This window comes from Haemaphysalis longicornis, unplaced genomic scaffold (genome assembly GCF_048455015.1).
Source record: "Haemaphysalis longicornis isolate Haplotype H1 unplaced genomic scaffold, Haemaphysalis longicornis Haplotype H1 scaffold_4, whole genome shotgun sequence".
In the NCBI taxonomy this organism is placed as follows: Eukaryota; Metazoa; Arthropoda; class Arachnida; order Ixodida; family Ixodidae; genus Haemaphysalis; species Haemaphysalis longicornis.
In genome coordinates this window covers 8,036,962-8,096,028 of record NW_027526361.1, presented here as the reverse complement: position 1 = coordinate 8,096,028, position 59,067 = coordinate 8,036,962, and the positions used below count along the sequence as shown (strand labels likewise).

The window sequence follows — 59,067 nt, the reverse complement described above, 5'->3', positions numbered from 1 at the left end:
AACATGGACCAGGGAGCTTACTATGGACGTACTAGAAGCGACAGAAACCACTCAGACGGATGCAGAAATTGAGCAAATGGACAGCAGACCAGCACACCTCATTGAGGATAGAGGGTCCTTTGCTAGAACGCTGGGAGAACAATCGGGGACACAGGAATAATGTGGCTGAGCTCAATAGGGCCATCGAAGAACACTGCCGCGCGTTCTGCGTGCAACAGTGGAATTTGACCTGCAACGCAGCGGATGGACAGTTGCATTGCGGCAGGACCTGGAACCTCTTACGCCATCTCATAGATGAAACTAAATCCAAGTCCCATGAACGTGATATACTAACCAAGCTTATTCACCACGTCATACAGAAACACGGTGAGGAGGAGATTATCAAGAAAATCAACCACAAATACCGCCTACCCCAATTGTAAATCATGGCCCATACCAAGGACTAGTAAACAAAAGACTTGATCGGGAAATCGATGTTGAAGAGGTTCGAGTAGCACTACACGACTTAAACAGCAAATTTGCAGCAGGCCCTGACCTATATTCTACAAGTGTTGGAAAACGGGATCTCTCCCGCTACAGTGGAAAACAGCCAAGACCCTCATCATCCCTAATCCAGGTAAACCGCCGGACACGTACAATCCCAGGCCCATATCGCTTACGTCGTCTGTAGGAAAGGTGCATGACCATGTCCTCGTGAATCGATGGCAGGATTACCTGTAGAGGGAGGAGCTATACCCAACCACAGTTATCGGCTTCCGAAAGAAATTAAGCGCCCAAGACGCGATGGTTCAGTTAAAGTAAAAAATCACTGACGACTCCGGTGCCTCAGGAGACAATAAGGCGATCCTGGGGCTTCATCTCCAGAGTGCTTTCGATAACGTCAATCCCTCTGCAATATTGTCACAAGTTTCTAAGCTCAACAAAGGTGAGCGGAGTTATAACTACATCAAGGACTTCCTAGCGGGTAGTACCGTTAAGCTAAGAGCAGGTGATTTACAACTAGAGGACAAAAAGCTCGGCAACACTGGCACTTCGCAAGGGTCAGTAATATTGCCATTACTATTCAACCTGGTAATGATTGGAGTAGCCAACAGAGTGGATCCGGCACACAATATATGCGGACGGTAGTGTTACGAGGTGATGGTACGGTATAGAAAAATATTTACAGCATTTACACTATTTACAGAAGGACAGGCTGGGCTGTCGCTAACATTCAGAATCGATCCCCAAAAACCTCGTCGTCTACTTATACCGAAACGTTTGCTGAACGTCCTGTTTTTGATTGTGCAGCAATCCCTTGCAAACACGTCGTTCGTCGTCTTCTTGTTTGTCCCGTGACAGTATTACACTGTGGATAAACAGATAGCGACGGTCACATTGAGACCAAACTACCAGAAGCAGTCGACGCCATTGAAGAACATGTGGATGGCTCAGGACTTGTTTGCTCTACAAGCAAATCGGAACCGCTAGTCATACCATCGCGGATGAGTCGCATCAGGGACAGACAACAAGACACGATCAGGATCACTACGGGGTCTGGTCAAGATGTTTCCGAAGTCAGCAAGATCAGAGTACTCGGCATGATAATTGAACCGGAGCGAAGAAACGGCGAGACTATAGCACGCATCACAGCCAAGACCGCTGACGCAGTGAGGCTCATCCGACGAGTCACATCACGGAAAGCTGGCAAGAAGGAGGACAGTCTGATCAGGCTAGTCCACTCCTTTGTGATTAGCCACATCACGTATTTCACGGCCTATCACAACTGGTTACAGCACGGGCGTAACAAGATCAACGCCATCAAGTCCACGCTAGGCCTGTTTGAATCTACAAGCACACCGCTCTTCCTCAAGTTAGGAGTCCACAATATGCTCTAGGAGATAGCGGGAGCCCAATGTACGGCCAAGCTCGAACGTCTATCTACAACGAAGACTGGAAGAAAGATATTAGAGGAAATAGGATATGTACTCCACAGCGGAGGTGACGACAAATTCACCATCCCGGACAAAATAAGTCGCCGCATCAGGGTAGATTTTCTACCGAGGAACGTGGACTCAGACTACAACAAGGGAAGAAGGGCGGAAAGGGATAAAGCCCTCGTCGACGTACACGCCAAAAATAAGCATGCTTGCTACGTAGATGCGGCGGAAGGTGAACACGAAGCCTTCGCTGCAGTTGTCATAGAGTCAACCATTGGAGGCACTGTGAAGGCGGCAAACATAGAGTAAACCGAGCCAGAACGCGCAGAGGAAGTGGCCCTGGCCATTACCGACACTGGCTGGCAGTCGGTGATCAGCGACTCAAGAACGGAAATTCGAAACTACGTCAAGGGAGGCATCTGAAAGGAAGCTTTGCATGTGCTGCTACGCAGTGCGCGTCTAGAAGGCCCAATAACTGTCCGAGTAAAGTGGATCCCAGCGCATGCGGCAAGGACACGTCGAGTGACAACGCAAACAACAGCGAGACGGCACACGCGGAGGTGCGATCCCTAACCAACCGCGCCCCCTCTTGGCACCGTCCAACGTGGTTTGGTGCCTAGGACCGAGTGACGGATTATGGTGAACTCACCAAGGCCTACCGCCTGGCTCGCAGACCTCTCCCACCTCCGGACCTGTGGTTGAGCTGGGCGGAGGCAGTGCTACTAAGACAGCTTCATACCGGGCCCCTACCTACCCCGGCTCTGATGCACCGAATTCATGTATCGGGAGGCGTACCCGACCGACAAGTGCCAGCTCTGCTTCAGTGAGACTGCAGTGCACAAACACATCTCGTGGGACTTCGTCATCAACCCTGAAGAAGCGGTGTCAAGAACCATCCCGCCACGGCTTGAAGAAGCCGAAAGGAGCTACACCTATGAGAACCAACACTTGGCCGTCCAGCAGGTTCTGACTACTGACTCCTGCGGGCGCTGGAAAGGCATGAGACTCGCGAGCCGGCAACGGCGAGCTCACGTCTCGGCTGAGTAGTAGCTAACCAGCAGGATGACGCCTGGGCACGCGGCGCGGCGCATAAAAACGTCGTTCTGCAGGCTTAAATAAAGTTTATCCAATCAAATCCAATCCAAGAGGCCACCGAAGACAGAACGAGAAGGAAAGCGGTGGGTGAAAGCACGCCGAAACGCGCGAGACATGGTCCCCCGCAGCGGCGCTGACAACGCCACGCCAGAGTATATCGCTCGCCTTCGTGCGTTCGCTGATGCAGCGATCACTTCGCGAGGCGGTGCAGGTATGCACGGTCACCTAGAAGACTGGTTCGCCCTGCGCACAGATGTCGCATTATGGAGTATGGTAATCCTCAGCCAATTTTTTGTATTGGATCAACTAAACGCGTCGAGGGACGACCAAGATTTCAAAACGAAGCTTTTCTGGAAGGCCAACTGCACTCAACATTTCAACCTCCTGTAAACGTTATTTCCATATATTCCGCCTAAAAAAACTGCAAGGTACAAAATTCGACAGCTGACATACGCGTATCCGCGGCGCGAACGACCATCAAAAATCGGAAAATTTGAAACCGAAACTGAGGAGAGCGCGGCCATTACGGCCAGGATGAAGTTACGTTCCCGCCGGCTAAGCCACCTTATTTAGTCATCCGAAAGCAAGGGACCGGTTATGCCAACAGAGCGCCGTGAGGTTTCTTGTTAGCATCGGAGAAAATAGGACACATTTTTGCCTCCATATTGTGCAACGTGCGGACCTATAAACATGCGGTCTGCATGTGGGCGAGATCATGATGTTGCTCCATAATGTTCCCGTCAGGGTAGTGAGGAACAGAATAGATACCACGGTCCCCCACGTTTCTGCTCCTCATCTCATTAAGTGATGGGATCGGGAAGGGGAAGTCCTGCTTATAGTTCTTATATATTCTCCTTATAGTTCTGCTTATATTCCCCCCTTCCCCCCACGCACACCTCCGGTGGTGCAAATAGTTTGGCCTCAAGATAAAATGCTGCCGACGCCCATGCTTACAACCCATACTCCACCTCGAAGCGTCATCGCGCGTTTCATTTTGGATACCCCAGGGGACGCAGCTATTCTCAGGTTGTCATTTTTCCACGATGGCCGTTGGCTTTCCCATTAGCGAAGATTGCTTTTATGCAATTTCTAAACGAGCATGCAGTGCCGCCGTCGTTCGTGTTAAGCGGCACTCACCTGCTAGCGTTCCTATGGGGCTTGCTACTTCACGACCCGCGGGTTAGAGGCCGTCGTGCACCGATACGAAAAGTTTTTCAGACCCAAAAGATGCGGCTCCAAACGGCCTAGTTTGCTTATTTTGGATAAGTGTCACTTCTGTACTGAAATAAAGAAATAAAACTCTCGCTTGCTAGACAGCTGGCACCTCCTAGTGAAAACGCGGCTGGACTCGACTCTCCTCCTCCCGCGCTCGGAAAGGCAGTCGAGTCCGGCCATGGCGAAAGCGTGTTTCTTGTTTACTTTTTGTATCAGTAAAGAAGTGACCTATTTCTGAGAGAAGCAAGCTAGGCCGTTAGGAACATTTCCCTGTATCCGTAAAACGTTTTGTATCAGTACACGATGCTGTTCAAGCCCGTGGGTCATGCATAAGTAAGTCCCGTAGGAATGTGATAAGGTGAGCGATAACCCCTTAGAATAGGCTATAAAATGCAGCATTCAAGTGAAGTTTTAGCACGGGTGAAAGAGTGGTTCGCTCAGGAATAATTTTTATTCGTGTATTGTTGCAACACGCTTTACGTGGAACCGACCGCTTAAGGATGCAACTTGGCTGCGTTCTACGCGGAAATACGACGGGTGTGGCTGTGAATCGGCAAGGCTTTGCTCATTAGCAAGCAGTTGAGCAGCTTCAGCCGGGGAGTAACGGAGAGCCGTAGCTCACACAGTGTTTATTACCCACAGTCTGAATTGCTCCTGGCGAGCACGACTGAGATAGTAGCGCCGCTTCGCTAATCGACGAAGGAGACTGCTAGAGATTTTCCTGCGACGCCTCCATTGACTCTAACTTCATGCACTTTTGTCTTTCGGAGGTACCGAGCTGGGCCCACTGCCACGGGGATGTGTGCCGCGCTACCCATTCATTTGTTTCGGAGACGTCTTATATTTCACAATTTATTTCGGAGACATGGTCTATTCCGGTCGCGTTTTTTCGTTCTATTTCCGTTCCCCCTACTTTTTTGTTTTACTCTATTTACTTGCGTTCTCCTGTTTTCGCGTTGTTTATTCGGATTCTCTAATAATCCGTTCTTCTGAGCCAGTCCCCCTGAGTGGGTATGTGCCTATTTGTGTGGGCCAACAACATTATCTGGCGACGTGGCAGGTGAATATTATGTGGCTGCCCTTGCGGCTTTCCGCTAGATTGCAACACTGGAACCACAAGTTCGTCAAAATGTTCCAGGGCGGTTAACCTTATTTAGTCATCCGAAAACAAGGGACCGGTTATGCCAACAGAGCGCCGTGAGGTTTCTTGTTAGCATCGGAGAAAATAGGACACATTTTTGCCTCTATATTGTGCAATGTGCGGACCTATACATGCAGTCTGCATGTGGGCGAGATCATGATGTTGCTCCATAATGTTCCCGTCAGGGTAGTGAGGAATAGAATAGATACCACGGTCCCCCACGTTTCTGCTCCTCATCTCATTAAGTGATGGGATCGGGAAGGGGAACACAACGGCGCTTCTCACTCCACTGGGGACGTGAGTCACGAGGGAGCAACAGCGCTTCTCACAAATCTCGCCGGGGAGCGGGTTTAATAAGAAGAGCGTGGCACTTTCGTTTCCCCAAATGTGGAGCGATGACGGTATCCTCGTGCGCTGGTGAGAAGCGGCAGCATGAGGTGCGACCGCTTCTCATGCGGGGGAGCAGACTCCCGATTATCATTTCTCACGCTGTCAGTGAGAAGAAACCCGAAACCCCTTCATCCTCAACGCCACACGTCGTTCCTGTATACCGAAACGGCATGTAATGCGCCCGCATCGCGCAGCGAAGGATTGGAAAGCCTGACAATTATATTCTTTTTAATTAAGGCGTGACTTGGGCGCTGTGATGCAAGTTACAAAACCCACTAAAACACACAGGGTGCAGTAACACGAAGGTAGGGTACTTCACTAGCGTCCCTTTTTGCCGGCAAGGTTTCTCCTTGTCCCCATCAACGGCACCTTCCGCGCCTCCACTGCTACCGCACACAGCTTCATCCTTGTAGGCGTCGTTTTGTATGCGCACCCAAACTGTGCCCATGGCAATGTGGCCACTAAGCAGTCCCCACTCGTTGCTCTGCAACGAGCTTCACGCTAGCCGTCTTGGCGGCGCTATCGTCTAGGGCAGCATTCGACGCTGTGCCGGCAGAGTGGTTTAGATTGAGCCCAGTTCCTTGGGTAAGATTTGTAGTCGCAGCAAGATCTGCAGCAATCAAGGCTTCAGAGTTTTTCTGGTTTCCGTTAGCAGTTCCTGCTAATTCTTGCGTCCCTCTTGCAACTTCAGTAAAATCTGCAGCCCTGCTGACGTTGGACGCTCGGATGGCGTTCACGGCAATGACAAACTTCTCGCGCGCACCCTCCTTCCGGCTTTCATCGTCTCTTTCAGTGCGGCTGTTGTACGCTGCCTCACCCGACACAGCGTCCTTCGACGTGGCAACCTCCGCAGTCAGCTGTTCCTTTGCATAGGGGGCTTCACGCTCCCCACCACCACTCTGTTCGGTGATGGCTTTTCTTAGCTTCAAGTTTTGCTCTGTGTTCAGTTCTGCGGCAGCCGCCGTGACACCTTGCATTTTCTCAGTGGTAAGAGCGGCATCGATATTGCCGCTCACATATGTGCCCTTACTTACTTTGCTGTGATAGTTGTCACTATCAACAAGAATATCGTCTCCAAACTCGCCTGCTGACCTCTTCCCGAAGACCCAAACTCCGTTATCAGGGCCATTAAAGACGTCGTCGGAAGGATATTCGGGCGATGTTTCACCGTAGTCACGACCCGTGCTTCGACCTCCGGCGAGGTAATCGATCGCAGCTTCACTTGTAGAGCTTGAAAGCACCGGGCGGTTTTCGACACCGCTGCTTTCATTTGTCACACTTTTGTGCTCGCTGACAACCCTTATCGGTAGGCTTGTGTTCTGGTCGGCATCGCTGTCGGCACGAAGGTTGAGGTCGCTACTATTACCGCTTGTAGCTGACAATTCATCCGGTATTCGCTGCACAGAGTTGTAGACAGAGCTGTTGACTCTTGAGCCACTGCCATACTCTGCCGGGTAACTGGTAACGTCATCGCTCGTAGCGAAAACGTCAACACCATCGGTGTCGTTGATTTCGGCGCTGCCAACGGTGCCGTTGAGTGCGGAGTTCCCGTGCAAGACTTGATCGTCAAGAATGAACTCTGCTACGTCGCGCTTGAGCCAACGGGACACCTCGGCGTAATGAGCTGCCACCCAGGCAATATTTTTCTTGGCCGCACGGTCGATCTCCCGGAAGGCTGCGTCGTACCTCAGGAGGGAAGAACGATGTCGTCTGAGAAGCTTATTTACCTGCGGTCGGAAGAGGAAAACACATGATAAAAGAAGAAAATATAGCGCTAAAGAGCACCCGATTGCCGCGTACTTTGAGGGCGGCCTGAGATTCTCTCTCTAATTTTGCAGCCTGCCTCACGTTGGCACACTTGAGCGTAAAATAGATTAATTAAACGCCCACCCAGCAGTGAACAGCTTTCACGAAAGCACAAAAATTGCGCGTTCCCCAAGACAGCTTAAAATCAGTAGTTACATGTCACCGCAAGGGATTATGGTTGCCTGACCCTGACTTGCAAGAATGTAGTACAATGGACTCGAATTCGATACAGATTTTTTTTTTGCTTGCCAAGTTTTAGCTCGAGGATACATCTCTGCGGAGGAATTTTAACTTGGCACTTGAGGTACGTTATGCAGTCACCTGGCAAATTGGTGTCATGCGTGCCCCCCCCCCCCCCCCACCAGAGAGAGAGAGAGAGAGATGGCAAGAACATTTGAGAGTTTGCGTGGTACCCGGGAAAGCTCTTCATAGACAGGAATGTGCTTGAAAACCGAAGTCAGGATGTCCTCGAAATGCCCGGGATACCTGCGCAGCAAAGTAAAATATGCGACGTATACGGGTGCATGACGTGTGTACGTGAATGAGGTGAATGCACGAGGCTGATGCATGCACCACTTATGAGGCCAGTGAAGGTAGTTTGGGCTGCGTCTTTGAGCTCGGTAATGCACTGCCAAGGGACCTTTCCACAGCTGCAAAATGAACAAGTTTTCCAGTTTCTGTGGAAGCGCCGGAAACTCGCTACAGGTTACAATCTCAGCAGCCTCTCATTCCCCAGTTCTTTCGAAATATACATTCGCGAAGTTACAAAACAAGATATATGCAATTTTTTAAACTTTTTCTTGTCATCTATATATTTTAAGGCACAGAATAGTCTGTGTAGAATATACCTTTTCTGCTTTATATAGGCGGCCGTCGTAACAAGATTGTATTGTATGCAATATCTGGTGGCCAGGCATGCTATTGTTCGTGTGCATTATGCGGGGTGTTTCCTTGCCTTGCCTATACGTTTTAGTTTTGGCCTTTTACGATCAACTGTCAATGAGAACCACTCACGCCTTCAAAACAAATCAAGGCAATTTTGGCACTGGCGATGATTAACGAATCTAGGTGCTTTCTTTTGTAGCGGCAAACCACTGTGGCAGCGGCAGCAGCCTGAGGCAGGCCAACGAGCGCGCTCACCCGCCGGAGTGCTCGCGCGCCCCTGGCATCACTAGATGGAGACCCCGCTGCGTTCGGAATGAAACCGGCTTTGCTACCACGTGGTCTGGCCCTTTCCTTCAGCGCCTCCGTGACGTGCAATTATAGTGCCTAGAATATACTGATATTCCAGGACCTATAGTGCGATCTACACTTTCCTCTGTGCGTTGCGTCCATAGTTGCCCAAATGGCGTTTCGAAAATTGCTCAAAGCGGCGGCGAACTGCTCGTTGGCAAATTTCACGCTTGTTAAATGCACCCTCATTCCCCCTAGTCGGGATTTCTTCGAGCTATTAACGAAGCGGTTTGCACACTTTGAATTGAGCTCCGCGTGGCTGGTTCGAAGTCAGGCCCGGGCGCCGTTTCTCCAAGACAGGCGAAGGACCGAAACGGCGACGCACTCCGGCTAATCTAAATGAACCCCAAGGTAAGCGCGACAGACCACGTGCAACTTTGGCGCCTTAATACCCGAGTTTAGTTTGAAATGGGCGAGGAAGTTACGCCAAACTCTACGGTAACGTGGCTGATTTTTTTAACGCGAGATCTCTACAATGCAACATCTTTCAACGCCACTCATCCCGTCGCAAGTTAACGGCTGCTTCGCCCGCTTGGCCCCGAAGTCTCGCCATCGATGGCGTGCTGGCTGGGCTGCCTGCAGCGCATGCCCTTCAGCACAAGCGAAAGGATGAACCCAATCATCCAGTAGATACAGCTACGCGGCAGACTGCGAAATGCAAGGAAAGGCAAATTGCCGCAAAGCCACTGTGTGCATATATTCTTTGCTTTCGCTCCTGAAAACTAGGGTTAGGAGTGTTAACCCCGCGCCATTTTTTGTAGAGCACGTGCGCCGTCCTTTACGCTGCACTTATGCAGTAACGGATCAATCAAAGAGACGGTGCGCTGCAATCATGCTCACCTCGTCTTGAGGTCGTGCCAATTGGCGAGGACGTACTCGGTGGTGGCCCGCCTTCCTAGCTTGCCGCGCTTGACGGCCTCCGTGAATATCAGCGGCACCATTTTGTGACCAGGCGCCGAAAACTCTTCGAAGTACCTGCGAAAAATATGACAAAGGGAATGCACCTGTCGGCTGAACTATACGGTTGCGCATTAGCTAGAAGCAGAGGCGTCTCGAATTTTCGGGTTGAGGGAATGACGGACATGACGACTTCCTCTGCAGACCGTCAGATAACGACGACCGATAAATATTTTTCGGTCGCAAGCGGTGCTATAAGCTCAAGCAGCTTCGAAGTCTGCTCTCACCACGACTATCCGTTGTTTTACAGTACCCGTGTAGAGGAAGCCTATCTGTAGGTTACGTAGAATACGCCAACTTCAACCGTATGTTTTTGTTTTCTTTTAAGTGTTGAGTTGATTTTTGTTTGAGCTTTTATTATTTTTACTTTTTTTTCTCTTCGTATCATGTTCTTCCTTTCCACTTTGTGGACACATATGCTCTTGGGGTCACGCTACGGTCAAGCGTGCTTGCTAGCGCTGACTCTATACACCATCAGCAGCAAGGGAATGCGGAAAGAAGCCTGCTTAAACTTCGCGCGCATTCCTTTGCGCAGACAACACTTTATCACCATTGTATGTTTCGGTTGTCATTGTGACGCCATCACCCCACCGCGTAGTGCAACGAAGCTTCTTTGTTGTTAAGTGTTGCGGTAAGTGCAGTCGTCAAAAGGGTTACTGACAAAGTAGCGGGTGCCAGCCTATGCACAGAGCGGCAGTCAAGATAGTCACGGGTTTGTCTGTAGAGGTTATCTTTGGCGCTGACCAGCTGATCTACGGCGATTCAGCTCGTGTGCACAGCCTCGCTGACTACGCTGGTAAGTGTTAATAAGCTGCCGGTACTCATTGTGGTTGTTAATACTTTTGGCGACTGGACGTGCCTGGTCGGCTGATTCCCCCAGGGAGCGTCCAAGCAGGCCAAGGCAGTCAACGCAATCAACAGCATTGCAACCATGTTTAATGGTACATTTGAGTACCGTATCGTTTATTAGATGCCACGCATCTCATTCACCCGCCTTGTCCCTGCATCCGGCGTCGGCGTCGTCGTCGTTGTCGGCGTCCACCCCTCTCCCATTCTCCTCGCCGCGCCAGCTGCGCTCTCCGCCGCTCACCCCCTCTCCTCTCCGATAGCGAACACTCTCTCGCGAGGGGCATTGGATTGGATTTGATTGGATTGACTTTGATTGGCTTGGTTTGGCTTGGCTTGGATTGGATTGGATTTGGATTGGATTGGATTAAAGTGGATTGTGTTGCGTCATAGCCGCGGCAGACGCACTGGCGCCGGCGCGTCCCCTCACCGTTATGCGCGCTATAAAACGCGGTGCCTGCGCCGCTCCGCTCCATCGTTCCAGCGCCATTCCTCCGCTGTCCAACGCTGCAACGTGAACCCCCTATGCGTCGCATCTGCACAGGGGTTCCCGCGAGGGGAGGTGGTAGTTTTTCTTTTTCTTCCATCTCTTTCACGTCTACTGGCTAGCTGCGCCATATTATGACATCATTCATTGACCCATCGCATTTCAGACACTTGAAACACATAAAAACCACCCCTGTAATTTGTTTTGTTTGTGTCAGTATCTTGTCTCCACTTTCATCTGCTGCGCGCACCCTCTAGACAGCGCCCGGCTTGGCCGAAAGGCCGAAAAGACCTTACAACTGTCCTATCAGCTCGTCTACCACAAATCGGCTCCTAACCAGCACTACTTGTTCAGCATTGCTTACCGGTCGCCTGTTTAAATAGTCGTTTTGATTATGGGATGCTCGATGCAATCCTATACTAACGATGAGAGCATTAAGCAGCAGCAGCAGTTGTTTCTGTTGCTCCTTGCCTTGTGATCTGCGATTTTATCGTTAATATTACAGTAGGGCGACTAGTTAAGGACAGAGCAGGCGACCAGCACCTCTCAAAACGCCGTCCCGCAGTTGGGTGTCAAATGCATTTAAACAAAAGGCCTTAGGGAAAGTGCGAACCTGACGAGCCTGTCGTGGTCCTTGGTGCAGCCCAGCGAGAGGATGATGCTCCTGCGTTCGGCGTTGTTGCTCACTCTCCCGAGGCGCGTGTACAGCGACTGCCACTCTTCCTCGCCGCCGTCCTCGATGACGGTGCAGAACACGGTCAGCTGCAGCTCCGGCAAGATCCTGGCGAGCGCGTTGGCCGCAGTAGTCATTCGGGGCTCATGTAGGCAAAGAGTAGGAACAGACCGCACCGTATCCAATACACGCGACAGGAATCAGCTTTCTTTTTCCTTTGTGCTACAGTAGGGGTCTAGGAGAAGGAGATGAGAGGGTGAGATCACTACTATAAATTGTATTCACAGGCGGGGCACGCATGTCGGCAACCATGTGTGTCGCCTTAGCAACAGGAACGCGCGGGCTCGGGCATGGCCGCGCGTGCATGAGGCCGTCTCAGCGAGCTCAAAAGCATGCCCCAATTTAAATTTAAATTGATTGCGGACATAAACACATGCATGTAGTTATGTCCACGAGGCGTGGCAAAATGAGACGTTAACTACTGTTTCGCGCAGCGTCCTACAGCCTACCTGTTGCAAGACGCGAGTGAAGTCGCTGGCACAGGTCAGCTGATTGCCAGCTCCTGTGTTTTGGTATCGGCCACTTACTGTTCCCCTTTCGGCGAGCGCTATCTCTTTCGGTTGCTTGCAAATAGATGTCGCTAGTCTCCCAGCTAACAATGCGCGCACCAACGTTAGCGCACCCTGCTACGCTGCCGTCGTATCTCAACCGGCGTGCGCGTGAGCGTTCCCAATTTCTTCGGAACCATTATTTGTCTTTTGTACTGAGCTACTCTGCTATGGGCTAGGTGCGAGCGAACACGCGTTGATCTCCGTTTTCACAGGCAACTGCGCTTCAGCGTAGGGGATTTCGTGCGTCGTGCTGCCTCTTTCGCTACCTCAGCTCCATTTTCCGCTGTAAATTTAGAGTTCTTTAGGGCAATTAGAGCATCATCACACAGGCTCACAGCTATTATTCATATCGGTTGACTTTGACGCCACGGTCGAGAATCGGGCAATGACGACGCAGACGGCAGACGCCGGGGCCTGTTTTTTTTCTCTGCAAGATGCGGACGCATGCGCAGACCCGGTAGGCACTGTCATGGCGGTTTTCAGTGTTGCCAAGAGAGGAAATCGGCCGCCAAGCGTTTATGAGAATGTCATCTATAGCTTCCTTTCCAACGTCCTACCCAACGGCTGCAGACACTTCACCACACCTGTTAGTGGTATTGCATAAGAGCTACTTCAGGATTCCCATGCTGTTGTCTATTCCAGTCGGGTACGCGCCATTGCTCTGGAAGAAGGAGCGGACGAAAGAAGAAAAAAACGGAGGGGGTGACACGATAAGTACAGAAAAACAATTACAAAAAATACGAATTATAGGGAGTTGGGGGAAGCCACGTTAAAATGCTCAAGCGAAGTTAATCCATGTTAACGAAAAGTTACATAATTCTTTGGAAGCTTGAAATTTTATTCAGGCAGAAATAGTACAGGGTACAGAGGCGAGATGTGGATGTACTCTGCCTGACAACTGGAAACGTTCTAAAACTAGAAAAATTCTAAAACTGGAAACGTTCAACTGAATCAATTATGTGACACACCCATTTTCAATTATGTTAAGTTATTCGGGAGGGCCAGTCGCTTATTATTTGTAGCTACAAGTGCTAAAAACACACTTGTCTCTACAAATAAAGCGCGGGAGATAAAATGCCCACTGATCTCCACTAGAGTTGCTGGATGGCGCTTCGAGCTCTCCGGCGCACGGCCGCCGGAAGTTCGTGCGCTCGTCCCGGAAGTCGGGCCGTTCCAGCATAGCGCATGCTACGCATGGGCTGGTTTCGCACGCATTCCGCCAAAAATGCCTGCTTGTTGCGCCGTCAACTGCACAAGCAGACCAGAGTAGTCGTCTGGGAAGACGTTTCACTTGGAAGTATTACAATATTCGGTACGACGTGCGTGATACGCAGCGAAACGCAAATGTCATATCAGTTTCGTTTTTAAGCTGTAGCTCTTGTTACGCAGATTCCCTCGCTCTAAGCCGGATTTATACCGGCGTTGGGTGGCAAACTTATACCCTAGTTACACGGCGAAAGTAACCACAGTTAAGTTTAACCGTGGTTACTAAACTTTAACCGTGGTTATCGCAAACTGCGGTTTTGGATGTTACACGCGAAATTGCAAGTTTAGTGACCGGAGTCACTTGATTATGAGCGCAACAAATATAAATGCACACTTTTAACTTCACGATAAAAAACAAAAGAGAAGCAGTGTAGACAAAAAGAAATATCGTTAAAGCATTCGCTTCTGACACAAACGCAACGCACTCGTGCGCGGCGAGAAGAGAGGGGCTTCCCCAACAGCTCGCAACCGGCTTGGTTTGCTTAGGTCTGTTCGGTGATGGGAACTTTCAGCTTAGCACAATTTTTTACCGCACTAACATCCATTTTCTCGCATGCGGAAGTTCTTTTGCGCGATCAAATTGATTTCGAAGAGCGGCGATGCGATAAGCTGTTGCTGCCGTGGTCTGGGCCGGTTCGGGCCGCAAGCAGTGCCGTGCGGGCAGGCGCGCCGGCGTGTTTACAGGCACGGCCGACGCGCGCGCCGATCGTTTCCGAGTGCTGAAAACGCTTCAAGATTGCCTGCTATATCCATTTTTGGCGGACGACGCGCGGAATTTACAAATTTAGCACGGCTTTTGTCGTAGTTGATCGGGCGGATCGGGAAACGAGCCGCTGCTGGCGGCCAGTCGCGCTGATTGCGAGAGCGATGCTAAGAACGCAAGCGCGTCTTGGGGACAGCTTTGGGGCGCCCGCCGTTTGAGAACCTTCGTCTCTTCCGAACGCCAGGTGATTTTTTTTTTTCGCCTCCGCTGATGCGCCACCACTTGCGTCCGAACTGAATTGTGTGATTTTGAGCACTGCGGCTGCGGAAACTGTGGTTAGCGTGACCGAACTGGCCAAGCTCAGTTTGCGTTAACCATCGTTAGCGACGTAACCGCAGTTTCGTCTGTCGTGTAACGCAGCAAACTGCGCTTTTGTCTAACCGCGCTTTTCCTTAACCGTGGTTAACTGTTCCCGTGTAACTAGCTCTCCATTCCCAGGCAGCAGGCTCTGCAGTGACCACTTTACTGACAACTGTTTTGACAGAACGGGCGCACGAATTCGGCTACAGCCTGACGCCGTGCCCACGTTGTTTTCTTTCTAGCATAAATCCCGTTAGAGCTGCGTCGTCTCCTCTCAAACCAAGACCCAAGTGACATTTTCGTTCTCCTTTGCAATTAAATTCTGCTTCATATTAACGTCCCATATTTCGGTATAGCATAAGTTGCGATCTGAACGCGATGTGTACAGCCAAAATGCAATAAAGTGAGAACAAAATGCCAAAATACACCAATGGGGACGCTTATCAGCGGGTGAGAAGCGTAGCAGACGCCTGACTTCCGGGACGAGCCGTTGAACTTCCGGTGGCCGTGCGCGCGCCCGGCCGCGACAGCGGCGAAGCGCCATCCAGCAACTCTAGTGGAGATCAGTGAAAATGCCTGACGGAAGGTCGTTAATAAAAATTAGAAAAAGGTGAGGGCTCAGGTTTAAATGACGCTCCGTAGTAAACTCTAAAAGTTGATTTTTCCATTAGCGCTCAAGGCGGAAGCATACCGGTCTTTAAAAAAGCAGCATGAAGTTTACTCGGCTTTTCCTAATTAGCACAGTATAAGCCAAGTTACTCTACTAATTCTCGCTTTCGGTCTGTTTTTAGAGCCATCACAAGTCGCCTTGCAGAGATAGGTGTGCACCAGGTTTATATTCGTTTGATACCAAAGCGCAGTCAGTAAAAAGTGAATTTTTCGGTGTTTGCATTCCGAATCTACTTTTCGGCTACCATGAGGGGCGTAGAATGTCTCAGTTTAAATCTAATGTATAATAATCTATTCCATTAGGTACGCCGCTTGCACACGGGCTGCCATCAACTTGCGCGTCTCCTTTGCATTCCTCAAAGGGGCCATGAAAATAAAAAACAAGTTTGGTTCATTCAAAAGATTGCCTCGTTAGAATCAAACTGACACCACTTCTAACGTAAAGTTCCCTCGAAGTAAACGATATAATGAGGGAAAAAAGGGAATGGCCATGCGACCCACTAGCTCATTTCCCGCAACAGAACCTATGATGTCATACCAGACAGCTCTGCGATTGGAGGAGGCCGGCAAAAGCAAACGCAAATTAGGCAGAGCTTATAAGCTTGGCGAACGAGCTATTTGCGCTTAAATTCACGGCACATTATTTTTAAAGCAATAAGAATGGTGGGACAGACAGTGGAAGTTACGAAACCACACGTAAACATAGGAGTACCGATGCGTACTGCTGTTGGTATTGCGCGCACTATGCTTGGTTTAGCTGCACTGCACTGCGGGGCTTTGGGGTTGTCTCAGACGACACTGGCCGATTGACGCAAGCAACGGTGTCTTACGTGACCATATTTTTCGAGTGAGCACCATGTTTCCCGAAACGATTATTTTCTCCCAGAACAAAAACAAGCCAGGTTTAAATACGGTCAAAAACAAACCAAAGGCAGAAAACGGCTTGCAGCGGTATGGTGGCGCCATCTAGGTTCACGAATGGTAAACAAGGCTTCGGTATCGGCTGCAAAGTGGCCGGTTCCTGTGGTGTCATTGCGGACCCCGAAAACACACGATTTAGCGAGAAAATCAAAATTTTTACCTGAATTTATTAATTTCTCAGTGAATAAAAAATAGTTTGTATCCGTACAAGCGCTGGGGGCACTATAAAACACGAAATATTTTGAATAAAACAAACTCATATTTTTTCTTCATGGTCCCTTAAGGGGGAACCAACGTCTATTTCAGGACACAAGTCATCACCTACCGCTGAAACGCAGACGGTTTAGTAGCAATTATGAGGCAGCAGCGATAAGAATGACGCGTGAGTCCTCAGGATTTCTTACGGCTTCGCATTGGGCAGCGCAGACATGTAGCTCTCGAAGGCGTGCCTCGCCTCGATGACGCACGGTGCGTACTTGTACTTGCAGGCCCACTCGTAGTGCATCACCCTCAGGAACCTGCGACAGGCACTGTCCCTGTCTCACAGGTTCCACCGAAACGTGGCACGGAAAGACGGCGGTCAGCCATACCTTGCGTCTCCGTCCTCTTGGGTGTACGACCACTTGAAGCTGTGGACGTGATGAACGAGCAGCCGAATGATGAAGAGCTGAGGGAAGGAACGGAAGATGCCGCAAGGGCCGAGCACTATTAAAGTTTCTTCTTTTTAAAGCGAAAACTTTAGTAGTGGGGCCAATGGCGTCCTGTCAAAAAACTAATGAATTTTCCTATAGACCGGTTGGTTGGCCTAAAAGCCCTGATTGGTCGACCTAAAAGCCCGACTGGCGACACGGCGCGTGCGTGAAACCGGGCTTACATTGTGTTCAAACGGTTACTTGAAAACCGCGAATAAGGAACGGTTCTAGGTAAGACAATACACGCTTCGATCATGTAGAGGGAGTACAGCAATATACTTGTATCCGTACTCATTTAGATCGTTCGTAGATGCGTTTACTTAGTGCCCGAGAAATCGTCGCTTCGGTTCGCTCTTCGTTTGCGACATGGGTCTTTGAAGGTTCGACGATCGATTGGACGCACTTTCAGCGAAGGTGGGACCCTGTTTTGATGTGAGAAAGCTTCCGCGCTTCTCTCACCTTTCTCTGGGAAGGGACGGTAGAAAGGTTTTACCACTTTCGTCCTTTCCCTTCTTAAACCTAGACTTTATATACTCCTCACCAATAGGTGATCACTGCTCTCGACATTGCCTCGCACCTCAACATCCTGCACTCAAAGCGACACTGGCTAATTTTTCCGAAGCCCATCGCCTGCTGAAGCTTTTTTGTGAGTTCCCACCGGGCTGCATCGGATGCAGTCGTCAAGAATGCTGGCGGAGCACAGGAATATCGCATGCCCCGGCTTTCACAAGGAAAGCTTGGCTAGTGCGCTTTAGGGGCTGTAATATATTCTTTGTTTCGATCGTTTTTAGTGCACGCTAGGTAATGTCTCCGGCGTCCTTGGGGCATCCCAAAAAGGACACGGGACAAGCGAAAAGCACTCTTTGAGAGTTCTACCGGATGGCGTGGCGTAGATATATCGCTAAGGATTCAACGGCCCTGTACATATTTTGTAGCGTGAGGTATACACTGGCGAGGTAAGCAGTTTCGCGTGGCTCCTGGAGAGCCGTGCTGCGCATGCGCATGGAGCAGTGACGTCTCACGGCGCGCAGCACAGCTGGTGTGCCGGAGCCGCCGCCGCCGCGACTGGATTTGATTCGACTGGGTTAGATTGAATTGAATTGGGTTGGATTTGATTTAATTGGATTGGGTTCAAATTGAATTGGATTGGATTGGAAACCGTTTTAGCAGCAGTAAGCATGATAATCAACTAATCCTAGACAACCAGAAAAACTAAGAATGTCGCGGGTTCGATTCCCGGCCGCGGCGGCAGCCTTTGTGATGGAGGCGAAAAGCAAAAACGCCCGTGTGTGCGAGATTTCGGCGCACGTTAAAGATCCCCAAGTGGTCAAATTTAATCCGGAGCCCTCCACTACGGCGCGCCTCATCGCCTGCGTTGCGTCAGCGCGTTAAACCCTACAATCAATCAAAACCTAAGGATAACCAGCTGAACCAGCTGAACGCTACGTATATCCTAGCATAGCCGAGCCAAGCCACTGCTAATTTTTTAGATGTTTATTTAGTAGAGCGCCGGAGGCATGCCACTGAGGCTTCTCAGGAACTTCCCACTCTACAGCAAACGACGTTAGTCTTTTGAGCGCTCGTAGGGAAGGTGCGGGAAGTGTGGGAGGGTGCTCGCCTTCCACTTCTCGAGCGCGCTTCCGGAGCCCAGCATGGCCTCGAGGTACTCCCACCGCTTGAGGACCGTCCTCCAGGGCAGGGTGTCCTTCTCTCGCCGCAGGTACTCGGAGGCGTGCAGAGCCGTCCCGTACGGAACTATGCTCAGGCTTAGGCGAGGAAGGCGGTTGGGAGCGGAGGGAGGGAAAGGCACCAGGAGCGGAAACAATAAGTGACCAGCCACCTCTTACTCTCTGAAGGTGCGCAGAGGTCAGGGCATAGCATGAGAATGGCAAATTCCATTGTCACTTGTAGAATATGTTGTTTCAAACATTGTGAACTAAATACGTTGTACTACAGGCGTGACGGATGCCGCAACGACTGCTGTAGAAATAACTTCAAGCGCACACCCGCAATATATGCTGGGTAAAGATTTTTTTTTATTCCGGGTGACCACTATGCGTGTGCGGAATCGACGGGGCGAAATATTTTTGAATAGCTTCACACTTGGTACAAAATAAGTCTGCCTGTTGAATTGTTTTGTTCTCTGAAAAAACAGGGCACTGAACTAACCAACTTAATTTTTTAATTTTTTTCTGAAGACCGAAGAGCTGCAATATTGTGCCTGGGTGGTGCAACAGCTATGAAATAATCGTTAGTTTATCGGCTCGAGTTAAACTAGTAAAAACAGGGAAATACCCGGACATACACGACGTGATTTTGAGCTATCCTCTGCTTCTACCTCTTTAGTTTCAGTTCAAGTTTATTAGGAAGTTTGCAAAGATTACATTGTATCAATTTGTAAGAAATACAGAAAGAGGTCACATGGTTTGTCATTGTGTCGGGACGTCTTGTTAAAAAGTGCGTAAGGTTAGGTAAAAAATGAGCAGCAGGAATTAATAACCAGAAAAAAGTGTAGATTTTCCAACAAATGGGTGGGTCATGAACACAAAATGTACACAATTCGATGGTAATCGTTCCTCAATGATCAGGTATTGACAGTGGTGGTTCGTAGAAGAAGAAGCGTAACGTAACTGCACATCAAATTGAATAAAAAAAAACACATTGCGGGTAACAAATCTTGGAGAATTTCTTGAGCCCTGATAAAAGCATACAGAATATACATGAAAAGAGAATGATCGTATTTATATTTTACACCATAAACCCACAGCAAGCAATATTCAAGAAACTTGCTCGCGCTGATGTAAATACCGAAATAAAATAACGACGCACAAACATTTAGCACGTGCATTTGTTCTTCACTGCATCCGAGGCTGCTCACTGTCGTATTTGCTCCTATAATGACCCCACTTGCGTAACAAGGACATCCTTTTGCATACCAGAGGTCGCGTAAAATTTCCTAGAATAGTGTACCCTGAAAAGCAGCCCCATTAATTTTACGTGTTGAAAACACTATCTGCTTTGAAAAGTAAGACGCCACGGACGTTGCTCTAAACAAATTCTTACCACTAGCGCGTACAGATACCCTTCAAAATTTTGGACAAAAGCCTGAAGCCAAAAGAACAGTGATAACACTAGCATCAATAAAAGCTACTAAAACAATATGATCCGACATGTCTACACTACTTTCGAGACTTACAAGTGCCTTCGTATGCATAGATTTAGATGTAAAAAATACTTTTAAAGCGAAGCTCTCCATGCTTCATTGGTGCCGTTCTTCGGTTTACCAAAACGCGCTGCAAGAAAGCCAACTTACGCAATAAACTCATCAAGAAAACTACAACAACAACAACAAAAGCGTTTTCCTTGGTCGGAATCCAACCTGGGTCCCTCACGTTAAGAAGCCGACGTCCATCCGATTCCGATACGGTCAAAGCAATTGGGACTTCGCACTTTGACCCAGTTTGCACGGTAGAAAGCTTCGCGCTTTAACAATCCTTCTCTCACGAAGGGGTTTCGACTTTTTTTTTCAGGGGAAATTGCTATCCGAAACGAAAATTGCCTCTCCCCAGCCCCTGTTACCGAAATAAAAAGAAAGAACCGTGTACGCATGGTCATCTCGTGCGTCTTCCAAGCCACGTGTCTGAGACAATGCACCCTTGCCGACAGGTAGTAGGCGTGAGGACCTCAAGTCAGTTTACCCACTCAGAAAACCCAAATATTTCCCCTTCTAATTCAGCAGGAACAATGTAAGTAAACAACGCTCATTGAGCGAGACGGCTCACACAAGGGTAGCCCAAAAAGGGCAAAGTACGCACTCAAAACGCCGCTACTTCGCCCTAGTATATATGTAAGAAAAGAGAAAGGGAATTCACTCCCGTAACCTTACTCCGCCAGTTCAAAGAGGTCGTCAAGTATGCGGGCCCTGTTCAGAGTGTCGATGTTCTGCGCAGAGAAAGAAATATTTTACCAGAAAAAATCAGCGAACCCCTGCCCTCCGAAAGCGGGGGTGCACGCAAAGCTTAACCTCAGTCAGCAGGCAGACGAATCCCTCCTCCGAAACCATCGAAATCAAAACGCGAAACACGTGACCGCCCACTGCAAAACCGCTTCCTTTCGCTAAGCTTTGCCAGAATGCACGGCGGAGCGAACAAAACGCGGCCATGCCGCAGGCGACGCGGCGTGATCTGCCACGCACAGCGTGCCCGCGCCAGCTGCGCCGAGGAGCGACAGTTTATTTATTTATTCAGGTACCCGCAGGGCCAGAGGCATTAGAGAGGGGAGTGGGTTACAAAGTTTACAAACATATTACAAAGCAGTGCACAAAAATGAGAAACAGAACGAAACCAGGAAAGTAAAATATAATGCAATGTAATGCAATGCTTCCGATTATACAATGTTAGCTACTGCAGTTTTCAAAAGTTGGTGGTCGGAAATTGATGCCGTCAGTGCAGGTAGGTGGTTCCATTCTTCTGATGTACTCGGTATGAATGACTGGGAAAAAGTGTTAGTTCTGCAGGGCGGCAAGCCGAATTTTTATGGACATGGTAAATGCAAGCTGAAATGTACTGAGAAGGCAAAATGAGTTCATCGCGTAGCTGGCTGTGATAGAAAAGCTTATGAAAGACAAAGGCGAAGGATTTTTCTACGATATGCTAAGGAATGTAAGCTGAGGCTCGATTTCATAGTGCTTACGGTAGCAGTCAGGTTGTAGTTGGAAAGTATAAAACGAACACAGTTATTTTGAACCATTTCAAGCGAGTGTGTTAGATTTTCGTGGTTATGATTCCACACTGATTCGGCATATTCCAGTTAAAAACGGATAAGTGTTTTGTAAAGCTCGAGTTTAATGTTATAGCGGGCGAGGAGAGAAAGGGGAATCTCAAGGAGCAGGGATTTGCGGTGCGACACCGAAGGTGAACAAACTCGGACTTTGCGCGAAAAAGACAGCACATACAGGAAGAACGGGACAAGCGGAACCTCTCAACTAACTTTTATTGGACAGACCGAACACATGTAAGTACACTTATATCAGGTCGCTCATGCGCACTTAATACAAACCATAGCAATTTGCGAAAGCAGCTCAATCACATTTCTAGACACGTGTTAAGATACAACAGCTTTTGTTTGTCCTTGTCCTGTCCTGGCCCGCGCCAGCTGCGGGCCAGGAGGAAGGGAACGACATTTTAGGCGAACGCCACCATTATCCAATACAAGCTTCCCCTGAAAAAGAGACACCGAAGGGAATCTCGCTTACATTGAATTCAATGTCACGACTCGCACACACTCCCTTGCATTCTTGCCTATCTCGGTATACATGCATCGCGCAACCCGCCGCGGTGGCTCAGTGGCTAAGGCGCTGCGCTGCTGAGCACGAGGACGCTGGTCTGATTCCCGGCCGCGGCGGCCACTTTTCTGATGGAGGCGAAAAGCAAAAACGCCCGTGGTGTACGACATTTCGGCGCACGTTAAAGACCCCTGCAGGAGGTCAAATTTACTCCGGAGCCCTCCTCTACGGCGCGCCTCATCGCCTGCGTTGCATCGGCGCGTTAAACCATACAATCAATAAATCAATTACATGTCTTGCGAAGTAGGTTGTACGCAATATAACAAACATGGAGGTAGTCGATGAAGTTAGCCAAACGTATACATTTTTAAAAATTTTAGAGTGGTTCTATTACTATTATTGGCTCAAATTGACGTTTTTTCCTTCTCCTTCATAGAGTGGTAGGAATGCGCGCGCGGAAGACGGGGTCTAACAAGATTTTCCGTGGCATAGCCTCACAGGCAGCACGCAATAATGTGGCGGTTGGAACAACGAAATCAAGTTCAAAGAGATTTCTGTTTTTTATTCGATTTGTCACTGTTCGCACACCTCCAACCATTCACAGCTGAACGCTGATCTGCGTTACTACCAGTGCAGTGCAGTGATTGTGCAACAGCTAATATTCAGCACAGCCCATATAGCGTGCACTCATACCTAATCGAACTTTAACGTCTATTTCCCTTTTTATCAGCTACGTGAAGATGTGACGTGCACAGAGACATCGACAATGCTAATTACGACGGCGAAGTGCATACTCTGGCTGGCGCCCGTCAAGAGTTCTGTAGTGCGAAGTGCTGCACTTCAACGCTGTTCCGCGAATTCACGGGGCGCGCATAAAGAAAGGGAAAGGAAGAAGCAGAGAGGCCCGTTTACCGTGTGGTACGTGTTCAGCTCCATCGTGACCAAGTTCCAGTTTCGAGTGTCGTAGTTGACGCGGTAATAGCCGCAGCCTCGCAAGTTGGCCACAAACCAATCGTCGTCCTTGGGAGCGATGGGAAGCTTGGCTGCGAACGTTGCACGCGGCATTGCGTTCATGTTTTCTCGGGTAATCACACCTCCCGCAACTCCCCAGAAATACTAGAAGCCCTTCAGGCTAGAGGGGGGGGGGGGGGGGGGGGCACGGAATTTTTAAAAGGATTTAAAAGGCTATGCATACGGCTCCTAGTTTCTAGGCCTTGCATATGTATTTTCAAGTTTTGGGGTAAAATTAAGGCGCAACTTTTCAAGTCCATAATAAGTAGAAACGGTTTTTTTAGGGAGACAGGGGCTGTTCTGATGTCCCGCGTGTTTTGTTTTTTTTTTGGTGGGGGGGAGGGGTAAATGTAGTTGTAAAAAGTGGTCTTTTATTTCAGTCTTCGGACAAGATCAGAGCGCTGTTCAAAACTTGAGAGACATTTAGCTCTGTAGAAAAATGGGGCAGAGTTTCCGATTTCAAATGAAATTTGGTGTTCACACGACATCCAGCAGAACCTGCTTTTGCCGAATTTTTCATAATGGCGTTCGGGTGTAAAGACAGGATAAAATACGAAGAGCCCGTAGTAATGAAGGACAGGGTTCGTGAAAGTTCATCTGATTTAGACATAATTAGGCTGCGAAAACTTGTTCGATTTGTACAATAACAAAATTTAAGAACTTACCAAAACGGTATCGGACGGGCTAAGTGTCATTTATGCCAAAATATACTTTTTAGGGGCGAAGCCCCTTAGGAGCTCGGGCTGTCGTCGCCGTAACCGTCGTATCATGTAGTCACAGTACTAAAACACCAGAACACTAGATTACATATCGCACCGGAATGCTTCGTAACCCGTACTAAAAAAAACACCGGGACACTCGTTTACGCCTCGCGCTAGAACGATTTGCGCTTCAAAGGCGCGAGTCTTTCACAGCAAAGATGTATACCTCAACCCCCGAACGGTTTCATTTCCGCTGGCAAAAACGCTAAGGCGCCAAGAATACACTTATACACAGGCATGCTTCGCCCCTCCCCAGGTTTCATGTTAGTGGAGATGACCCGGGAGTTTATTGGAATGCTAACTATAAGTGTACGAAGCCCAGCACAGGACTGAAGTAATTTCTTACACGAGCTTTCTGGCTTGTCAATCGACAACGTTCCACTTTAGAAATCAGATTCTATAGCACATTTTTAACAAGCTGCTTCAACTGTGTCATCGTTGTAGTTCTGTGTAATATAGGTGCGAATTGTCGGTGCAAGAAAACGAACCCGCTCCTCCCCTGCGCGTAGCCCAATCATCTCTAACGCTATCATACGCTTCAGTATCCCGGGAGAAAGTTGGTTTGATGCTGTGAACGTGGTCGTGCGTGATTTTCTTTTAAGCCAGTTTACGTAAGGTTTACGGGGATTCCAGGGGATACGAGTCATGCAAACCAATCGGAGCCCCTCAATACGAGCTGCCTCACAGGCTGAGCGTATACTTTGCGCGTAAGGGTCTACACATTTCGCAGGATGATGGCGTTAGGTAGTCGAAAGCAACTCTTCACATTTAAACTACCCGTCATGAAACAAGTAGCCCAGCATAACAACAAAACGCAGACTCCGTATGTACTGTCGTGTTTGTGTTGGACGCAAGCGCGTCAGCATCACACGGCACGTGTTCAGTACGCTGAAAATGTAACATTTAGTGGCGCACATTGGGTTTAAAACTTCAGAAAAACAAAGGAAATACTTGCTTACCTTCTCTTTTTGTCAGCCAAAATGCATTGGCCGTGTTGTCGAAGTCCATTCTTTGTCCGTCTGTATACGTTATCGGGATGCTCCAGACAGTTTTTGATGTACTTGTGAAAAGCATGAACAAAAAAAGCACAAAAATGTACCAGTAAGGTTCAGCATGGCCACTTTAGCAAACCTAGACAAAGTTATGTACAACCAAAGCAATAATAGGCTCTCTCTCTTTTATTTTCCTCCTGCATATCGTGCAGGTGTCTTCGCAGAAATGCTGCCGAGATGCTTCGTCAAGAAAATTAACCCTCGAGAATTTGCTGATTATCACCGTTTCCTTTCGTCTTAAGGCCTCCTCACTTTTCCCTTAAGCGACATTACGTGGCAACTCCTCGTGTTTCCTCGCTCCTCTTCTACGCGGAATGCTGCGCATGCGCCTTGCTAGCGCCAACACCAAAGCAAGCCGCTAGCAATGTATCCCCCTAAAGAAAGACTAAGAAAAAGGAAGGCGCACGCACTTGTCGCCATATTTTTGTTGCCGTACGAGCACAGTTCTTTGGCCGTAGACCCGGGTCACCGTGACCAGGGGAAAACCGGCGCTGTGCGTCCAGGCTCGGGCAACTTGCGCCCCCCTCGGGAAGCTCTCGTTGTTTGCCTGCACGCCGCGCGTAAAAGCTGCGGTCAGGCGCCTCTCCCAGTGCGCCCAGCATCGGATCTCGCTCAAGGGCGAATGCTGGAGCACGTTGCTATTCCCCACACTCGATCTTGAAGCGCACACAAGAGAAGTGCAGAGTATCGCCTGCTCGGGTTCGCTCGTTTTCTGTCGTCTGCGTGCGCTGTGAAACCGTCCTGGCCCAAGAGAGCGCGGCCCGCAAAGAGGAAAGTGTCGGCCGGTGATGCACTTGACAAAGGATTGATTGATTGATTGATTGTGGTGTTTAACGCGCCGACGCAACGCAGGCGATGAGGTGCGCCGTAGTGGAGGGCTCCGGATTAATTTTGCACTTGACAAAGGAGAGAGTAGAACACCTTTCAAGTAACTATACAGACGGTGGTTGAATTTACACGGAGAAGGCAAAAAAAAAAAAAAACAGTGCTTTTGCGTGAGCTTTTCGTCCAGAAAATCAAATCTCAGATGTGCTTCAGAGCGAAAAAAAAAATGGAATTGCTGTATCCCCGAAAACAGGCGTCGCAATGACGCCGGCTACTCGAAGTAGAGCAAAAAATATTTTTAAAGCGAAAGTTTTTACGCTTCAGTGAGGGCGACGTTACCCCAAAACGCACTGCAGCGAAGCCAACTTTCTCTGATGCTTCTGATGATCATAGGTGAACTGCAGATGGTCGAAACGCAAAGCTTTCTGTGGTCGAAAGCCAATGTCTTCAAAGCCCAAAGTCAAAGTCCAAAATCCAGATTTTACGCCTAGACGCCCTGCAGGAAAGCCAAGTTACACAAATGGATTTCTACAAAGGCACACCAAGCACTTCAAAAAAGAAAAAAAAGAAAGAGAGAAAGAAAGAAACGCTTTCCGTGTTCGGGATCAAACATGGGTCCCTCGCGTTATGGAGGTGATGTCTACCCAACTGCGCCATTCCGACACTGTCGAAGCAGTTTAGATTCTGGACTAGGACTTTGACTGAAGTCAGGAGGAAAAAGCTTCGCATTTTAAGCGCCTTTTTCTTAAGAAAGAGGCCTCGATGTTTTTGTACAGCAAACATCTTGTTGCCTTCTGAACGATGAGTGTACGCTTTATTCAGCCACGATAGTCTTCTTGCGGTAGCTTTGTTGAACGTTCAGTGCGAATCAACGTCGACTACTTCTCGTCGCATTTCTGCGGCAGGAGGTGGTACAAAAAATTGAGACGATCCGATTCATGCTGTGTGTCAGCCACGTACCCCTTGCCACGACAACGCATTTTGTTTGACTGAGGTTAAGCACCAAACTTTGCCAGGGGCATTAGAAAAGCTGTGGGGGTAACCTGGGGCCCGGACGAGTGGCTTGAATGGAAAAGTTAGTTCATATAAATTCTTAGTCGTTTTTTAGCCAGTTCAGGACTGTTGTACTTGATTGGAATATTTTGAAAGACTGACCAAAATTCAGCAACTACGGAATATCAACAGCAGTAATCAGTACACGGAAAGGATCACAGCATTAAAGTTTTTAACTATAATGTCAGAAAGTAAGACGAATCCCTCAATAATAGTAAACTTAACAACAAACTCAAGCATAAATAAACTACACGACAGACAAGCCAACATTAAAAAGAGTGTTCTGAGCCTACGCTTAGTATGAACATTTTCTTGCAACTTATTTATACCGGAGTTAAATAGTGCCCTCGTACGACTCTCTTGGCACCACATTCCTTTTCTTCTAATCTATGAGCAGCGGTACGATATTTGGACTACCTATCCCGCTACTTCGACATGTTTGAGTAGAGTAGGAATACCGAATGTGGTTTACTCACGTTAGAAAGCTCCTCCCAGAAGTCCTCCTCGGTTATAGTTTGATGCTTTCGTTTGACCAGCAATTCCTGTAACAAAGGCGTTACAATTGGAATCTGTCAAGCGTATTCATAGCTTTTGAGGTGCACGGACACTTGCGAGTCGGGAAAACGACGAAGTGGCGTCTCGCAATTCGTTACGCAGCATTCGTTACAACACTTTCATGATGGAATTACTTTTGTAAAGTCATTAGCGGGGGCTTCAGGTGTAGAAATAATACACCCTGTAATAATACTTACCAAAAGCCCCATGCTTCGACTATAGGCACTGACTGTATCTTTGCCGCATAATTTTCTCACTAAAAGAAAATAAAAAGATGCTGGCGGAAAAAAGTAGTAGTGAGCTAACAGGGCTTCATGCAATAGAGAGTGCTTCTCGTCCCCATCCCCCATTGTCCCGCCCACTCCTCAGCTTCTGCAGGGATGAGCGTGAGCGAAGATGCAGCTCACCTGTAGCACGGTCCTGATGGCATCATCGCGGAGAACGGAGTCGAACATGTGAAGCAGCAGTTCCCCCTTGGTCTAATGAAACAGGGAACAAAAGGAGACGACGTGTGACAGGCCGCTGTGGGCAAACGAACGAGATGGTTCGGTTACCTTGCGCACACCAAAACTGCTTCCCAAGGCAGGATCGCCCCCAGAGACAGGAGGCAGTCTCTCTGAGGCGTCCAGACTGAGCACGCGTTGCATTTTCAGCGCGAATTTGTCGTCGTCCTGCGAGTGCGTTTGCGCGCTGTACAGCACACTGGACGGAGGGAGAAACGCGCTCTTAAGATGTTCTTGTACGCACCTCTGCGGACTTTGTTTTTTCGAGTCTGGTCACGGCGAAGATTATGTAGTCCTCCAGAGCCTGGTCCAGCCAAAATTCCCTCCACGAGTCGAAGCTGACGATTCCACCAATCCACTGCAGAAGCGTACTTTCAGCCACAATTACCCACTGCCTACTCAACAAACTATCACTCATAGCAATAAAATTATACCCTACAATTTAAAGTTACCTTGCTTTCTCTCAACGATAAGAAATGCTGGTACGTCCCTTCAAGGGCTGCTTCTGGAAGGCTAGTGTATATGCACTGGGGGCCGGTTAGTTATAGTAAATTGGATTTATTAGTGACGGGTAGGGTTCGGCATGGCGCTCTACATTTAAAACGGATTTAAAGCGTTTAATTGGTTAAACCAACAATGTTCAGGCAGCCTCATTATCAGAGAATGGTTCATGCGTACACCTGCTATTTCGTCGTTACCGGGATTTCAAATCCTGGCACGCGGTTTCCGAAGGGTTTCTGCCTTAAGTTTGTTTGACAGGTGCACGAAATGGTCGCTACTTAACACGCCCACACTGGCTTCACAACGCTGTGAATTTTCGTCCGATGGGTTACTCGTGTCAATAACGAACACCTATGCGTACTCTCTGGTGCTAGCACGCCCCTTCGCTCATTTTGGTGCTTGTGATCCGGAATGGCGCGTAAACAGCTGCGGCCCACACGTGCGCACGAGTTGGCTCGCCGCCTGCGCTTTCATAACGGCGTGGCAACAGTAGCGTACACACTCTAGCTTCCGAGCCAATCTGCTTTGGGGAAAGAAAATCCCTGCAGCTAGCGGCTGGCCTTTGGCGAAGTACGTGCCACTGAAAAGAGTGCTGCCCGCCGAAGCTCTCTACATATTTTCTTTCCGCCTATTGCCATGGCAAGTGCATTTACAGGGCTGATAGTGTTACAGAAATACATTTTATAGCGGGGGAGGGTGAAACGTTAGATCCGGACTGTCTGCGATGGGGTATCACTGGAGGGAGACGCGGCAATGGCGGGAACTCAAACACATGCGACCGACTGCAGAAGCCGCACGTGACAGCGTTTGCTCCGACGACTGTCCCAAGGCGGGGGGGCGTCCCAGTTACGTGCCCTTTCTTCACAAACACATTACGTGGGGGGTTTGGAGAAAGGTACAGCACGTTCCAATGAGCAGAACGACGGTGAAAAGGCGTGGAGAAAAAAAGGCAAACATTGCGTTTGGAGCTATACAGCTGCGAATTTATGAACAAACAAACCCCCTGCCACTCCCGCCGCACCCTGACTGGCGGGTTCGAGCTGTGAAGATGTTCCTTACGTCATAAGGTATACTGCCGCGTCTCTGCAGCGGTCTAAGCACCACGTGCGACTGCCACGCGGCCTTCACATGCTGCGTTACGACAAGCGACGCGATAAAAATATCGCTGCCTCCCAAACCTTTGCTGCTTCAGTTCTGGTAGGTTCAAGGCATTTAGTATTCGGAATGTGGGCGATATTAAACATTTTTACGTGGACACAACGAGGAAGGCCGCGTCTGTCCATCTGAAATGCTTGATGGGTCACACTTTCGCGGCACAAGGAAAGGCTGTTGTTGAAAGACGCCAGGGCCTTCACATTTTCACAGCGAACCTCTTCTATTGCCCCTTGTTTTCCCGCCAATAAATGTGCCTCTAGCATGAAGCCGACTTTGCAGGGTCTAGGTGTATAGCGCTCCATATGGATCTTATGAAGGCATTTAATAAAATGTGCTAGGTTTATCAACCTCGAAATGAGACTTCTGATACCGACCCATAAGCATTTCCCCGCAATGCTTGAGTGTAGCAGTGAAGCCCACTCTAATGCGGCCCAGTGTATGGCAGAGCGCCTTACGCATTTATCCCACAGTTCGGAGTTTCTGCCGGTTTGCAGGGGCGAAGTACCTTAGGGGCTGGTGCTGTTGGCGTCTCCTGTCGTCGTAATCGTCATCGTCACACTCGTTGTTGCATGTAGTCATGGTACTAAAACACCGGGAAACTCGTTTAAGCCTCGCGCTACAACCTAACGCGTACTAAAAAATTGGTTGCTGCTTAGCCCAGCTAACCTTGGATATGCAAACCAAAAGCTTGGCTTAGTCTGGTTGAGTCTTGGCTTCGCTTGGTTAATCTTTGATGTACTGTAATGCCGCCCACGGCCCAAAGCCTTTCGGTGCCGTGCAACGCTCACAGGAGGAGGCCCGGCCTCGCTTTCATTCTCGGCGAACGCGGCGTAAGATGAGCCACACTGCCCGAGACGACCCAGCTGCACATTCGTGGGAAGCTGTGTGGGAGACTAAAAAAATTCACGCATCTCCACGAAGTGAATGATGACGAGTGGGCGAAGCACTGGGGATCGTTCTTACCGTAAATCACCAGTAAGAGTGCTTACTGCTGCTAAAATGATTTACAATCCAATCCAATCCAATTTAATTTAATCTAATTCAATTTAAATCCAAATCCAATCCAATCCAATCCAATGCTCTTCACGCATGCGCAGCATGGCTCTCCAGGAGCTCTCTCTATATATCTCTCTCTCCCTCCCCCCCTCTCTCTCTAACCTTTTGTGAACCGTTATTTTGTTCCTGTTAACCTTTTGTGAACCTTTTGTTCACAACTTTTCTTTTTTTCTTTTTTTTTTCTCGTTCATTTCTATCTTCTTTTTTTGAACCCAGGTTTTCTTGTTCTTTTCTACTTTTTTCTATTTTGTCTAATACTGCTTGAACATGTGGTTTCAGTGCGTGTATGCCCCCCCCCCCCCCTATGTAATACCCTCATTGAGGGCCTTTACGGGTAATATGAAATAAAATAAATAAATAAATAAATAAAGATGTTTCGATTTAAACGGTGCTGTGCCGTGAGCACGGACGCCGGACGCCGGACAAGCCTCGGCCTTCAGGTGCTTCTCCCCTAAAACGGGGCCTTGTGCGTAGCGCCGACAGCGGGTCCGGCGAATCACACGATGCGCTTCGAGGGGTGTACCGCCGCGGGTACACCAACTCCAACTCCAACCAACTCCAGCGTCTCGGGCTGCCCAACCACACCATGATGGACCTGCCTTTCCCGACGGGCCCCGACTCCATCCGGCGCGAAGCCTTCCGACTTGTCCTGGCCTTCCTAGAGGAGATCGACCTCATCAAACGGCTGTAGCCCAATGCGTGCCGGCCACCCTTATGACCTCCTTATCTCTTTCTTCCTCTCCCTCTTTCTCTGTCCCCATTTGTTCTCCCCTATCCCCCGTCATTCCCCCTCTCCCCTTCCCCGGGACTGGGTTGTATGCTGGTGAACTCCCAAATGAGTTCAAAATATTCACAGTCCACTTCTTTTCCACTTTCTCTTTCAACAAAATCCCTTACCTTACCTTGCCTTACGAAAGTAAGAAAGCTTTGCTTAAAAAAAAAAAGCAAAAAAAAAAACACCGGACACTAGTTTACGCCTCGCGCTGAAGCGCTCCGTAACGAGCACTAAAAAATGCACCGGGAAACTCGCTTACGCCTCGCGCTAAAAAGCTTTGTGCGTCAAAGACAAGAGACTTTTGTAGCGTAAGCTACACTGGCCGAGGTTGAGCAGTTTCGCGTGGACCTTGAAGTGCCGTGCTGGGCAAGCGCGAGGAGCATTGAATTGGATTGGGTTGGATTGGGCTTGGCTTGGCTTGGCTTGGCTTGGCTTGGATTTGGATTGGATTGGATTGGATTGGATTGGAAATCCAATCGAAATGGAGTACGGGTGTGTAGAGAATTGGGTCTGCACATTTGCCGGTCTGCGCATTCCAGAGGAGTGACGTCATAGCAGCGGCACGCGCACTGGCGCCGGCGCGTGCTAAGCTGTGCGCCTGCGTTGCGCAGTAGCCAAGTCTGGCGGTGCGCCGGAGCCGCTTGATAGCCGTTTCGCGTGGCTCCTGGAGAGCCGTGCTGCGCATGCCCAAGGAACAGTGACTGGACTGGACTGGATTGAATTGGATTGGATTGGAAATCGTTTTAGCAACAGTAAGCATGATAATCAGCTAATCCTAGACAATCAGGAAACCTAAGAATAACCAGCTTGACCTTAGCTCACGCTACGTATATCCTGGCCTAGGCGAGCTAAGGCACTGCTAATTTTTACAGCAAAGCTGTATACCTCTACCCCCCAAAGGTTTAATCTCCATTGGCAAAAACGCCAAGGCGCCAATAATACACTTATACAGAGCGGATTTTTCTCTTTGTGTTTTTCGCCGGCTCCGACCATTCAAGAAAATTAGGCGTTTCCAACAGAATGCAAATTTTTTATACCTTCGATCTGTACCAACAACAGGACCGTTTCCTCGTGATCGGTGGGTTTTTTTTATTTCCGTTTTGTATGAGAGAGGGTATGAATGAGAGGACATTATTATTGAGGCCGAAACCGCTGTTTCTTAATGCCCGCCGGTGTCAACTGCGCCAATCTAGAAGAGCGGTAATTTTAAGGAGTAATATGTTCATTTTGCGATTTCAAAACAGATAAGCTAGTATTTTAACCTCGTTGGCATCAAATCACTGCACCTGTGCACCGGTGCATAGACACCCCCAGGTGAAAAAAAAAAAAAAAAAACAGCCGAGCCACTGCCTTGTTCACCTGACATTGCGCGTGGAAGTAGATTTAAAGCGTCAAGCTTCGAGGACCAGTTTCGTATGCCTCCCATAGCAATTTTATCTGGTGAACTACGTACCTTGCTTCCTTAAATATGATCGAGAGCTTCTTTTTGACGTCAAGCGAGGGCTTCTCGCAGGTGACGAGATTATTTTTTGTTTGTTTTTGCCGGAGAATCATACAACTCTGTTCAAACGCGGTTCCAATTTCCGTTTTTTATGAGTGCACATGCACCAGACATTTGAGAAGGGTTTTTTTTTTTTTTATGGGCGGTGTTAGCGACAAAACGAGACCCGACGCTTAACGTGGCCTAAATGGACCCGGAAGTAGAGCCGGCACTTCTTTTTCCTCCGCCGGCTTTGTTAGGCTTGCAGTTATAAAGTATCGGATGAACATCATGTGGCCCGCGTTCCCAGTTAAGCCAGATGCGCCTGCATCCAGGATGTAGTGTATTTAGCCTCTGGGCACGCCGCTTTCTAAATACGAGTACTCCGGAGTTTTCGCAATAAGTATCAAGATATCCGGAAGCTATATCTGGCATCTATATATAAAAAAAGAAAACCCTCTGCTGCGTTTTTTGGGGGATTGGGCTCGTAGTAATTTCGCCGGTTGATTTTGAAGCACGATCTTATCGGGAACAATAAATTCTAGGTAGGCGGTGTAATATATAAAGCATGTATGTAAGAAGCATTGCTCTCACAGTTCCAGAAGATGCGAGAGTTAGAGGTAACGATTGCGCACCTGCTTTAGGATGCACCTGTAAATGTTAGCCTCGATCTCCTTCCTCGAGTCCAGAGTCAACTTGGACGCAAGGGATGTGCTTGGTATGAAAACGAGACCTTCGCTTTCGTACGTGTCTCCCCCAGTGGGAGAGATGATGATATCTGCAAAATTAGGTCAATAAAAAGCATTGCGTCCACTCGCTCCATCCGACATTAGCGAGCGTAAGCCACCACGTCTGCCACGCTTGCGAGGCTGCGTGGGGAGTTAGACCAGAGAGGCAAAATACAACCGCGTTTTATGCGGAGCAGCCACCTACAAAGAGATAAAAAGTACTGACCAGCCTTCACATTGCGCGCCACGCAAGCCAGCAGCGACGCTTTGCAGGAGCCCTAGAACAGACTTATCAGTGGCACTCCTACATTTTCAGTCACGGACCCAGCGCGTATATCCACCTCGTCCCCGAGGGCTCTTCTCAACAAAGAAATATGTGTGAAAAACAGATGTGGTACAGAGAATCGAGCATTTCGCGTTGAGTCCGAGACTGACCAGCGAAGAGCCCCAGTGTGTTAACTTAGTGTCAGGATTGAAGTGGTTGCATCAAACTGAACCTGGTCACTTCATGGTCACTTGAAACAGACTTATACCCTAGCCACACGGCAAATTTAATGTCATTACCTACAAGAAGAAGGCTTCAGGATTCGCATCGCCTGGACACCGGGGCACACCATGGATGCACATGGCAACCTTTCGGCACCACACGCTGCAGCCAGGGAGCGAATTCAAGCACCTCCCGCGGTTCCCAACGCACCAACCCCTCCTTCCAGTCGGATTGGCAACTTCGGCTTCGGCATCTAAAGAAACTAAGCAGACAACGCTTGCAAGATGCGACACCGGACGGAGTCCTCGACCTTCTCAAGCCTCTTTCACGCTCGGGGGAAATATTCGCGAACAAAGTCTACGCTAATGCGGCCTACACCCCTCACGTCATTTACAAATGGACAGCCCCTGCAGGGTCCAAGCTCCACCACTACCTACACTGTGGTTGTGATGGCACACGAAATTTATTTCATTAAATCGTGCGCAGGTTTTAGTCATTGGCCCGGTACCTACATCCGAATCTGAACACATACGCTGGGTGCGGGAAGATCCACCAACCCTTGAAATGATTACCAAATGCGCTCTTGTGAATGGTCTCTTCAAAATGGTGTAGCAGCTTGTCCGACTCCTCAAGAGTGCACCACACACGTTCCATCTGCCCGGTTTATGTGTGAAAAGTAAAAAAAAAAATGAGGAAATTGTGAACCCCATATGAACAGCGAGCCTTTGCATGAATATGCAGAGAACTGTGTGAACAGTGAGCGTCGGCTGAACTGCTCTTTCCCCTACCTTTTAACCTAGGGCACCTGGCCTCCTTACCTCAATAAAGCAATTCTCTCTATCTCCCATCGATTGTAATTCGTTTAACTTAATGCCATTTTTTGACGCGCTGCTACACGACCAAAATAAATGTCATTTGCAAATGATGGCAGTTGCGATGGAGAAAAACTTGCGCAGAGAAAAAATTCTAGTAAGCGCTTCAATATTTGCAGACAATGAGCGAAAAGCACACCTTTACTGCACCCTGCAGCAACTTATTGAACACGATTAATTACTGCGGTCGCACCAGCCTGGAGCATATAAACAAACATGGCCGCTGACGCCCCCCACACCGGCTGAGGCTGGCCTGGTAGCGAGACTAGCAGTTTTCTTTTTTACAACTCTATTCGGCTTGTTCCATATAAATACATAAATGACTAAGAAATATACGCATGTTAATATATTATAATGCATACTCACACTTTAGTAATCTGGTTTCGGTGGGCATACCAAGCGAATCTCTTGTCGAGATAATATATTTGCTGGCAGAACGCAGTCGAATGGGTTCCGCAAACTCATTAGGTCCCTAATGTCATTTGGATCGAATGTCATTACATTTTCTCGTGTGGCAGCAAAAAATGTCATTTTGAACGAATGAAATTCGATGGGAATGACATTAAATTTGCCGTGTGGCAGGGGTTATTTTTAACTCTGACGACATAGCGTTAAGCCCGTTTTCAAGGACATGAACAAATTCTGTCCGAAACCGCTCATTTCGCAAGACGAAAAGTCGCTGCGTGAATCAGGCAATAAAATGGCCCAAGCCTCGACCTCCCGGCAGCAAAACACGCGCAAGTGTCATTTCACGTGGCGGCCTTGTAGATGTTTCTTTTTTTTTTTTTTTTTCGCGCATGGCATGTATGAGAAGCCCAACGGGAAATACGCTTGACAGGGTAGCGCGTTCCTATGTGTGAAGCAATAAATATGTTTTAGCGGGCTTCTAAAACGTGCTGTACATGCTGGCACTATTTGTGCGTAACGTCGACGAGTTTTGCGATGAACACATATTTTAAGAAGTGCCCCGTCTGGTGAAGTTAGATAGTGACGAAAATATAAAACACTGACCAAGGTACATCACTGGAATAAAATACGTTTCGGGCGCCACGTGGGAGCCTTGTTCATAAGGAACAAGGCTTCCGTGTAACAGATAATTTTTGTTACGCTAGTAAAATACTGTGGTCGCTGTTTTTATTCTATTTTATCAATGGTATGTGCTGTGCACACGCCACAAAATGACGTCGCAGTTGGAGAACGCACTCGTAAACTCCGCCGTTGCCTTCTGTGTGTTTTGTTTTAGGGACCCCTGGTTTATTGGATATTCAACGAGCGCCAATATCTGAGCTGCCTATTCAGTTGACATCAGGCCAAAGCCACGAGGTATCTTAGTAATGCTGCGAAATCGGCTGGAAACGCGGCCACATGTAAGCGGCGTGATTGGACGCGGCGTCACTGCCGAAGAGGCCAAGCCTTGATTATTTTTCGCCAGTGTGCATAGTGCGCGCATATTTTTCAGGGCAACGGACAGGTGATAAATGCCGAACAACCAGCTCGCAAAATCGGCATGCAAAAACATGGAAACTACATTACCCAGCTTGGGAAGAGGGTAGGGCGTCTGGAAGTACTTCTCGTAAAGGTCAAGGCACCTCGAGGCTGTCTGGAGCGCAAACTCCGAGCGCAGGTGGGAGGACGGCTCAGACCACACTTTGACCTGAATCAGAGTTTTATATCTCTAAACACTGCGTGTATTTTGACAAAAAACCAAACCTTTTTAACCACTACCGGTTGACTACGACAAACACATGCCGGCATATGAACAAAGCCCCGAAAACATTGTTTTGTCTTTGTCGCTGCTTTCAGCTCGTTTCCACATTTATTTTTTTGGTTCACGTGTGTACGTTTAAAATTATACACACGCACACACACGCACGCACGCATACACGCACGCATATTCACGCACACACAAACGCAGGCACGCGCGCACATATGCACCTTCACACGCGCACACAGGCACATGCTCGCAAGCACGCGCGCACACACGCACACGCACGCGCAAGAAACAGAAGTAAAAGTTTTCTCTAAATCCTTTTGTATTGCATTTTTTCCCCGAATAAGCCCCGTTAACTCCTCCGTTTTGCTGCGGTTCGAAGCAAGATGCTGGGTAAGTTTGAGGTAAATTGATATCAAAAGGCAGCGCGAGGCTTCCATTCAGGAAGCATAAAACTGAAATCTAGGAGATGCGGGAGCGGCATGCCCGAAAGAGTATGTAAAGATGGCCTTTCTTCGTTGTCAAAAATAATCACTCATTTACTTACGCTTCCCTTGCCGATGGGCGCGAAGTCGGTGATGGCAAAGCCAAGCAGATACGTCGGTATCGGAGGGGTGCGCACAAACACGTCGTTTTCGTAGTCTTTGTGACTGCTACAAGCACAAACAAAACAAAAGCAAGTATACGCAGGGCACATAACGATAGTCGTATTTACGCGTATATAGGCGGGCAGTTCCTTTGTCAGCGCGTGCAGAGGCCTGTGACGCACCTGATTTCCACCTTGAGTATGGGCATGCTGGATATGGAGCTGAAGTCCTTGCGTCTCAGGATTTCCAAGTCAAAGGTGGCCCGGTACGAAGGGTCGTCGAAGCACGGGAACACGCGGCGGGCGTACCTGGGCTTCAGCCGTGTGAACGCCATCCACCTGCCGTTTCACGGAGCAAGCAAACGTTACGGCAGGAAATAATGCGCCACAATCATATATCGCTTTCTATACGCGCCCCACAAATGTACTCGCAAACGCTCCTGGAACGCAAGATTTGAACTTAACATGTCCACCGCGCTGACGCCGCTAAAAAATATGCTGCGTATACGACCCGCCACGGTGGCTCAGTGGCTAAGGCGTTGCGCTGCTGAGCACGAGGTCGCGGGTTCGATTTCCGGCCGTGGCGGCCGCTTTTCTGATGGAGGCGAAAAGCAAAAACGCCCGTGTGTACGAGATTTCGGCGCACGTTAAAGATCCCCAGGTGGTCAAAATTAATCCGGAGCACTCCGCTACGGTGGGCCTCATCACCAGCGTTGCGTCGGCGCGTTAAACCCTACAATCAATCAATCAATGCTGCGTATACATAAGTGTTCATTCAGTCGCCGGACAATCCTGCGCGTCCGTAGGAGCGGCAAACAGCAGCGTGTAGCTTGAAGGCCAGAAATTAACGCCGTCCTTCGGACCTCGTTTCTAAGGTAAGCACGCGTAAGCCATTTCGTAGAACGATAATATTTTTTTTTCACCTGACAATGTGCGGAAACGGTAAGGGGGAGGCACCAGAATTAATAGCGTCTGGATGACAAGCCTGCACGTAGTCTATACATTAAGGCCTGACTGTTTACTATTTATACGCTGAATTTTACTTTTTACGCGAGAACCTCCATTCTCCATTTGTGACTGCTACAAGCAAATACAAAACAAAAGCAAGTATTCGCCGTGCGCATAACGTTAGTCGTATTTACTCGTATAGTGAAGGCGGGAAGTTGCTCTGTCAGTGCGTGCACACGCCTGTGACGCACCTGAATCGGTATGCATTAAGACGGTTCGTAGATGCGTGCACTTAGTGCGCGAGAAATCGTCGCACGGGTTCAATCTTCGTCTGCTATTTAGGTCTTTGAAGATTTGGCGATCGAATAAACGCATTTTCTGCGAACGTTGGACGCACTGTTAGCGAAGGTTCTGACGCACTTTCGATGTGAGAATTGATTGATTGTAGGGGTTTAACGCGCCGACGCAACGCAGACGATGAGGCGCGCCGTAGTGGAGGGCTCCGGATTAATTTTGACCACCTGGGGATCTTTAACGTGCGCCGAAATCTCGTACACACGGGCGTTTTTGCTTTTCGCCTCCATCAGAAAAGCGGCCGCCGCGGCCGGGAATCGAATTTCGATGTGAGAAAGCTTCCGCGCTTCTCTGAACATTCTTTAGGAAGGGATGGCAAAGTTTTTGCTCTGAACTTTGATGTGTCCCAGCGCTTGCCCACTCACAGGTATACAGGCACCATCAATGCTTACCGTTTGGTTCCGTCGCGCAACGTGTACGCGGCCTTGTAGAGGCCCCTCGGCGAGGGAGTCACGACCCCGGCGTAGCTTATGGAGATGTCGTACGTCATTTGCGCATGGAGAGAGTTGGACAGGGTGAGTGTCATCTGCTGCCCGCTGCTGTTCGTTTCGACGCGCCTGACGGGGATCTCGTGCACCGCACTTCTGTTGGCCACCATCACATTGAACATCACCTTGGCGCTGTTCACCTGCGGGCGTTTCAATTGCGCAACGATGCACGCGCAAGTGCATATGACCTGCTGGAGACAAAAAAAAAAAAAAAAAACGCGAAACTTGCGCTTTCTGAATGCCATTCTGGGAAGGTGGATGTTTGTGGGTTATTGGTTGGCCACAAGCTCAAACCACGCCGTCGCTCCGGGGAAGCGTTCAGAGGGATTGTAGCCGCGCCGACGCCTTGCGTTCTCCGCCTCGCGATATTTGGGGTTCCGACGGGCATCGCGCTTCCGCTTGGCACCCGCGGCTCGATCATCGTCGGTTTTCACTTCGCGCAGCGTTCGCTCCCTCTTCCATCTTTTTTTCTTGAGGGGGGGGGGGGGGCAGGGGAGTAGGCAACCAGCTTACAAAGCCCAAACACACACTAATCTCCTTGAGATGCGCTTCTGTTCTAGACACAAATGCATCGCTAGCGAGTCATTTTTCCAGAGATAATATATTTTATATCAAAATATGAAGCACCGGAGGCTTGTGAGGGGGAGGGGGTGGGGGAGTGGCTTGGTCACCTGAGTAACTTTGGTCCAGTCTGCCATTGGGTAGTCCTGCCACTGCCCTTATCGGCGTTTCCATGCATGCAACAGAGATAGGCTGAACTCGATGACAGTGTTAGCGACGGAAGCAGACAAGTTCACAAACTCCAAGAAACTATTCGTCAGAGAACTATACGACAAGTAAGCGATATTTTTTACGTCGCGTTCAATACCATCCTCGAAAGTAAAATCGATATGATCCTTAGAAAATAACTGCGGTAGGCAAACTTTCGCGCGGTCGACTATTCAGTTTTTCGTAGTCCGAGAACTACCGTTACTTATTTATTACATCCTCAAATGCCTTCAGGGAGGGGTATTACATGAGGTCGTCAATCTTCTAGAAGGATGATGCGTTCGATGGCTGGTTTGAAATTGCCGGCATCGGAGTGGTGCGTGGCTTCAATGGGGAGGCCGTTCCAGTCTATGGCTGTTTGAATGAAGACAGAATGAAGATGCGCAGAAGGATGGGCATGCGGCGGGTAAACTGCCTTGGGGTCACTCATCCGGCATGAGTGGCGGTGAGCGTGCGTGATGACAGAGTCACCAAGAGACGAGTGATAGAATCAGACATATGCGGGCACTTTTGCGTCTTGTTGCAAGATTTGGTAGGTCAGCTTTAGACTTAAGGTCGGTCACGCTGGTGTGGTATGAGTAGTCATTAAAAAAATGGCAGCATCTCCACTCCGTGGATGATGGCGAGGGTGCGGAGTACGGGGACTCGAAATGACATCCAAGTTGCGTCCCGAGTGACATCCGGGGCCAAATTCTTTAAAAAATGGGCGTCGCTTTGAAGCGACGGGTTAGCGCCATTGAAATGCATGTGTTGTGGGGTCGGGGCCGTCGCTTTGCGGTGCTTCTCATGAGGGGTGATCCTGAGAAAACAAGTGTGGCAAGGGCGCGAAGCGACACCCACTGCCCCCCGTCGTTTCGCTTGTCACTTCGCGCCCTTGCCACACTGCTTTTCTCAGGATCACCCCTCATGAGGAGCACCGCAAAGCGACGGCCCCGACCCCACAACACATGCATTTCAATGGCGCTAACCCGTCGCTTCAAAGCGACGCCCGTTTTTTAGAGAATTCGGCCCCCGGTTTGCACCCCGACCGTCATTCGATTTTAGTCGCTTTGCCTCCGCTTGCCGCGCTTTCATATTCGAGGAAGCTCGTCTTCGTAGACGTTGAGTAGCAGCGTGACGCTTCTTACGTTCGTTTCCGTCCATGGCGGGAAGAGGGTGTGTGATTTCCGGAACCTGCGCGGTGCACCGCGGCGCCATCTCGTGTTTACGCGTAGCGCCATCTAGCGTTGTTCGATGCAGTCACTATGTATTACAACTTGATCACAACCTGACTACACCCGTGTTTTTGCGCGTTTTCTCGTTGCTAAGTTATGTTTGTGCCTGTTTTGGAGTGTTTTGGAGTGTTCTTGTACCGTTTTAGGTAGTTTCCGCAGATTTTCGCTTGATGGTGGTGTGCGCACGCATGGACGCTGACGAACATTGGGAGGTCCTAATGCACTGCACATCGTTACAGGTGAGGGAGTAAGCCGTTTGACACTCGGGCACAAACTCACGGTCGTAGCCCAGTGGGTAAGACGACTGACACTAATTCTGTCTGGTCTACCAGACACAGGCTCCAATCCTGCCGGTGCCTGTGTGAGTTTTTGCGATTGCAAATGCTATGCGCACGGACGCGGACGGACATTGTGAGGTCCTAAGGTGCTCCGCACCTAATAAACGGGGCGGCACGATTTTGGACTGATTCAATGCAAGATGAAAGGTTAGATTGATGAGGGTCCCAAAGTGCACATGCGTACTCCAGTTTGGGTCACACAAGAGTAGTGTAGGCTAGTATTTTAACAGCGGCTGGAGCAAGTTTGAGTGTACGTCGTATAAGTAGCCCAGTACCCGGTTAGCTTTGTTTGTTATATGTGTAATGTGGACAGACCATGACAGGTTTTGAGAAAAGGTAATTTCCAAGTACTTATATGAAGGAGCAGATGATATAACTGACCCATTCAGGAAGTAGTTATGCATGCCATGGGTACGTCTGGCGGCGATTGAAAGAAATGAGCGATGTTTTGTTAACATTTATGAACATTAGTCACTTCTCGCACCATTCCGTAATTGGAGTTAAATCTGACTAAAGGATATCTACATCATGTTCGCTATTAATAGGACGATGATAAATAACACAATCATAACACAATATTAACACAAACAACACAAGAACGCCTTTTACGATAGTACAAGCTTGTTCATCCGGGTGTCGTGGTGAGCATGTGCAGGGAGGAAACAACAACAACAAAAAAAAATCGAGGCGGCCGCACGACCAGTCCCCAAGAACAAAACTTTTGTCTGCTGAAATCCTGTCCGGAGGCTGAACGCTCTATTACGAGACATTTTTGGACGACCATCTTGAGACCGCAAGCAATTCTCAGAAGCGCGAAATGTGTAAATTGCGCAAGATAAATTGTGACAGCGATGTAACGAGCTGAAAGGGAACAGAGAAAAAAGAACGTTTGCTCCTGCCTTGTTCATCTGAAATCAAATTGCTTTAGAAGACAAAGATTAGGCTAACACAAAGCTCAAATTAGGACACTTATCTGTCGTCTCTTACGTTATCTCGTAGAGTCTTTGAACTTTAGGAGGCTTTAAAAATGTGGTTATCTATTTCTGCACAGGTGAATTCAGCAATCAGCTGGCCGCTTAGGTCCAGGCTCCTGTGCATCTTTTCAATATGGCATAACAAGCTCGAGTAAGCTGAAATACCTTGGTATCACAGTTGCCAAAACTTTGAATTGAATCAACACATTTGATAATATATGGGGTATATATGTACTGCCCAAACACAGCTAGTTTTTTTAGACGAAAGCTCAGAGACGCAATTGTCGCTAATGGCATACAAAACGTTTGTGTGACCGACTCTGGAATATGGAAGCCTTATTTGGGACCCGTATCAAAAGCATCAAATAAGTAAGCTTGAGCGAGTTAAACGAATGGCTGCTAGGTTTATTTATGCAGCGTATCGCAGGAATCAGTCGGTGACTGCCTTACTTGGCAAAGCTGAACATCCGCTACCAGCGTCGCGTAGAAAAATGGCCTGGCTTAAATTCTTTCACGAACCATACAATGGCCAACTGAATTTACGCGCTGAATTATATGTGCACTTTCCCAAACGAGTGTCCCCCGCATCAATCATCCGAATAGTGTTTTGCCTTACTCTCCAAGGGTTGATGTTTTTCCTTTCTTCCATTCCTTTCTTGTCACAACTATTATGGACTGGAATAACCTTGACCCCCGAGCGTTTGTTGAGCCAAATGCCACTGGTAGCTTTGTAAAACACTGGGAAATATTTTTAAACTAGCTTTAGTTTTTTTCCCTTGTGCGTTGCGCTGTGGCTTGCGTACCTTTTGTGCGTAGGAGTGTCGTTTATGATGTACTTATGCACTTGCTTATTCCTGTAACAGCTCGTTAGGGCTAACAGTATCTGAATGAACAATATTATGTATATATATATATATATATATATATATATATATATATATATATATATATATATATATATATATATATAGTTGTGGTCTCCACAACTCCTCTTCATTTTGCAAAGATTGTGCGAATACCGCTCCGGCTGCTGTTTTTTTTTTCGTTACATTAAGAATGGACCACTAAGCGCGTACAAACCTGAAGGTTGGCGGCGTGCAGCGTAACCCGTCGAGTGCTCTCCAGGCACCTGGCCCGTATCTTGACCACTCCGGTGAAGACCAAGTGTTCACCCTCGCTGTGCGGGTGCACGAGCACGCTGTAGTGCTCCGGCACCAGCGTGCCCGGCAGAGGCAGCAGCGCCATCGGCCCCTCGACTTCTCCCGCGTCCTCGACAGGCCGCAGCGACGGTGGCCTCGCTGGCCCAGAACGCCGCTTTATTACCGTCTCGGCCTCTGGCAAAGAGTGGCTCGCGCCTGGCGTCGTGGTTTCGCGGCGACCTTCCGAGCTTCTGGGCAAGGCGGCCGGTGCGGCCTGCTCCTTCAACGGCGCCTCCGTCAGGTTCTTTGCGGTGCGCTTCGTCCCTTCTTCTCGGGGTCGTGCTCCGGTCGTAGCATGACTGACAGCGCGCCGAGCGGCGGTGGCGGCGGGAGGCCGTGGCTGGTGGCGCGCACGCACGACGAAGTCCGACACGGGGTTGGTGGTGGGCGGGGTCTCTTCCAGGACGGTCGTCTCGTGCATGGCACGGCTGCCGTTGTGCACGAAGGCGAAGGTGCCCATGACGATGAAGACGGCCACCACGAAGGCTACCAGCGCGATGGTGCCGTTGCGGTTTCCGACGTAGGGGATGGTGCGAGATCCGCAACAGCGGCTCTTGGCGTCCCACGTTGGCGTGTCGACGGTGTAGCTGCTCTGGGGACGCTGTCGCCGCTCACTCTCTAGACGGAGGCTCATGTTTGTTTTTTCCTGGGATACGGGAGTGCCTGTAGACGTGCACCTGCCTTTAAGCACATGCGTAACCACGAAAAACGTGCTCGCGATTTTTTTTTTTCAGTTATGATCTTATTCCTACTGGAAGCATCAAAATACAGTGTCCACTCAAGCTTGTTTGTGGATCACGTGAAAAGAGAGCGTGCTTGTCAGAAAAAGGGAAGGAGGCTCTTGAGCTACCGCGCTCTCGCGCCAAGGGGGAAAACAGCGATAGCTGGCTGCTGGACATCGCTTCATCACGCATGCTCCATTGCGGGCATCTGCTGTGTGCGGCATGCATCTCGACACTCCTGTTTATGCCCAACACGTAACCGTGCTCGAGAAGGGTGAGCAGCGCCATTACACGGAGCAACGCGTGCACGCAGCGCTCTTTTCACCGGCGCTCGCTAAGTGTCAAAAACAGCCGTTCACTCCCTATCCCGTCGTGTGGCCACTACGGCGCGCAGGCGGGCACTTCAAAGCGCTCCTCTAGGGTTTCTGCCTCAAGTTCCAAACAGGCCTGGAAAAACTTGTCTTGAAATGCTCTTGGCTTCTTTAAAGGCAAAATGCCTTTCTGGATCATTTACCAAGGACGTTATAATCTGCGTGATAACTTAAGAAATAGTAATAAAATCGAAAGATTCTACAAAAAAAAAATAAAAGCCGTTCCCCTCAATGTGAAAGCTGTCGGAAGTACAGAGCAGTGATTCGCCATAGTGGGTGGTGGCGCCGTTATCCGCTCACTGCTACCACCGATCACGCTCTTTGCCGCCCTGTCTCAATCCTCTCTTGATGAATATGCAATTCATATTTCCAGCCTTCGCAGTGCTCGCGCGCCCCCTGCCTGAAACCGCGCCAGCAGGAGTTCTGTTCTTTTTGTGCTTGCTTTAATTTCGTATACTACAGCTGTGTTGCGTCATTTCGAACGCGTAATTTTTTTCTTGCGTAGCTGGAGGCTTAATGCGGCATTTCGAACGCGCCATTTTTTTTTTTTTTTGCGCTGCCGCTCGTTTCGCTTACTATCGTAAAAACCAACCCAACGAGCGTTTCTAACTAAATGAACGTGGGGGCTGCCGATTATATACACAAATTTTGCCTGAAATGTACCTGCAGTTTTATTTGCGCTAAACAACGGGGAGATGTATGACAAGCGCCAGCGCTTCACGAGGTTCGAACGATTATGACTACTAAAACCGCGTGGTTTTCGAAGCCTCCGCGTGACTCCCTGACGACGTACACCTGGCTCTACTTGGGTCCGTTATCTCGCTGCGCAACCTGATTCCGGCAGTCGCTTGACGAGCTACGATGACAAGGAGAGCCCATAAAGTGCTTGGCACTTAAAAAGGGCCATGTATCTCTATGCTTCGCCACAAACGACGTCGGAAGGCGTTAGCGCTTCTTCCGCGTGGCGCTGCTTCTCTGCTCTACCACACATATACCTCCTCTTTCTCATTCCTTCTTCCTTCCCTCCCACCTACCCCTTAAGATCGACTCCTCATTCTTTCCCCTATCCACCCTTTCCCGAGCACCACTCGTCCCTTTTTTAGGCTGTCTGCAGAGTGCGTTCCGACGGCACTATATGACTACATAAAGGGACGTCCCCCGGCGTTTTGCACAAAAACCTCATCTACTACACAACTTCGTTCTGCGTAACGTAATGTAACGTAACGCAACTTAACCGAACATAGCATAACGAACAGAAAGCAATGTTTTAAAACGCCAGAAACTAACGTAAGCCATAAAAATTATAATGGTAACTAGAGATCTAAAAAAAATAAAGGAAACAAGAGGTGAACTCGAACCACCAATCATGGTGCCAGAAAGCCAAGACGTAACCCCTGCACCACAACGGCCAACGGTTTACCGTGTGCCAGCCAAGGGTTAAAAATGCAAAAGCCGTGGGACGGTACTCTAACCATGGCTGCAGCGCTGAGCTGGAGTGCCGTCGGCCGGCATTTGGGACACTGATTTCTCTGTACCCTCCTCGTCCTCCTATAACCCTCGTCTCAAGTCCTTCCTACACCCTTACCACCCGCTACACCCTTACCACCCATTGCCCAAAACCTGGACGACTGGGCACAGACCCTATAGAACAGCGGGTTTTCGATCACACCCAATCTATAGCCATCACAGACGCCACGCCGGCGGTCGATCTACACTTCCTCCACATGTGGGATGCCCGTCGGAGCCTTTCTAAAAGATGGAAGCGCCGAAGCCACAATCACCCCCTCAGGAAACGTATAGCCCGCCTGAACCATCAGATCCAAACGTACTCCAGCCAGCTTAACAACCAAAACTGTCGGGACTCCTGCACCCGCCTGCAAGCTTCCCTCCACACCCACAAGACCTGGCACCTCCTACCTTCCCTCCTGGACAACCACTCCCCTCAACGTCAGTCAACGCACCGCATCCATCAACTCATCCGCAGTCATTCGGAACCCCCTCGCGAGCTTCTCCGCACCATCAGACTGCACCTCTTTGGTGATCCAGACACCCATCCCATCATCCCTTCAACACACCGGACCCCCCAACGACGGCATGGACCTCCCTTTCACCATGACCGAACTCCACGCCATCCTTGCCCGCCTCACCAGCAACACCACCCCGGGCAGAGACCGCATTACCTATCGAACTGTCCGCAACCTCTTGGGCTGTACCCTTGAAGACCTCCTCACTTACTACAACAACCACTGGGACAGTGGCCCACTGGGACTGGGACAGTATGTACCCCTCGCAGTGGTGCCACTCAGATATCACACTTGTCCGTAAGCCCAACAAACCCATCTCCGCCACCACCCTTCGACCCATCGCCCTCACCTCCTGCCTGGGCAAGATCTATGAACACATTGTTCACCGGCGCCTCGCCGCCCATCTCGAACACCGTAACCTGTACACCCTTACCATGTTCGGTTTCTGCCAACACCTCCATCTACCCGACTCAGTATCCCTCCCTTTGCAATTTCTGTGCAACGCCGGGCACCCTGTACCACCAGGTATGGGAGTGCCAAAAAACTCCAAACCTACCCCCAATCCCCTACCCAACTTTTGAGCAGTGGATGGCTCGTCTGGTCGATCCGGACCTTGGACACCAGCAAGAACTGGTCAAGAGGGCCTGGACGGCAAGTCGCAGCCTGGGTATCCCGGAATAAGGATGCCCTCCACCGGGCGAGTGCCCTGCCATCAGCACTTATGCTCAATAAATGTTTATTCTCTCTCTCTCTCTCTACACAAGACGCCCTTTTCGAAATCAAAGAACAGCTCCTCAACCATCTCAGCCGTGACACCCCCAAACACTCCTCACCCTTGATGCCAAAGGGGCCTTCGACAACGTTTCGCACCAAGCCATCCCCGATAACCTCAACCACACCGGTTGCGGCCACCGCACCTACCAATTCGTCCCCTTTTTCCTGTGGAACCGCAGTGCACCCTCCAGCTCGGCCCTCTCCAATCGCCTACCTTCCACGCCCCTGCCAAAAGCACACCCCAAGGCTCCGTAATGTCCCCCTTACTCTTTAACATCGCCCTCCTTCAGCTCCCCAACATCCTGAATGCCATCCCCGGTATCCACTATGCGCTTTATGGCGATGACCTCACTATATGGACTACCAGCGGCTCCAGCGGTGCGCATCAAGATGCCCTACAGCAAGCCATCGACCCCATCGTCGCCTACCTCGTCCCCAGAGGCCTAACGGTCGAACTAAACAAGTCGGCCCTACTCGTCCCCCGAACCCGCACTCGCAGCCGCCCACCACAACCTACCCCGGACAGAAAAGTGACCATTCACGGCACTCCCATACCCCAAGTCACCACCCTTCGGGTACTCGGCGTTCCTTCATTACCACGACTCCGGCGCCATTCTTCTCCCAGAGCTCCACAAGACGATCACCCAACTCAGGCACTTCATTCGGCTCATCCGCGGCTCCACCTACCGCCTCAAAGAATCCGACTCCTGCAAATTTGTCCACGCCCTCCTCATCAGTCGCCTCACATACAGCTGCCCTTTGGCAACGTCAAAATACAGGAAGCTAACAAGCTGGACGCTCTGATCCGCAAGACCTACAAAGCAGCCTTGGGCCTCCCTACCTACACCTGCAACACGCGCCTCCTCCAGCTCGGCCTCCACAACACCCTCACCGAAATCTTGAAAGCCCAACGCACTTCCCCCCTTCACCGACACTCCCTCGCACCGGCCGGTCAACGGGTACTTCAGCTCATCGGACGCACGGCCCCTGCCACCCCACACGCGCCCCAACGTATTCCCCTCATTCTTCAACGCATTCACGTCCCCCCGTACCCACGCATATGCGCCCCTTCTACAACCGAGGCCTCCGCAACGCCCGCTTCTTATTCCTCGACAAACGCTACAGCACGGATCCCAACACCCGCCATACCGACATCACCCAGTCCTCCACCCGCAACAGCACCACCATTCAGTCCTCACCAACAAGGGCTGCCTCCCAACCGCGGCCTCCTACCGCCACATCCCCACGCTCACCGCCGAGTCCCTCGCCATCGCCCACGCTGCTCTGACCCACTGCCACCAACCCCACCTGACCATCATCACCGACTCGCAGCAAGCCTGCCGCGTATACCAAGCCGGCCTCGCCCCGCCAGCAGCCGTTCACCTCCTTCAACGCCTCCCTGAAGACATTGACCTATCCATCATCTTTACCCCCGGCCACTCCGGCCTGGCAGGGAATGAGGCCCGCGCACTCATTACCCGGGCACTTCCCTCCGTCGGGCCTCGACCAAGCAGCTCCCCCACCCCCCGGCCCAGCAGCCCTGACACCTCTCGAACCCACGTACAACTCTATCCTCTCCCACTACCACAACTCCCAAAGGCGATACCCATCCCCCCTTTCCCTCACCGCCCAACAAGGCTACATCCTCTGCTGACTACAGACCGAAACCTACTACAGCCACATCATCCTGTCCCCAATTTTTCCTTCTGTCTTTCCACCCGACTGCCCACAATGTCACATCCCTCTCAATACCTACCACCTCGTCTTCTCCTGACCCCAACACCCACATCCCCACCCCTCCTCTTCCCCCAAGTAGTGGAAGTCCGAGCTGACCACTCCACAACGGAGCGCCAGGTGGCCCTGGTGCGACGCGCCCTGGAGGCAGTACGGATAAGAGGCCTCCTGGGCTTTGAAGGCTACACCCTTCTACCCCTTCCCTTTAAGCTCAATAAGCGTTTTACCACCACCACCATCCCCTTTCCGCCCCTTCTCCCTACAGCTCCACCCCTGTTCCTATCCTACCCTCCCCCCCTCTCTCCCATCCTTCCTTCTGCCATCTTATCTCACGGGCCACGGGACTTCCCTGTGGGTCACGTGACCCACCGGGGCCTAACCGGCGACCCACGGGTAGGAAGGGCACTGGATGGTTCCCGGTGGGACAGAATCCATTCTATGGGTCACGGGTTACTCGTCGATCACCTACTCGGGGTTGACTGATTGGTCACCCCTGGTGGTTACCAGTTATCATCTAATTGCCAGTGTGTCAGTGACCCACAAGCGAGCGGGCTCATTTATGTCAAAAGAGCCAGAATGTTTCTGGCTGGTCCCGGTGAAAGACAGGCAGATAGCGTTACCCTGCCCCAGAAAGACCAACATCGTCAAAAGTTGCACAGAAAAGCGCGCAATAATGAGCAACCGTTGAACGAAGCTCGCACACGAACATATCATATAAGCTTGCTTTCTACATGAATTCCATACATTGCAAGTATATGTCTACAGAAAGCATCAGTTCTGTTTTCTTATAAGTCGCAGGGGGAATGGGGAACTTGCGATAGAAATATTGCAAGAATTTGAGACCTGCCGTACTTACTCGTTCGGCTACACGCCTTCCTCCTTTTCTTCTTGAACGGGGATAAAGCGGCACGCGAAGAAGTTTCGGATGAGCGTTCCTGGTTTCTCTAGAATTTCACCCCAGAAGTCAGTATTTTACCGAGTCTGGTCCAACTTAACTATATCTTATCCATTAAACAAATAGTAGTGATTTATATCTTTGATGTTGGTAACCTTACTATGATTTGGAATATAACGAATGACAATAATGATTTGTGAAAAGGTCACATTGAATGTCTCCTTCGATGAACCAGTGAAGCGGACAAGAGGTGAACTGTTGCTGTAAACGTGTGCTGTCGCATGCTTGTTAGGATACGAATACATCTGTTATGTAGTTAACACGTGTTATCACTCACCTACTTACCCAGACACATATTTCAGGGCAATCTTCATCAGCGCGGAAAACTGTCAGCCAAAAAAAAAAAAAGGGGGAATTATTAAAAATAAGAAAAACGTCCCCCTTCGTGTCATAGTCAGTCTTCTGATTTGCTCGACGTGATTTTTTTGTCATCACATCCAGGTAGTTAATTTGTCATCAAATTCTAATAGTTTCATGGTTGTCAACAGTGCTGAACTTTGCTAGTAAGAAACAACCGAGTCCTGGCCAATCCCCCTGTGGGGAAAAATCAAATTTTTGGCATCATCAGAATGCGGCTTCAGAGAAAACATGCCTCAGCTCTGAGATATGCCTCAAATTTAAAGGTATGATGTACAATTGCTACGTGCTCGTTCAAACAGCCCAGGTTGTTTATTAAAGTGCGGGTCCCTTGGTTGCGTCATGCCTTGTAGGCCATGAATGTGTCGCTTTAGCACACACCAGCATTTTCCGTTTATTAACATGAACTGTTCTTAAGCTACTCGCTAGCCGTTTCGTGCCAGCAGCGCGATGCGGAGTGTAAACGGGAGAGTGGAGCCTGGAAGCCCACCGGGGGGTGAAACAGCGCTGTGTGAGGACCACTGCTCGGGTGCGTTTTGTCGCTCTAACGCAAATTCGCCGAGTCCAAAGTGTGAGGTGGACTTGAAGGCTCAGCGAGAAAGACACGACTGCTTAATAACTCCCCGATCGAGTTTCGAATTATGTAAGCCCACATAACCGCGTTCTCGTCAGCGTGTCACACAGTTTAAAATAAGTGCGTCGACCCGGAAACATACATTGATTCGGCTACGGTTCGGGTTCGAGTAAATTCATTTCACTCCAGTTAAGCTCCGGTTCGACTAATTCATGCACCGAACTGGTTCAGAGTTGCTGAGGGGAGTGAGAAAAAAAGTTTAAACTCACAATAACTCAAATACAATTCTTGTTCATGCAAAATACTGCTTTCTTACAATAAATATGTGGTGCAATATTAAAATCAACCTTAAATAATTAGGCCAGAGTTCAGCAAACGGTCCTAGCCGCTCTTTCACCCAGCCTGTCACCCTGGATATTACATAAAGCCACCGTCAAGAGAGATGCCTGTGGCATCTATTGGTGCCACTTGTACCATTTTATTGTACCACTTGAATGCTAACTACGTGTTAACACACTGTTAACTCTGTTTTAATTATTTTCTTATTATTTTACTACTGATGTTGTTCAGCGGAAAATTGGAACGTTTTTCTATGTTTCTTATCTTTTCTGCTGAAAACGATCTTGAGGCCATAATGGAGTTCAACAAGTTACCAAAGGTTAGGGGTTTCAAATAACGCAAGGGTGGGCTCCGCTTTGATGGTCAATTCAGCGTACCAAGCGAAGTGTGTAAAGAGACGCAGCAGAGAAATAACGTTGGCCGCGCGCTGCTGCACCTTCCTTATGAGGCGTGCTATCACATTAACCAAGAGATAATTCTGCCTGCATCCCTATACCAAAACAATTGACAAAAAAATCAAGGTCTTTTTCTGATGAGAAAAATGGCTAAAACGCGAAGCGCTTTGGCCCTCAGAAATTCCCCCGTGAAGTCCTTAAATTGTATGGTGTTTGACTCGAATTCGCGGGAAATCAAGGGAAAGCTACTTTGGTTACCCCGCTACATGGAGAAGCGACGAATTGTGAAAGCGCTGGAGCCATACGTCCCTGTCCAGTCTATAACCCGGTAGATTTGGCGCTGACTTGGAATGGACCACATGGAAACTTCGAGCCGGGATGTCTGCCTAGCGTTGAAAGGTGTCTCCGTGAGCAGTATCCCGCACGTGCTAGACGTCTATGATTTCCAGAGCTTGGTACTCATTCCGGAAAGGCCATCGCTATGCCTTCGTTGCAGAAGGGTTGGGCATGTGAAACGGAAGTGCCATACACCTCGGTGCTACCAATGCCGGCGCTATGGGCATACGCTGGAGAGCTGTGTAATTACGTCTGCTGACAAACTACGCCAGGGCCAGGCGAAGACTACTGACGATGAAACTTCCCAACGCCTTATGGATGCATCCGAAGTGGTAGGTGCTTCTGGAGAAGTCGGCGTTGCTCCAGGCCTGGCCTCCCTTTTCAAGCAGTCTCCTTATGCCAACTTGGAGACCCCACATCACGACCCTATGCTCCGGGAATCAAAACAATCCGATGGTGGGTTTCCAGATTCCAGGAAGTGCGAGCCAGTGGGGCCTGTGTTGCCTTCAGCTGAAGACTCCGGGGACTTTGATGCCATTTCCGACTCTTGACCGAGGCCTCCGGTCATGTCAAGATGACTTCTCTCCTAGTGTCAATAAACGTGTGTTCAATCAGTCTTTATTCAGAGGGAACCTGTTCTGGTGGAGAGAAGAGGCAGACGCCTGACTTTGCAGCTGTTGCAGGGGTAGATCCGGGAGCTAACAGATTAACTGTTCGGCCCACCCCACCCCACTTTTCCTCTGCAAAAGACTATAGTACAAAGGTCTCCAGGGGTAATCAGAACTCGAACGTCTTGTGCCCAACGCTAGGCGCACCTCTCAAGTCGAAAGAATACAATCTCTCGACTTTGGAATGCACACCCTAAATTTTGCATTGGCAGATGTCTTTTGTTATCCCCCTGCTGTGTGTTTTATAAAATTATTTCTGCAGCCCCCCTTCTCCTTCTCTTAGGGCACAGTCCTTTGGCGCCCGTCTCTGGGCTGAGCCACGTCGCCGTCGTAACCGATTTAAAGATGACAAGACCGAATAGTGTAAGAAAGCAAAGGAGGAGAGTGTTGAGAAATAGTGAGGGGAGGGCGGTTCGCCGTGGCGGCGCGAGCGCTCTCCGATGTATGCGGTGGGGAAGGGGGGGGGGGGGGGCGCACTATGCTGTGCTCGCACGAGACCCACGTCTGCGCGGCGCTGGCGAAAACGTGAGGGGTGTGTGCGCGGGACGATGGTGTGCGTTCCCTGCCTAAGACGCGGGTCACGATCCCTTCCTGAGACGCACTTCATTTATTATTATTTGCAAATACTGCTGGCCAGAGGCCAAAGCAGGAGGGGCAAGATAATACAGTTATCATACACAACATTTCAATACAACATCGTCAAAAGAATGAAGAAAATGAAAAGCGGAAAGGGTAACATTTTATACTTCGCGCCGCCGACGCAGTGGCTCATCATCGCTGCCGTCGGGAAAACCCACGAGTTAGTTCTGCCTCAGCGCACTGCTGCTGCGCCCAAATATCGCAGTATAGAGTATCGTAATCGCCAGCCAATGTTTCCCAAAATTCTTTTTGCGTGGGGTTCGCCTCGCTTGTACAAAGCTGACGTCCCAAACAAACAAAAAAAGCACGTGGTTTCTATATTCAGCTAATGCGTACATATCTTTCTTCCTGTGTCTCGTCCGTCGCGCTGTGATTTTTATTTTTACGTGATGTGTCATCAAATTCTCAACACTTCTGAGGTGCTACAAGTAGGCACACTTGCGGTTTGAACCTTGGCCGATGCGCAGGGCAGCAATATATACAGATGTTCTGCCATATGCATGGTTGTGGCTGCGTCCACGGCACAACTGCCTTCTTCTATTGGGGTATTATATCCTGGAGATCAAGCAGTTGGCGTCCTGTTCTTGTAGCCGCTAAACGGTGGTGCACGTCTGCCAGGTGAGCCTCTACCAGCCCCTCCGCCATGTTATGTACTTCAAGTTTGAGGAGACTGTCCGCGGCCGTGTTGATGGGGAGACCAAGTGCTTGTTTATATGCTTTCTGTATAAGTGTATCAAGTTTATTCACGTCGCTTTTGGAGAGGATCGCATACGGGATGGTGCGCTTGATCGCCTAGGATACAATACCCCTGGAGAATAAGGCAATTGTGCCATGGACATACCCACAACCATACAGCAAAATATCTATGTGGCCCCCATCCCACGGAATACTCACCCGCAGTTTCACCAAAGAAGATGTGCGGCCAGAGCACAGGCATTAGATATAGTCCATGGATCCAACCCGACAACTGTGTGCCCAAACGCTGTAAGCAGAAGAAGCAGTCCTCGTTCTTGCCATCCGATACAATCATTACAGACTCTCAAGCTTCATGCCGAAGTTACCTACGTGGAAGAATAGCAGCTTCAAGAATTCTTCTCCAGCGACCACCTCAACTCAAGACACGTCTGGTTTGGGCCCCTTCCCACTCGTCCCGTTGCGACAATGTCATGGCCCACATGACAGCCCGGGAATTAGCCAACCGGGCACCGCGAGACGACTGGCTACAAGCGGCTCATCCTCTAGTAACGTACCAAAGCAACACACAGCGTTGGGTAGGCAACAGCATCCCCCTGCCCACCCGTCACTCACCAAGGAACACGAGCATAAACTCGGGCTTTTGCAGACGAACACGTTCCCATACCTATCAACTTCACGCTATCAACCCACCCCCCCTATACAACCCCACCTGCCCACATTGCAGTGAGATCTGCTGCACCCTCTACCACATGGTGAGGGCCGGCCAAAATACCACAATGTTTGCCCACTCGCCAGCCCTTTCCATGAGCAGAGGGAGATAGAACTGGCCAACTCCAACAGCGAAACTCAGCTTCGGCTGGTGGAACGTGCGGAGAAGGCAGCAAGCTCCTCCAACAGGATCCTGAAATGAGGAATCCGACCCCGTGCCCTCTCTCTCTCTCACTCTCCCTCTCTCTCTGTATTGCAGAATAAAGTTTACTCCATCTCTTTGTCCTGATTTCCCCTGCCCAGTCCCAGTGTGGGAAGGGCAAAGTTGGCGCTTCAGACCTCCTATAGGCTGCCGAGAATGTGACATTTTTTTCCCAGCCTTGCATCCTGCTAGCTCGACCAGTAGCAACATTCTATTGCAATATTGGTACGCAGTCCTTTCGCCATGCTGTTACCATGAAGAGAGCGTTTATAGCTTTTGCATTCATCTGAAAAGAAAAGTTTCGCGATAGATTACGAAAATCATGGTGCGTAAAAGAGAAAAGCCCCGAATGACAATGATATTTCGTTACCAGCGGTGAACAGTCGAACCGTTTTTCCGTGAGTGGTAACAGTTATTTATTTTTTTGGCTCAGTTCCGGTTTTACACCCTGGTTAAAATACATGTGTGTTTATGGTTATCACGAACGGGAAGGCGGCAAACATCCAAGTGCGCACGGGCGACGGCTCGGCCATACCCGAGGTAGAGACCATCAGAGTCCTCGGACTACACATCCACGAACACCGACGCAACGCTCACACCGTCAAGCAACTGCAAATCAAAGCAAGCCGAGCACTCGGCCTCGTCAAGAAGATTGCCAACAGGCACGCCGGCATGAAGGAACGCAGCACACTCAGGCTGGTCCAGTCGTTCGTCATAAGCCACCTGGCGTACGTAGCCGCCTTTCACAACTGGACCACGGCCGAACGCAATAAGCTCGACGCTCTCATGCGCCGGGCATACAAAGCTGCGCTGGGCTTATACACCCACACAAATACACAGAACATGCTCGACTTAGGCTTGCACAACACGCTGAGCGAGATCATAGAGGCGCAAGCAACGGCGCAGATAGCCAGACTGGAAACCACGCGCACGGGCAGGGCCATCCTTGTCGCCGTAGGACACGAAACGAGGCTGCGGGAGAGCAAGAGACGGCTCCCGCTGGCGCGCGAGGCCCGCGACAGCATCCGCGTCGCACCGATCCCACGGCACATGGATCCAACAGAGAACCATGAGCGTCGCCTGGCCAGGACTCGCACCCTGGCAGAGACGTACGACGACGACGCCGGCGCCATGTACGTCGACGTGGCCCGATACCCCGACAACCGCCGACGTGCCTACACGGCGGCGGTCGTGCAAGCAACCACCGGCAGAGTCATCGCGGCGTGCAGCGTGCGTGTCGAGACGGCCACGGAGGCGGAGGAAACGGCCATAGCGCTGGCGGCAACCGCCAGAGGATGCACGACGGTGCTAAGCGACTCGAGGGAGGCAATCGCCAATTTCGCAAGGAACCAAGTGTGTGCGAACGCAGTGAGGGTGTGCGGAGCCCTGGACTCGCGGACGCCGATAACCTTACGATGGTTCCCGGCCCACATGGGCAGCGTGGGACCCGTTCGCAACCGCAGCGAGGACGCGGACAGGGCGGCGAGGGCGCTAACCGGACGCCCCGTCGGCCCGCGCGCCGCGTCACCTCGTGCGGCCAAGGAAAACAACGACAACGCAGAAGACGAGGGGGTGGAAGAACAGGAGCCCGCCCCGATCACAACGTACGGAGGGGTCCTGGAGTGGCACAGGGAGCAACGTAAACGCTGCCCTGCGCCGCACCCGGACCTCACCCGGCAGGAGGCGGCGCTCCTCCAACTCCAAGTGGGAGCGACGTGGACCCCGGTGTGGGCCGTGCATGTCACGCCCGAACGATTCATCACGGACCATTGCGCGGTGTGCGGGGCCGCGAGGGCGACCATGACCCACATGATGTCGGAGTGCAACGACGCGGAAGCGGAAACGAACATACTACCGCCCCATCTCGCGCGTGCGGTGCGCGAGACGGACAAGGACGCTCAGAAAGCCGCCGCGCAGTTTGCGCTGGCGGCGATCACACGCCAGCAGTCGCGGCCGGCACCCTCCTCCTAGCGAGGGAGTGAGAGCCACCGTGACCTTTTAGCCGGCAAACAAAAATGTTGCCCCCCCCCCCCTTTAGCGCTATTTCTTAATCCACGCGCGTGCCGCGCAGCACGTCCTGTTTTAAACACTGTTTTCAGAGTGGCGGCCAGGGCGCAGCCATGTTGGACGATGTGACGTCACTCGCCATTTCTAGCCTTTTCGGGCGCGTTTCTCGCCGTGGTCTTCAATGGGCCGGGGTGCATCGGCGAGCGCCGCGGCGGCTTTATGGGCGAGTTGTGCAGATATTGTGGAGTGTCAGTGTAAATGAGGATTTATCAGACGCGTAGATATTGTGTGCTATCTACAGAGACTAGTTATACCGAAAAATGGCCCATAAAACTTCTTAAAGCGCTGTTCTGACTGGCGCCCGTCGTTGAAACCCTGTTCACGCGTTTCACAGCTGTTTGTCTTCATTTTTATTTATTTATTTATTTATTTCTACGTACGCAGAAACCATGTATATCACGGGTGGACACCTGTGGCCCGCGGGCCGCACGCGAGAAAGTATTATGCGGCCCTCGACTCGTCGTCAGAACCCCGCTACCCTTGTCACTCCTGAAGGCTGACATGGCAATCCTGACCTGGAATGGGGTTAGACAGGAACAAAGCAAGAGCGCATCCAGTTGGCATTGCTCCCCATCTACACACTTAGCCAGATAACGTCTTCACTTCCTTTCTTTGCGCCTGTCCTAAAAAAGCCCCGCCTCTCCCGCCCCTGTGTGCCGTCCGGCCCGTGCCGTGTTGTCTTCATGCATGCAACTCGGCCTTCCAGCTCAAAAGGTTGCCGACCCCTGGCATGAATGAAACAGCCTTGGGCTGCTCGTTGCCTCACGTTTACCTCATGAGCGTGTACGGATTCGTTCGCACACCCATTCTTGACGAACTTGGAAATAACGTGGAAGCTGCGGCCTCCGGCGCAAGGCAACTGCCTCTCTGGTTGCGCCAACGTATACATGAAACAGGCCTGCAGTGCGACGAAACACATGCAATGCTTACCCCAGCCAGGTTTCAGCGCTCGCCGCGTTTTGAAGGTTGGGTTAGCGGCAGCGCCAAACGGCGGGGAACCGGGCACGCCGGCGTTGCGATGAAAGGCCCTTGGTGCGCTTTAGGTGGCGCGAGACCAGACATTCTACGCCCTGGCAAAGCCGATATGCACTTTCGAAGACCAGTTTAGAATCTGGGACTCACCGCTCCAATCGGCTAGGTTAAACAGCCAGGCCGACTCGTTTAGTGGCCACCACCCGCACGCAACACGCGTAAACACGACAGGAGGCGTGCTTTAGAACAAGCGTGCCGAGGCAGGTTGGTGTGGATTACACTACACTTGCCAGCAGCTTTCCGTGACAGTCTGAAAAAGTCACCCTTGCCGCTGTTATTGAAACAAAAGTGCTCTGTTTGAGAATAGCGATTCAGCGACGCCTGGTCTCCGTGTCGCGCTCACTGTGCGGTAGGCGGTGCATTGCGAAAGGCCGCACACACAGACGGTCTTTGTGCAGTTGCGGCCAGTGAGACTGGCATAGCGATTCGTCCCACGCCTCGAGCCCCTATCGCAGCTGGTACATCCGTCTACGGCGTAGGTTTTCCCCCGTGACTTTCACATTTTCTGCCTGCGAACTTCACTGAGCACCATTGCAGCCTACGGCAGAAACCGAAAACGCCCCGTGGCCAGTCAGGGCGTGTGCGGCGCTAGTGTCACCTGTTGAAGGTCAGCCCAACTTGCAAACGGTCTATACATGCTGCAAACGGTCTATACATGCGTGCTGCAGTGTAGTCAGAGATTTCTGGTGGCTAGGATTGCAACCACCCCTACAGGTGCTGCACGGCTGATATCATCTCGATTGATTGATTGTAGGGTTTAGCGCGCCGGCACAACGCAGGCGATGAGGCTCGCCGTAGTTCAAGGCTCCGGA

The 59,067-nt window shown here is 50.1% G+C and overlaps 1 protein-coding gene across 1 annotated transcript; it reads right to left on the bottom strand.

Moving 5' to 3' along the window:
• Positions 1 to 4,738: 4,738 nt before the first annotated feature.
• On the bottom strand, positions 4,739 to 44,563 carry LOC144178205 (aminopeptidase N-like). Its single transcript, XM_077705865.1, has 21 exons — positions 43,544 to 44,563; positions 39,074 to 39,309; positions 37,563 to 37,718; positions 37,341 to 37,446; positions 36,616 to 36,736; positions 33,631 to 33,773; positions 28,273 to 28,386; positions 28,080 to 28,196; positions 27,933 to 28,004; positions 27,447 to 27,512; positions 25,503 to 25,639; positions 25,000 to 25,100; positions 23,181 to 23,311; positions 20,871 to 20,926; positions 18,603 to 18,750; positions 16,883 to 16,959; positions 16,697 to 16,810; positions 11,703 to 11,870; positions 9,640 to 9,774; positions 7,980 to 8,052; positions 4,739 to 7,487 (listed from the first exon to the last, which is right to left on the bottom strand). The coding sequence occupies exons 1-21, from the start codon at positions 44,294 to 44,296 to the stop codon at positions 6,222 to 6,224; spliced, it is 4,290 nt and encodes a 1,429-aa protein (XP_077561991.1). The 5' UTR covers positions 44,297 to 44,563; the 3' UTR covers positions 4,739 to 6,221.
• Positions 44,564 to 59,067: the final 14,504 nt, after the last annotated feature.

Bases quoted from the DNA above. Each gene is read 5' to 3' on its own strand.
- LOC144178205 (XM_077705865.1), bottom strand. From the start codon at position 44,296: ATGAGCCTCCGTCTAGAGAGTGAGCGGCGACAGCGTCCCCAGAGCAGC. The intron at 28,197-28,272 runs GTGCGTACAAGA...ACGCACTCGCAG, and splicing joins AAAAAACAAAGTCCGCAGAG to GACGACGACAAATTCGCGCT. The intron at 16,960-18,602 runs GCGAGCACCCTC...TCCTTCCCTCAG, and splicing joins GCGCGCTCGAGAAGTGGAAG to CTCTTCATCATTCGGCTGCT.